Source organism: Ptychodera flava (assembly GCF_041260155.1).
Source record: "Ptychodera flava strain L36383 chromosome 3 unlocalized genomic scaffold, AS_Pfla_20210202 Scaffold_25__1_contigs__length_14229661_pilon, whole genome shotgun sequence".
Taxonomy (NCBI): Eukaryota; Metazoa; Hemichordata; class Enteropneusta; family Ptychoderidae; genus Ptychodera; species Ptychodera flava.
In genome coordinates this window covers 2,046,361-2,118,449 of record NW_027248279.1, presented here as the reverse complement: position 1 = coordinate 2,118,449, position 72,089 = coordinate 2,046,361, and the positions used below count along the sequence as shown (strand labels likewise).

The following is a 72,089-nucleotide window of genomic DNA, read 5'->3' as shown; positions in this document are numbered from 1 at the left end:
TAACAATAACAATAACAATAACAATAGTAATAGTTTCCACGGTAATGTAGGCCACGGGCCCTTTTTAAAGTACAGGAAAATAAATAAAGACAAACAAGGGCCTACACATAGAGTTTTTTGACAATAAAAAACCTTGTAAGTAGTACTAGAAAGGTATATTTACAGTTAATTTTATCTTTCTTTTAAAACTGTACAAATGTGGCTTGTTATTGTATGATGTTGCTGAGAAATCATCAGGTTTATAAATGTCCTGAGAGTTGGTATTTCATAATAATATGGTGAAAGAAAACGTTTACTCAAATCAGTGTTAACAGGACACACCAAACAGAAGTAAAACTTATTTTCAACTTGATGCATATCACATAAAAGGCAGAGTCTCTGTCTTCCCTTGTCATGTTATCAAATCGACCACTTACTATGCGGAGATAATGGTTTTAAAACTTTGAGTTAACAAAATGCCCTCTAAATATATCAATATTTACAACACACAAATTCTCGAAATGTCACCAACGAAAAGATTAAACAAACGAGGAGAAAATTCAGAGCCTTGCTGGACTCCAAATGTATAGTTAATACTATCTGGTGCGCACCAGATACTGTCTAGTGCAAACCAGATACTATCTCGTGCGCACCAGATAGTATCTGGTGCGCACGTGATAGTATCTGGTGCGCACGTGATAGTTTCTGGTGCGCACCAGATACTATCACGTGTGCACGAGATACTATCACGTGCGCACGAGATATAATCTTGTGCGCACGTGATAGTTTCTCGTGCGCACCAGATAGTATCTCGTGCGTACGAGATACTATCACGTGAGCACGAGATAGTCTCTTGTGCGCAAAAGATACTATCTCGTGCGCAGTGATGGTATCTCGTGCGCACGAGAAACTATCACGTTCGCACCAGATACTATCACGTGCGCACAAGTTACTATCTGCTTCGCACCAGATAGCACCAGATAGGATCTCAAGCACACCTGATAGTAAGACTTACGATAGTTTTAGTATATCTAGTGCCCCAGATAAGATATTTTCTCATAAGCTCAGGATATTTACATATGATTCGGTAATGTAGGCCACGGCCTTTTTTAACAATACAGGAAAATAAAAAGAGACAAACTTTGGGCTTACACATAGACTTGTTTGACAATAAATTAACATTGTAAGTATTGGACCATGGAAAGGTATATTTACAGTAAATGTTCTCCCTGTACAAAACTGTACAAAATATACCTTGATATATTCAATATTGTACGATTCTTTGGAAAATTCATCAGATTTATAAATTTCCTGAGAGTTGGTATTCAATAATATGGTGAAAGAAAACGTTTTCTCAAATCAGTGTAAATAGGACACACCAAACAGAAGTGAAACTGATTTTCAAATTGATGCATATCACATAACAGGCATAGTCTGTCTTCCCTCGGCATGATGGTTTAAAACTCTGAGTTTACAAAATGCCCTGCTAAATATATCAATATTTACAACATATGAATATTTCTCGACAACAACGTTATTTTTATACAGTCGATAAGTATACAGCCTGGAGACAGTATAAAGATTCATTTTCCATCGCTAGGAACCAATATCAGGGGATCTTTGTTTGAAAACACAAAGAAAAGTGACCTCATTACCTACGGTTTGCATGTCCAAAACAATACTGAACAGAAATGAAATAAAAGGTCTCTAACGTTTTCAGCCAGCAACAGTACCCCTCTTCTGCCAAATCCAATGGATATTATAATATTGTATAATATTATGTAGCATATAGCACTACGTAACTGATAATACGACGCAATTTCACCAATTGTAATGGCAACCGACCAAGTTCTCCCCAAATACCTGAGTTACATGTTCTTGTACTGAGGGGCGGGTATAAATAGCTAGGTGCCCCTGTTGGAGTTTGTCAATGCAAAGCGTTGCTTGGGTAGCGTCAAGCTCGATCGCTCCGTAAAAACCATGCCAAAATGGTCACAGGCGAAAAAACTTAGTATACCCAACTATGAATGTTTAGTGATTGAATGTATCAATAACATTTTATGATTTGAGCATAAATAAAGCTGAGTTTGATCGATGAAGGTATTTCGTTTTGCTAGCGTGGCAAGCGGCCATAACAAAGGTCTGCAAGCTGTCAATCCAAAAAGGACGCTACACAGGTTGGAATCGGTAAACGTTTGCGATGTCAACATTTTAGACACGGCACAGAATTGTAATTAGATGGAGCGACCGCAGTGCACACCCGCAAGCACAGGCTCTCTGTAGCTTGAGTTTGCTAAATAGATCGGTTTTCGACTCGCTCTATCGATACCGTAGTCGATATGTCTACGACTCCAACTTAAACACTCATTTAGGTTGCAGTGCGTGCATATCGATTACGGATCGATAGATCGAGGCGAAAAGCGATCTATTTAGCAGATTACCCAGCTCGAGCGCCTGTGCATGTTAGTATGTCACTCAAGCCATAGGGAGTTCTTGCGTAGACGCCGTACCAAGACACGCCGCTATTTCCAATCGTTTCTCTCACATAACTGTTATGTAAAGTTCAGATTCAAAGTCTTTTAGATTTCGCTGTCGTGAAAAGTATTATTATTATCGTCTTACCGTTTTAAAAAGTTTTTTGAGGACATAAACGACATCATGTGATGCTCCATTGCCATGGAATCCGATGTCAAGGAAAAGCGGTGACTTTTTTCAAGTTGAATAGAATTTCCGTTTTGTTTGCATTAATCAATTAATCGAAATACTTTTGTTTACAATCTATTAAACTATTGACAGTGAACTGTCTCGATTCTCCCGTCCATGGTTTGATATTCACTGACTCATTCTTTCTCTTCTTTGTCGATCGATGAAAGTTATTTCATCTTCAATACTCTGTCCTAATTTGACAGACGTAATATCCAAACCTATATTGTCATTTATTTCTGACCACGGTACAAAAACTTGGTCCGTTCGCTAAAGCACATATCTGACGAGATGTTTCACGAACAGTGAATAAATATATTGGATGAACAGCCGTACTCTATGCATTACCATTAGGAGATATTCATGTTGCAGTCTCTCCGAAAAAAACGGGGATGTTTAGGCTATAACGAAGGCGATGACTCAGTTGTAAAAAAAAAAAAAACAAACAAAAAAACTTTTCGGGCATCATATTTTTATCGAAGCGTACACTTGTGGGTTTGATGTGCGACCGTACGCAGATCGCCCATATTCTCCTTAAAACAAGTCAAAACAATTCTGCGACAATGAAATGTCTCTTCGTGAACGTCCTTGAACCCATTGTTTTTGGCCATTGTTTTTTATGTGTTCCGTGGTTGATGATTGGTAGAATTCATGTATCAAAATTTGAAGACACAAGTGATTGAATCCTGTAAATGTTAGGCTATCGACGCGGTATGTAGGGACGGCAACAGTCCATGGACCATGGTAGTATCAAGGGTACGCAGTATATTGCATGCTTTCTGAGAATGAAAAGCGTGTTTCCATAGCTACCATGAGAAATCCGGATTTGACCAATGTTCCTGTCCTGTCGGAGGATAACTTTCGAGCTGCGTAGCTACTGTTGAGGTTCAGATATCCGAATCTTTCGTGTTCGAAAGGCTCACCGATTTACAGAAATACTAAACTTTTGTTGTTAGTTTACATGTACATAACCCAGCACACGGGGCAAAGCTAAATACTTACCAGGTTGGAAAATTTCTGCGAGTCGCTCTCATCCGCGGACGCGAGGAAAAAAATACGTCAGTATCATTGATCAGCCATGTTTATTGTTGTTTGTGAGACTAGTTTGAAAGTCACGGACTTTCTTAACGGTGAAATACATATTGTCATTCAATATTTTACTCACTATGTCATCTGTGCACTTAAATACGTCCTTTCGGGAGCACGCGTTTACAGACTTTCGATGGCGATAACTAGCTCCAGGCCATGACATGTGTTAGGAAGTTTACCCGGTGGAGTGTTCGTAAATCGAAATCGACATTAACATTTAGCGGTGATCGTGAAGCATCTAATGGCTTGACTTGGAAAAGAGAGAGAGAGAGAGAGAGAGAGAGAGAGAGAGAGAGAGAGAGAGAGAGAGGTGATTTATGCACTCGCGAACTGATCATTGTCTATAGAATGGATGGATGCAGTGTCGGTTTACACATTTGCACTGCACAGATATAAAAAATGTACAGATACTTTCCTGAATTTGACTTATTTTATTGAAGATACTCTTTAGATGCTTCATTCGCGTTTGCTAAAGTTCTATTATACTAATATACTTACAGAAAATAGTCTCTGTAGTCTTCTGTTCAAAGAAATATGTTCTTCAACACCACGTTTCTTATGATCGGTGATGTTACATTTTATTATTTCTGTATATAAGCTTATAGATTAATGTACCGCGGTGTTCATTATTCGGATTAATTCAACGATTTCAAACCGTAATTGTTTGGTGAGAGGGCTTTTAGTAGTTCTGTAGACCAAACGATCGGAAATAGCTGAGTATCTTGGCAATGGCACGACGTCTACGCTATCGTTTCGACTGTACAGTTGCAGCCCGCACCCGGGCCCCGGGTAGGCCTAATTCGGAATGTAATAATGCCGTCATTGCAGCGGCGTCGTGCTGTACCTTTGTCATTACTGTTGAAGTACAACCTGTTCTTGCTACAGGTACTGCGGGCCACTTCATGAAACGTTTCTCAGTGTACTTGTCTCGCCGTAATATACGTATAATCTGTTGTTTGCATGTCAACACATTGACCTGTTTACAACCTCCTGTGCACACTAATCGTGACCGTAATTTACAAAGACAAAAACATTCGATCCCGCCCGTGAATGTCAAAGGTGCACTTTTTTAATATAAAAGCCCTTATGAAACCCCACACTTCACATCAATACATGAGAATTAGTAATACTTTACAGTCAAATATTCTTAAAGTTATATTGATATCAAGATAATTTGTATATATGCAACTTTTATTGAATATTATACACTGATTTTTTACCCTCTATGGCCAAGTTTTCTTTGGCACTTGTCAAATTATCTGAGCAGGAAATATTAACCAAGGTGAAAGACCTTTTCCTCATTCAACCGGAAGTTAGATTGTCATATCATTTGCATGGCGATTTGACCTAGTTCAGCTGCGGAAGTCGCTTCAGCCAACGTCTTAGCTGTGGCGATCGTAGCTGTGAGTCCATTGCTGTGGTGTTTTCGGAGGGATTTCTGCCTTTTACGGGGTAGTTTTGACTTTTACGCGAGGTTAAAAACGTTAAACTCAAAGCCAGCCCGTAAAAGGCAGAAATCCCGCCCGAAAACACCACAGCTATGGACTCACAGCTATGGCGATCGATGAGAATACATTCCGAACGTAGTTGCTGTGGAAGCAGAGAGTGAAGCAACTGATTCAAGCTTCCGTAAATTTGGAGAGTAGCAAATTGAATCAGCATCAAACGATATACAGAAGCAAATCGAACACGAAGACTGATGATTACTGGGTGAATGGAGCAAAAAACGGAGTCTAGCTCCGTGCCAAAACTAACTGACGTAACATTCTTCTCTAAGGTTCATAATCAAAGAAATCGATCATGCAATTCTGGGATAAAAAACGTAGTTATCAGAAATAACAGCTTGAAATTTATCTCAAATGTACATCATCTACGAAAAAATCGGCTGTCATGATATGGACCATGACATAATGTGCGGAGTATAATGGCATAATATGCGGAGTGGGTAAATTGCAGCATGAAAAAAAACGATATTTCAAAGATCAAAATGAAGACAAAGTGGCTGTGAAATTCGTTGTAGTGATCAGTATAACTCTTCGAAATAAAAAAACCCATTCATTTTGACCATGCTGTGAGCGATGAAATCGCTCGTGTCAAACTCTAAAAAGAGAAACTGTTCGGCCGTTGAGATACGGTAGCCGGACTGGCATTATGGCAGATATTACTTGTCGACATCAGGATCAACACCACTTTGAAACAATCTGTATGCGATGCTAGTTTGTGTGATTTTTGTTTTAATTTCATCCATTTCCACAATTGATACATGGATGTCAAGAGACAGAATGCCTCTATTTCGAAAAAAACAACGTCAACAAAATCATGCATGAAAACGTCAAGCATCTACGTAAAAAAATCTACTTATGATATGGATCAAGTATTACGCAGAGTGGGTAAATTGCAGCATGAAAAATCCGATCTTTCAAAGATCAAAATAAAAACAATATTGTTGTGAAATTCGTTGTATTCATCAGTATAACTCTTCGAAATAATTCATTTTGACCATACTTTGAGCGATGAAATCACCTTTGAGTCAGCCGGACGTGCAGTGACAACTATGGCGGATATGACATAGGGATCGACACCAATTTGAAACATCGTGTATGCGAAACTCACTGTGATGTTTTTTGATTATAATTTCATCTGTTTTCTAAATTAATATACAGGTATCAAGAGACAGAATGCTTCTATTGCAGAGAGTCTTTGAGGTCACCGAAATATCACATGGAAGTAGTTAGAAATCACAGTATCACAGTACAGTCATATCATGCACTGTAAAAATAGTGGACGCCAGACGCGTCTTTACGCGTTCAAAATGTACATGTCGGTGTTAAAATTTGAACGGCTAGTGTTCATATTGTTAACACTAGTATTCATATTATTAACAATGATGTTCTAAACCTGAACACGATGTGTTAAGAACCATCTCTTTCAAGTGTTCAAAATCTCAGCATCAGAGAAATTTTGCAATACTATGAAACAATTAAGAATCTTTGTGTTTTTTTCTTTACAATGGCTATATTAAATTTACTACTGTCTCGCTCACCGGTAAACGTACACGGATTTTTATGTAACGAATTTCACACTAAGTGAAATTTTCAAGTCTACAATTGCTGAAAGCATGTTTTTCTAAAAAAGGAAGTATACAAAAGAATTTTACACGTTTATTAGGGGTTTAAATTTTGAAAATTTGAAAAGAAAATCAGAAAACCATCATGAACGTATTAATTTTAACATCAGCGTGCAAGAGGCGTTCTACTTCTAAACACTTGTTGTTCAAGTTTGATGCATTTTCTTATCCTATGATGCATCAAAACGGATGTTGCGACATTTTTCTTGTAAGCGCACCTTGAAGTCGTGATCGTGCGGAAACAAGACCTGAAAAGGTAAGTTTTCTCTCAAAATAGTAAATGGTATAAGATTTTGAAACATCTGTATTAATATTATATAGGGCTCAGCCTTTGGTGTCGCGCCAGGGGTTAAGATTGGCAATGTTATTTGTATTGATTCATGATAAACTGTAATTGTTACTTCATAAACGTTTATATGACAACTATGCCCAGTTTCCCTCTGATGAAAGCAGTTCACGTACTTACACGACGTCAAACCCTGCAGCAGGGCAGGTATAGATTTTCTGTAGCGTGTAAAAATTTTGGAAAAAAATTGGCAATTTTTACAATGATAACAGCCTATTGCGTTAAACAAGGGACGTAATAATTATCATTGCAATGGTAACCGCACTGCCCACCTTCCACTTGCAAGCTGAAAACTATAGCGTTCCGTCTAAAAACTTGCAATTTTTGAATCTAATTATTGACACAGGGCGCGCTCTTCTATAATTCAATCCCAGCATTCTTTGCGTATGCCCCCGTTCATTTGCACGACAGTTTTCTCCGTTTATCTATATCAACGATACTTTGTATCAGCGACAAGGTGTATAATAACATTTACTGGCTAATAAAAGAGGTATATTTTATAAAAGGCATGTTATATCATAGTAATTTGTTTCGTATTTGTTTATTTACGAGTACTCAAAAAAAACATGGCGGCGCCCATGAAAGAAGGGTACACTTCCGGTTACTCGCATAGTATATTATGAATAAGCGCATGCGTAGTCAGTAAGCTGCTGGCGCGACTATTATCCTTTGAAATTTATTGTATTTTACTTTGAAATAGCTTAACTACGTGAAGAAACCTTTTTTTCTTTCAGTGGCTGGTATACCCACAAATAGCTGTGAATACGCAGTGGTACTTTTGGCCATGGCCTTTCGATCGATTTCACTCGGGTCAAGGGTCATCGCAACACAACTGCTGTAGCGATAACCCTTGACCTGAGCACGATCGATACGCCTTGCATAGTACCGCTGCGTAATCACAGCTAACTCATGCCTTTTAGTAGACACAATCGCATATAAAACATCAATTCAACATCGTAGAGTATACAATGTGTTGTTTCAGCATATGGGAGTTTGGCTTTTTTATTTTAATCAGTTGATGATAAGAAGAAGCAAATATTTTGTAACAGTATTGAAAAGAGGCACTGTATATGAAAGTCTTCCCATTTCCTTGATCTAATCAGCCCTTGTCTTTCATTTAAATTTTCAACTCGCAATATAACGTTTTGTTGCATTATTTTCAGGATGTAAAAATTTGGATTTGACTGAAAATCGAAGAGTTGTTACAGAAGCTGGTGGTACAGATAATGAAGAAGATGAGTGTACAGATAGCTGTCTGGAAACAAGCTTGAGAACCTCAGTTCATCTCTAATGTAGATTTAAACTTCCAAGGGTCAGTAACTGAATTTTGATAAGTTTCTGTATTTTTGTTCTGAATTAATCTAAGCTTTGGTAGCATGCTATGATCAACTAAATGTTGCCGGAGAATAAGCTTTCAGAGACGTGTAGTCTCCCTTATCAGATGCAGGGGGGAATGAAAAATTAAAGCTGAAACCGACAGAAAATTCAGAATAACGATGTCCACTCTTAATTACTGAATTTTCTGAAATTTTCACTCTGAATTTTCTGTCACTTTCTGCTTTAATTTTTCATTCCCCCTTGCATCTGATGAAGGAGACTTCACGTCTTTGAAAGCTATACCCCTGTAACATTTAGTTGATCATAGCCTGCTACCAAACCTTAGATTATTTTGTATTGTAGCTCAACACGTCTCTTGTTCTTAGCAACTGGTTTATAGCTTTGCTGTTAGCTAAATAGGTGGAAGTGTAGCATTGTCCTCAAATTTGTACATCCAAAGGTTTTTCTTCAAAACAGCCTGTACGAATCCTTTAGTATTTGGATTATAGGTCCCCAGGGATTACTCTAATCAAATGTGTTCAAATTATGATGAAATATACAAATTTATTTTTTGATGCTAATTTTGCTATTTTTTGGCAAAAATCTTCTTCTCTTTTACTTTTTCAATATTTGGTTAACATGTCCCTGAGAATGACCTTAGTCAAATTTGTGCTAGTTGTGATGAAATATTCAATTTTTTATATTTCATGGCAATTTTTGTCGTTTTTGATCAAAAAGTCTTTAAATTAACTTCTTCAAAACTGCTTTTTTAACAGCTTTGATATTTAGGACATCGATCTCTACTGATAGCCTTTTTCAGATTGTTCAAATTATGCAGAAATTTACAACTTTGTATTTTAAGACATTTGGGATTACCAAAATGTGAAATATTGAAGTTATGATGAAATCTATATTTTTTTATTTTAAGGGTGATTTTTACCATTTTGGTAAAAAATTGTATAAAAATTTAAAGCAGGGTACACCAGAATTTGAAAGGTCTTTACGAATATGTTTTTAATTTCTGAGAAATAGATTTTTGAAATGTCACCGATTTATTTTAGGTTTTATTTAAAGATATTACAAACAAACAAACAAACATTTTTGTTTATGAAGGACTTTGTTGGACAAGGAAATAGGTTTTACCCTGCCAAGGACCCACTTTCCCCACTTTCTGCATGTTGTGCCTTACTGTGACACTTTGACAACTTGACATGTTGTGTTTACTTTCGTGTGGACAACTATACACCATGTGCACTAGAGCAGCCTTGACTACGTATTTTTTCTTCAAAATTTACAAGTATCTATACAAGAGGAAATGTCTTCAAGAAACCATCTTACAAAAATGGAGTATGCATTTCATACATAAACGCGTTTTCAACACAATAAGTGAGCCAAATTTTGACCTTTTCAGATGATTTTTTGTGCGTTTCAAACAAGTATAAACATAAAACGTAATCCACAATATTTAAGTAAAACCTGTTTTGTCATTACTTTGTTCATATTTTTAAAAAATATCTGCAGAGCTCATGGGGATTTTTTAATGCTTATGTTTTTGATAGGAGGGTGTTAACACCGTTGGTATTTTCCTCTGACACATTTTACATATAAAGTGGAAATGTTTATTTGCCCATTTTACAGTGAATTATTGTATTTTACTCTAGAACTGTTTTGTGTATTTTTAGAATAAAATAATTTTACTGAATATCAGTGCTCTGTAATGATATTTCAAGGCTTGAACACCCCCTGAACGCGCAAAATTAAAGGTGTTCAACAAGTGCATATCATGTGTTTTAACACATTTATCGTTGAACGGCGTCCACGCCCTTTGAACGCGTAAATGCGTTCAATTTTTTAAACACATTTAATGTGCAACGTGTGTTCTGATATGGAACACCATGGTGTTCAATATAATGTCTGTTGAACACGTAGCGTTCAAAATATGCACACGTATGTTCAAAAATTGAACGTTGGTTGAACACGTAGTGTTAAATTTCTGAACGTCTAGACGCGTTCAAAAAGTGTTACAAAAAGGCGTTAATTGGTGTTCTATCCTTGAACACTTAACTTTACAGTGTGTATGCACGTACACTGTAAAGTTAAGTTAAATTGAACGCATTTACGCGTTCAAAGGGCTGTAACACTTTTTGAACGCATGGACGCCGTTCAACGATATGTGTGTTAAAGACTAGAACACATGCTGCACGCTTATTGAACACCTTTAATTTGAGGCGTTCAGGGGGTGTTCAAGCCTTGAAATGACATTAGAAACCAATGATTCAGTAAATTATTTGATTCTCAAAATACACAAAACATTTTTAGAGTAAAATACAATAATTTACTGTAAAATGGGCAAATAAACATTGCCACTTTGTATGTAAAGTTTGTCAGAGGAAAATACCAACGGTGTTAACACCCTCCTATCAAAAACATAAGCATTAAAAATAACCATAAATACGTTGATCGTTTTAAAAATATGAACAAAGTAATGACAAAACAGGTTTTACTTAAATATTGTGGATTACGTTTTATGTTCATACTTGTTTAAAACGTACAAAAAAATCTGAAAAAGCTCAAAATTTGGAATACTTATTGTGTTGAAAACACGTATGTGTATGAAATGCATACTCTATCTTTGTAAGATGGTTTCTTAACGACATTACCTCATGTATAGACAATTGTAATTTTGAAGGAAAGAAAGTTAGTCAAGGCTTCTCTAGTGCACATGATATATAGTTGTCCACACTAAAGTAAACACAAGATGTCAAGTTATCAAAGTGTCACAGTAAGGCACAACATGCAGAAAGTGGGTCCTTGGCAGGGTAAAACCTATTTCCTTGTCTAACAAAGTCCTTCATAAACAAAAAGATTTGTTTATTTGTTTGTTTGTTTGTAATATCGTTAAATAAACCGTTAAATAAATCTGCGACATTTCAAAATCTACTTCTCAGAAATTTAAAACATATTGATTCGTTAAGACCTTTCAAATTCTGGTGTACCCTGCTATTAATTTTTTATTCAATTTTTTTTACCACAAATGATAAAAATCACCCTTAAAATAGAAAAAATGTAGATTTCATCATAACTTGAATATTATGGTAGTCCCTAATGTCTTAAAAATGTCTGAAATGTCTTTAATGTCTTAAAAATACAAAGTTCCAAATTTCTGCACAATTTGAAAAATCTGAAAAAAAGCTATCAGTAGAGGTCTATGTCCCATTTATCAAAACTGTTAAATTAGCAGTTTTAAAGAAGATTTTTTTTAAGATTTTTTGACGAAAAATGACAAAAATTGCCATGAAATATACAAATTTGAATATTTCATCACAACTAGCACACATTTGACTGAGGTCATTCTTAGGAACATGTTTACCAAATATTGAAGACATCAGTAAAAGAGAAGAAGATTTTTGCCAAAATATAGCAAAATCAGCCTGAAAAATATAAATTTGCATATTTCATCATAATTTGAACATATCTGATTAGGGTTATTCCTGGGGACCTGTAATCCAAATATTAAAGGACTCGTACAGGCTGTTTTGAAGAGAAACCCATGGATGTACAAATTTAAGGGCAATGCTACACATCCACCTATTTAGCTGACAGTAAAGCTAAAAACCAGTTGCTAAGTACAGGAGACGTGTTGAGTTACAATACAAAATAATCTTAGGTTTAGAAGCAGGCTATGATCAACTAAATGTTACAGGGGCATAAACTTTCAAAGACGTGAAGTCTCCTTCATCAGATACAAGGGGGAATGAAAAATTGAAGCAGAAAGTGACCGAAAATTCAGAGTGAAAATTTCAAAACATTCAGTAATTCAGAGTCGACATTTTTACTCTGAATGTTCTGTGGCTTTCAGCTTTAATTTTTCATTCAACCCTTGCATCTGATAAGGGAGACCACACACCTGTGAAAGCTTATTCTCCGGCAACATTTAGTTGATCATAGCATGCTACCAAAGCTTAGATTAATTCAGAACAAAAATACAGAAACTTATCAAAATTCAGTTACTGACCCTTGGAAGTGTAAATCTACATTTAAATGATGCCTATACTAACAACATACAGACAGACACAAGTGTTGGGGGTCAAGGTCAACAACGTTATTCCGATGTAAACTGGCTATGAGCAGATTTCCGCCACTCTAAGCGTAGTCAGATACTTATTCTAAAGACGGCAAAGCCGAACGGAAAGAGAAAAGAGAGAAAGGAAAAAACAATCAATTGCAAGCCAGTCGGGTAGGGAGGGAGGGTGGGGAACGCTCTGAGGTCGAAGCCAATACTGATTAACTATTAGGTAGCCTCGTCCGGAGACCGTCCCTTTCACAGCCCCGACCCCGACCCATTTAAACAACAATAAAACAAGCATTGTTGTTCACTTAAATGATGCCTATACTGACAACATACAGACAGACACAAGTGTTGGGGGTCAAGGTCAACAACTTTATTCCGATGTTGACTGGCTATGAGCCGATTTCCGCCAAAAGCCCCCAACACTATAGTAGGCATTAGCCCTCCGGCGCCCTGGAAATAGCGTCCTTGTCGCTAAATGAGTCCATGCTTGTTAATTGGTTTGTAAAGTTCTTACTACAAAGGTCCTGGAGCAATAAGGCGTGTGTTGAAGCAGACATGTGGTAGTGCCATTCCTGTAAAGGGTGTGTCTCGCGACATTGCAGGGTGTCTAAAGCTCTGAAATAGTGTTTAATTTTGTGCAGGCGCGATAAGGAGTCCGCGTCGTTATCATTAGTTCTGACGTATCTGGCGGTAATCTGAAAGTTGGAGATTGCCGACAGCCAGAAGAGTTCGCGTAGCCACTCCATGGCTGTTGCATTACGTGACGTGCCAGAGTTTATTATATACATTGTGGTGGTATTGTCTGTGTATACCACTACGTGGCGTTTGTCCCAGAAACCATGCCACCGCCTGCACGCAAGCAGGACGGTGTAAAGTTCTTTGAGGTTGATATGCGCATCCGCAGTAGTTGGATGGTCCGCTGACCATCGCGTGTAGAACCAGTCGTTCGCGTAAATGCCCGCTCCCACTGCTGAGCATGCGTCAGTGGTGAAAATCTGCTGGGGCAACGGAGTTTCCTCTATGAAGAATGCCGTACCATTAAAAGTTTTGCTGAGATTCGCCCACCAGCTGATGTAAGCTCTCGCTTGCCTGTTAATAGTCGGCTGGAAATATGGTTTGACCCTAAAAAATTGCTACAAAAGGTTTCTCAACGGTTTTTATAGAGTCAAATGTGCTTAATAACATAGTAAAAGTCTACCAAAATCTGACCACAAAAACGTGACATTTTCAAGATGGCGTCCAAGATGGCCGCCATATACTTAAAATGGCCATAACTACTTAAATATTAAACCTAGACTAGTGATGTCTGTGTCTACCACCATGTTTTAGTGGTTTAGGAATCCACGTACCATATCTAGATTATAGGCAAGTGATCATAAGTCCCATAATTTGCATATTTATACATGTATTAAAAACAATCACTGTCACATTCTTCTTCCGGAACATGTTGCTCATGTGGATTTTCACAATTTCCAAGGTTAGGTAGTAAAGGGAAAGCAACTCCACACATCGTTCATACTTGGGTTGTTTGCGTTTTGTGTATGGAATTGTGTATAATATGACTGTATGTCACGTTTGGCTGTTTTAAGTAAAGTGTTGCTTAGCCATGGCGAGACGTACCCGTAATCTACGTGTCTTGATGTTGCTCCGCACTGGAGCGGAGAGACTAGTGTGACACTGCGATCCTTTGGCGCTACGTTTCGAAAACAGAGTTTTCTTCATCAGTCGCTTTCAATTCATTCTTGATTTGTGAGACGTGTTAAATGATTGATTGTTTTATTTGGTAGTATGTTGTTCCACTAACGTTTATTGTTCAAGTAGGGAAGCTAGAATGTCTACTGTTTGGTCTTGTTGTGTTTGTGTAGGTTCGTGTGAACCTGAGTTCGAGCTGTTGTCGCTTTTGTGAAGTCTGGCGCTTATAAATGTATCGCCTATATTTCTGTTCCTTCTATATGCAATTATTGGTTGATTTTGGAACAGTTTTTTAGTGTTTCGTCTTTTTCAAGTTCACTCCAGTTTTCTGTCAGGGCTTGCTTGATTTTTGTCGTTTCGATGTACGGGCTATATGTTGTTATGAAGACTACTGTATTGTTGGTGGCGTTCTTTCTTTCTTTTTGTTGTTCAAGCTGTCTTGTTCTGCTTTTATGATCTGTTTCGCTGATAATGCGTTCTATTTCATTTTCAGCTCATATTTGGTATGTATATAAATACCAAAAACAGCTTATATGGTGAGTCGGTGGCGTCTGTATGTCTGTATGTATGTATGTATGTATGTATGTATGTATGTATGTATGTATGTATGTATGTATGTATGTATGTATGTATGTATGTATGTATGTATGTATGTATGTATGTGGGTATGTATGTGCGGATGTATATCCGTCACACACAAAAGCTCCCTTACCGCCACAGCTACCATCTCAGTATTTGGTGTACAGGTAGATGCAGGGATTGAGATGTGACGTTGTTCAAATGAACGTCAAAAATGTGCAAATGAGGTAAGAAAAAGGGAAATCCTGCAAATGTGTAGGAGTGGTGGCATGCCAGTGACTGAAACAGGCTACTCCACTGACCTTGAGTCATTTCCTGTCATTGTTTTTGAACTGTTACATATTAACAGACCTGCTCAAACTGAGAGGGACTTGCTGTTTTTGCTATACATGTTGCCAAAGGTGACCTCCAGTACCCAAGGTATCAGACGTTATTTACTTTTGTCATTCTTGTTTTTCTGGTTTATATATTTCTTGTTGTTTTTTCCGGTTGTACTGTGCAGTCATACTTGAAGTCCGTATGTATAACTTCATCAGCTTGAATTTCCGCCATGGTTGGGTTGGTCACTACCGTGGTAGACTTCGCTGCATCGTACACAAAGTCCTCTTTCATATTAGGCCTAGAAATCTGTATACTTGTAGATAGTCAGGTCTAAATATGTGATTTCTTGAGAGGAGCTTTCAAACGAAAATTTGAAAGTAGGATGCATTTTGTTGATGTTTCATATGAATTGTTTATATATATATGTTTCTATATAGTTTACACATATGTTTCCTAAACCACTAAAACACGGTGGTAGACACAGTCATCACTAGTCTAGGTTAAATATTTAACAAGTTATGGCCATTTTAAGTATATGGCGGCCATCTTGGACGCCGTCTTGAAAATGGCACGTTTCCGGTGGTCCGATTTTGGTAGACTTTTAATACGTTATCAAGCGCATTTGACTCTATAAAAACGTTGAGAAACCTTTTGTTGCAATTTGTTGGGGAAAGGTCTTTTTTTTCCAAAAATGCAGCCGACTATAAGGCGTATGTGATGAGACTGTCGTGAGACCGAGTTTGTCACATCGATGAGTCGCCGCAAAAATGTGCGCCCGCCGCGAATAACTCTTGCCGCCCAGTTGAGTTTGCCGATTAGTTGCTGAAGCTCGCGTTTCGTCGCTCGCCGCTTTGGAAGCCAATATTCCAGGAGTTCGCTTACTTCTTGTAGCTTGGTACCGTCTAGGGACAAAGTCCGTGTGTGCGCGTTTATCTCGATCCCTAGGAATGTTAAGCATTTCGTAGGCTCGACCAACTTATCCCAGTATATATAAACAATGGCGGCTAGCATAGAGCACATGTAGTCCTGCTTGCTCTACAAGTGACTGGTGTTTTCATAGACTGTACAACATTTATACTCACACAATACTCACAAGAACTGAAAGTAACATACGTGGAACCTGTGAGTCATGGCAGAAAACAAGGCAGGAAGGATTTCTAGGCCTAATATGAATGAGGACTTTGTGTACGATGCAGCGAAGTCTACTACGGTAGTGACCAACCCAACCATGGTGGAAATTCAAGCTGATGAAGTTATACATACGAACTTCAAGTATGACTGAAAAATTAGCAGTGCGGTACCAACCAACATAAAGTTTAAGACAACCACAACCAGACAGCCATCATGTGTTAAGGCATCGAAAGATAAGTATACAGACAGCTATTGTAAGGCGAACGAACTTAAACAGGAGTGGAAAGAATCAAATCTGTCAGGGGGCAAGATGGCTGTTCTTACACTGTGGAATTGTCGGGCGGGAAAGCAAGACGATAGAGAGCATAAATATGTAGTGTTGACATTCTATACCAAAGGCGGAATCATGGTTCAAGGAGAAAGTTTTGAGAACTAAGCAGATAAAGACTTTCTTGAACTTAAACAATCTGTTAATAGAAATAATGGTGATTTCAAAAATGACTGTGAACTCGAAAACCAAGATGGTGGCCTCAATACATTTCTCCAACGTACACACATGCATGGAGCTGTTGATAAACCAGATACAGCTGGAGATACTGATCATGAATGTGTGCAACTCACAGAAGATAAAGTTGATACAGACAGTGATGATGGGTTTGTAAAGAAACTGGTTTAAAAATTTGAAACTACTCCCTCCAGCAGATCTAGACGGGGCAATATAGAGAAAATTATAGTGTCCTAGAAAGGAGGTTATATGATACCGAAATATGCGTGGAGGAGTTACAGACCCAAATGACTGAACTCATTCAATCTACCAATGTTGTAAATCAACAATTGATAAAAACGCTTCAGCAGGATCAACAGAGAGCTTGTACTTGTACAAAAGATTACAATGAGTTGAAAGCTAATTACAACAAGCTGGTTGAAGCTAATGATAAACTGAAAAAGGAGATGAAAGAGAACACCCGTGACTTTGAAGAAAAACTTAACATGCAAGATATTGACAAAATGCTATGGCAACAAGAGTTCACAAAACTGAAAGAAACTACCACTGTTGCTTTGGATAAATTGACGGCTGATAACAATGAGCTAAGGAAAGCAGCAGAAACATTCTCCTGGAAATACGATATCATGAGTAACCAGTATGAACAGCTGTCACTACATCTCAATGAAGTAAGTCGGGGAAGATTTGAAAGTCAGCGCAGGCCACCATCAACGGCACCAGCAAAGTTAATTGCAAGTGATGTAAGACAATCGGAGTTCCCCTAAACAATCATTACCAGGTATTTGAAAATACATCTGAGGAGGAAGTTGATGAAATGCTGAGTGAGACATATGCATCAGTCGTAACTACACAACACGTCCAGAACAGAAATCTAGAAACCGGTCAGGAAGTTACAGTTACCACTACCTCACAACACATCCAAAAGGATCTGGCATCAGTACTGCATGTTCTACTTGGTGACTCACTTATCAACGGTGTGAATATAGACCAGATGTATAGACCAAACATTGCAGAGAAATATATTGTATACACAACTGAAGAGGCTGTCCAAAAAATTCAGGATTCAAATTTGATCCCACAAAATTATCATCTGTAATTTGCCATGTGGGAACAAATGACTTAACAAAGAAAAACAAACAATCAGTACTGACATCACTCCAAACAATGGCTGAAACTGCAACACAAAAATATCCAAATGCCAAAATTGGGATATCTGCAATTTTACCTAGGATTGGATGTGATACGATTAATGTTGATATTACAGAAATTAACAATAACATTAAAGAATTCTGCAATAAGAATGAAAAGCTGGTATTCATACAACATAGGAAGTTGGCAACGAGTGGACATCTGTTTGCAAAGGATGGAATACACATTGAAAGGGAAGGTGTCAAATTACTAGTAGCAGATATGAAATGGGCGATGATGGATGGAAACGAAAAGCGAGCTCGTCAGGGTCAATCTACGAGGTCAGGTCATGGCAACAGGAGTGGATTCATCAGGAGAGGTCAACCAGTGCAATACAACAGACAGGCTACAGGGCAGTACCGATCACATGGAAATAAACAATATCAACATCGTCAAACAAAGCCACTGTATAACAGTACTGGGAGGGAAGATGCTGTGCAAAATAAAAATGACCAGATAGTCCATTCGCTGATAACTCTTTTGAAAAATTTTGTATAAGTGTGTATGATACTGTTAAAACAACCATGTTACTAGTAGAGTAACAGTCGTTAGTTGGCCATTGTTATGTGTTTATCGGAGACTTATCGACAACAGGTGGATAACACCTTAACTTTTATGACTTGGAACATTCAAGGAGTCAAGCAGAAGCTGAATGACCAAGACTTCTTGAATACTATTGATTCTTTTGACTTTGTAGCTTTAGAAGAAAGTTGGTTAGATTCTGTAGACAATTTTCGTTGTCTGATTTTAGTTATTTTCGTAGTGATAGGAAAAAAAGAAAACAGCAAAACGGAACTCTGGTGGTACCATATTTCTGTTCAAACATAAATATAAAAGAGAGTACAAAAAATCTCTACGATTATACCTGATACAATATGGGTCAAACTAGATAAAACTTTTTTTAACTTTGAAAAAGACATATTTATCTGTGCAAAATATTTCCCACCAGATAATTCATCCATTTACAAATGAAGGTAAATACTCTCTTTGAAGATATTGAAAAAGAAATAATCAATTACTCATCCGAGGGTGAAATAATTATTATGGGTGATTTCAATGCACGTACAGGAAGACTTGATGATTACGTTACAGATGACTCAAGAGACCATATTACATTACCAAATATGTATGCTATAGATAATTTCAGAGCAAGATTGAATAAGGATAATAATATCAATTCATATGGAAGGAAATTATTGACCTCTGTTATCAACAGACATGAAAATTGTCAATGGCAGAAAAATTGGCGACTTGTATTGAGATTTTACATGTTACACATATAACGGCTCAAGCCTTGTGGACTATGTAATTGCACAATCAAGCCTTCACTTTAAAATTCAATACTTAAGAGTTCACCAATTGACCCACTTATCAGACCATTGTCCACTATCTTTTGCACTCACTTGGCAAGTCAGAACTGAAAATGTGGACAACAGCACCGGTCTTAACCCCCTTCCAAAAGATATTTATGGGAACAAAGTTCAACTGAGAAGTATCGAGAGGCTCTCCAAAGCCCACCAGTCAGTTTCAAAATTACTCAGTATTTACACACTAATTATTTGACTGGTAATATTGATGATGCTGTACAAGGCTTGAATGATATAATTTACACGGCTGCAGACATGTCACTCAAAACCTGCACTCATAAAGTTATAAAGAAAGGCAATGTGAAAAAGAAAACAGGTCGTCGATGGTATGACAAATCATGTTTTATAATAAAACGTGAAGTTAGAGCAATGGGTAAACTGATTGTGAAATATCCAAATGACTCCTTAAGAAGGAGTTAACTTAAGTTAATTAGAACTAAAAAGAGAATGTACCAGGAGAATCTTTTAAATAATATCACGGAAGTGAATGGTGGTAACTTAGATCAATTCTGGAGTGCATTGAAAGAATTAAAAACCAACAATTCCTTACCAACAAATGATGATATCAGTCATAGTATGTGTTGAGGAATGGATCAAGCATTTCGCAAATCAAAATAAGAAATATAACCATAGTTCAAAATTAGACAAAATTATAAAGGAGCTAGAAAGTAAGGAAATTAATGAAGAATTGAATGGGGATATTACTTCCACTGAAATCCTGAAGGCAATTAAACAGTTGAAAAAGAAAAAGTCGCCAGGTGATGATAAAATAATCAATGAAATGTTAATAAGTGGCCACTCTGTCCTTCTGAAACCAATTACAAAACTCTTTAATAGTATTTTAAATTCAAAAAGTGTCCAGACATTTGGCGCACTAGCATTATAAAACCACTTTTCAAATCAGGGGATAAGAATAACCCAGATAACTACAGAAGGATAGCTCTATCAAGTTGTCACTCAAAACTTTTCATTCAGTTTTGAATAACAGATTACATAAATATGTTGAGAGTCATAATATTCTAAGTCGATATCAGGTGGGTTTAGGCCTGGATTTCGAACAACAGATAACATGTTCATCTTAAAATCGGTTATTGATAAGTTTATTAATAAATCAAACATTGAAAATGCGAAAGATAAAAGGAAAAATATAATTAGGTTGTTTGTAGGATTTGTTGAGTTTAGAAAGGCATTTGATAGTATTTGGCGTCAAGGGCTCTATTAGAAGTTACTAACACACAATATTAATGGCAATATTTATCAAATAATTAAAAGTATGTATGACGAAGTCAAATACAGTATAAAACTTAATGGTGGGATCACACGACAGTTCAAATCAATGCTAGGAGTTATTCAAGGTTGCAATATTAGTCCCATTCTTTTTAATCTGTTTGTTAACGATTTATCAGTTTACTTTAATGATAGGTGTGAACCAGTTAATTTAGGACAGTCTCTGATCAATTTCCTATTATATGCTGATGATCTTGTATTAATTTCAGAATCAGAGGCTGGATCACAACGTTGCTTTGATAAACTTCATTCTTATTGTAATGACTGGAATTTAGAAGTCAACACTAACAAAACCAAAGTCATTGTTTTCAACAAGAATGCTAGGGTCCTTTGTCATAAATATAACTTTTATTATAAAAGTATGAAATTAGAAATTGTTCAAAGCTACAAATACTTAGGCATAGACTTCAAATGTAATGGGAAGTTTGACATTGCAAAGGAGACTCTATACAAGAAGGCACTGAAAGCGTTCTTTTATATTAGAAAAGTTGTCAGTTCATCAGCTAACATAAATATTCATGCATGGATTCATATTTTTGACCATGTTATTAGGCCTATACTAACTTACGGATGTGAAATTTGGGGAACTGAGAAATATTCAGATAGGACACCAATTGAAAAATTGAATCTTAAGATATGTAAAATACTTCTCCAAGTTAATCAGTCAGCAACAAAGTTAGCAGTGAGAGGTGAGATGGGCAGGCATCCTCTTCTTAACTTTTATCAAGAAATGATGGGTAAATATTGGTATAGAACATACACTAAGAAAGAAAATACTTTGATCCATGAGGTGATGGTATTTTGTACTAACAATAACATGGCCTGGGCAACTGCAATGCAAGAAATAACAGGATTTGAGAGTGTTGGTAATTTTTGGCAAAATGATAAACATAGTGTGAAAAACTTAACAGATAAGATAAGTAATGACTACATTTTAAAATGGAAATGAAGTTAATGCAGAAAAGACATCATCAGGAGAGAATAACAAATTACGCATTTATAGAAAGTTTAAAACGGATTTTAAAATGGAAAAGTATTTAAGCTGTATCAAGGATAAAAATGACAGAAATACATTACCAAGCTGAGAATAAGTGACCATAATCTGATGATTGAGAAAGGTAGACACATGAGACCAAAACTAAAAGCTGAGGACAGAATTTGTAATAGGTGTGATACCAACTCAGTTGAGGACGAATTTCATTATATCATGTGTTGTCCATGTCATACACAATCACGACAAAAATTGTTATACTCGATAGCAGTCAACAATGAAAACTTCAACAACTGGGATTTGCAAGCCAAATTTTGCTGCATAATGAGCAATACAGATAGCATGATATACCTCACAACATTTATCCAAGAAACAGATATTTTTTAAGATTACCCCACATTTCATATTCTGCAAAAAGTTATATCTTATATATATATATATATATATATATATATATATATATATATATATATATATATATATATATATATATATATATATATATATATATATATATATATATATATATATATGTAACCCCGGTTACGAAATAAGTCAGGTTATTTGATCTTCCATCCCACCTGACAGTTAAGTAATCAGATGGAATTCCTTGATTGCCGTTATCTCCCACAATGCACTGCGAGCAGACAGATACTGCGTGGAGTGGGTGGTTGTGCGGGCAGAGACTCGGTCTAAGGGAATTAGTTCTTCTTGCCAGTAACCAAGACGACGTGGTTGGTCTTTTTTGCATGGCTTATGAACTTCTAGGTAGGTTTTCACATTTGTTGCAATACTGAATTTGTAACGTGTTTTCATGGTGTATTTTTTTGAAGTTTGAGACCACACCCATTGTGAGGCAAATTGGAGAGGCCATGTGCTTTCCCGCTTGGACTGTGAGCCATTCTGAATCTCAAGCTTCCACAGGAATAGATTGATTTGTTTAGTAGTTTTGTACTTTTTGTTTTGATTTTTGAATACCAATAGTTCCACAGAAAATGAACTTGTTCAACTTGACATGGTGACTAGAATGGCATTGCCATGCCATGGATTAAGATCCAGTTGATATCACGATCTGCTGACTCAAAGAGCTTATGTAACTTGTAAGTGCTCTTCTTTTTTGCATGGCTTATGAACTTCTAGTTTCCCGACATACCAACCCATAGACGGAAGCGTTTGGGCTGCTAATGAGATAATCCCAAAGGAGAACTGTCTGGAGGACGTTTTGTGTGAATCAGTTTCCCACCCGAACTGGAAGAGGTTACAACACGGAATTTGTAACCGTAGCAACAGGATCGACGTGGACTCTGAACCCTGAACAATTCTGGAGAGTGTCTATTGATTGAACACTGTAATTGATACGAACTTGGATAGGGGCGTGTCTAGAGTTTCTGAATGTTTAAACAGTATTGCCGGCTAATCATTGTAGACTTTTTATCATCATTAGTGTGTAGTGAAATAAACCTCAACATAAACTGCAACTCAAATTGTGCGATAATCAGTCTTTCCTTGTTGTTGATTGGATAATATGAACTTGGGTCCAGGTTTAGTTGACTGACAGTTAGCTACCTGGGTTACATAAATGGGGGCTTGTCCGGGATATGTGGGAAGAGTGAGTTATTATCGTACAGTTTGTTGCAGTTTGTTTTTGCATTAATGTCTCGGAACTAGAGGTTTTAGCAAAAAAAATGGGAAGGACCAACCACGTCGTCAGTCGTCACATCACCAGCAAGATGGGTGATACCACGCATGGCACAGGTGTGTCACTGCTTTTGTTTTATTGTTAGTTTTATGTAGTGTAGATGGAGGGAGTATTGGGATGAAGAGAAAAACTGCAATGGAGGATTACACATGACATGTGATTCCTGAGGGGAATAGGAACTTTGTTGCACGTTTTTATGGCATGTAAACACCACCTCCATTTGTGAAAGTTGTGTGGCTTTTCATTCATTTCACTTGGTGTTCCGTAGGTCAAGTGACCTTCTTTTCTGGCTCTGCTTTGGAATTTGCATTTTTTGAGTTGTGATTATCTGTCAAAGGAGTTCACTTACACCCGGAGTGTGTAAGCTTCTGAGGGGAATGTGTAACCCCGGTTACGAAGTAAGTCAGGTGATTTGATCTTCCATCCCATCTGACAGTTAAGTAATCAGATGGAATTCCTTGATTGCCGTTATCTCCCACAATGCACTGCGAGCAGACAGATACTGCGTGGAGTGGTGTGGTTGTGCGGGCAGAGACTCGGTCTAAGGGAATTAGTTCTTCTTGCCAGTAACCAAGACGACGTGGTTGGTCTTTTTGCATGGCTTATGAACTTCTAGGTAGGTTTTCACATTTGTTGCAATACTGAATTTGTAACGTGTTTTCATGGTGTATTTTTTGAAGTTTGAGACCACACCCATTGTGAGGCAGATTGGAGAGGCCATGTGCTTTCCTAATTGGACTGTGAGCCATTCTGAATCTCAAGCGTCCGCAGTATTAGATTGAAATGTTAAATAGCTTTGTACTCTTTGTTTTGACTTTTGAATATCAAGATTTCATCAATAAATGAATTGGTTCATCATGACATGGTGACTAGAATGGCATTGCCATGCCACAGATTTAGATCTAGCTGATATTAAGATCTGCTGACTAAAAGAGCTTACGTAACATGTAAGTGCTCTTTTTTATTTTTGCGTGGCTTATGAACTTCTAGTTTCCCGACATACCAACCCATTGACGGATGCTTTTGGACTGCTAATGAGATAATCCCAAAGGAGAACTGTCTGGAGGACGTTTTGTGTGAATCAGTTTCCCACCCGAACTGGAAGAGGTTACAACACGGAATTTGTAACCGTAGCAACAGGATCGACGTGGACTCTGAACCCTGAACAATTCTGGAGAGTGTCTATTGAGTGAACACTGTAATTGATACGAACTTGGATAGGGGCGTGTCTAGAGTTTCTGAATGTTTAAACAGTATTGCCGGCTAATCATTGTAGACTTTTTATCATCATTAGTGTGTAGTGAAATAAACCTCAACATAAACTGCAACTCAAATTGTGCGATAATCATTCTTTCCTTTGTTGTTGATTGGATAATATGAACTTGGGTCCAGGTTTAGTTGACTGACAGTTAGCTACCTGGGTTACATATATATATATATATATATATATATATATATATATATATATATTATATATATATATATATATATATATATATTATATATATATATATATATATATATATATATATATATATATATATATATAATTTTTTGATAAGTATCCTTTTCTTATTTTTGTAGTATTAGTTCTTGACTATGTTCACCTTTGAGGGAATAACGTCAATAAAGTTATTATTATTATTATCATTATCCCAGTATATGGAAAAGCCAAGTTGCTGAATTAGTTGTAGCAAGGCCTTAAAGGCTTGTTCGCACGCTAATTTAGAGTCCGCGACGATTAGGAAATCGTCGAGATACACGATTACGACATCATACCCTTTCCTGCGCATCATTCTGGTAATACTTTGCGTAATGCGAGTGAAAATTTCCGGGCTCTTTGCTGCACTGAATGGAAGGCGTGTGTCGACCATTAATGTCAAAGTTTTATACTGCATGAATTTGTAACATAGGCCCGTAGCACGCTGTGAGTCAACACTTATGGGTACAGAGCGATAAGCAGATTTCAGGTCGACTTTGGCCAGGTACGATCCTGGCTTGCACATAGCGACAGCGTGATCAATAGTTTCATATTTGAACGAGTTTGTAGATGCATATGAGTTCACGCTTTTGCCGGCAGGTTGACTGCAATCATGAATGAGTCTAACCTTGTTTGATTGTTTCTTGGGTATAGCACCGAGGCTGCTTATAATGTGCGGTTTACTGTTCGTGATCTTGTAATTTCCTGCTGATATCTCGTGCAAAATTTGTTGTTCGACCGCCTCGCAGTAAGCTGGATCGGTGCATGATGCATAGTTTGTTCGTTCCACTTTTTGAAGGGGGTGCCAGGGTCGATGATGTCGAAACCGTATTTTATGCCGTTTAGAATGTAGTCGCGATCCATGTCATATTTGAGTTCGTTTTCCCATTTTTCCAGGCAATCAGTCAGAGGGCTAGCTACCTTATGCTAGGCTTGATCACCTCATTCTTGGCTGAGCAGCGAGTTGTAGTGGTGGCGTGGGTGGTCTTTGCGGCAGCCGTCCTCTATGCACACGTGCGCGAAACGGCAGGAAGTGCGGATGCAGCCGGCTGGTTTTGGTAATTGAAGCAGATTTCGGTTTCTCGTGTGACAAAGTTGCGGCGCACAGTGTCCTTCGTAGTGTTTGCCGTTTGCCTGGTCAATAGTTTGTCGTTTATCAAGGTGATACACTGATAAATGGAGGTCCACGGAACCCCATGTGATTGAGTCTGTCGCATGTTTCTTGCGATACTCGTGATCATACGATAAAACTGATGGTGTCGTAAAAGATTGTGCGTAATCCCCGATATTAATTGTATGATCGAGGTACGCTAACGTGTCCTTCGTGGACAAGCCCTGGTTAATGTGTGTCTTTAAGATTCGGGCGTTGGCCGATATCCACTGAGGAAGGGAAACTTGGTCAGGTTTCGGTCTATGCTTGGTGGTCCGCATAATTAGCTTCATGTCCCCTTCAGCTGCTAGCTCCATCTTGTCGGAAGAGTACAGCGAAGCAGTCTTTGTGGTTATATAGTCCGGAATCAGTAATGGTTTATGCTCATCCTTCGTTAGATTCTGGGATGTGATACTCTGGTCCGATACAATGTCTTTTAGCGCGTCATTGCTGAAAGCTTCGAGGAGTTTGTTCAGTTCTGCATCTTTGGCAAGGGACTTTGTAGTCACCCCTGATGTTTCTGTCCCAGGTGCGGGTTGGTTTTGAGGGGGCCTGTTGTTTTTTTGGCTTTGCGTCTAAGTTGTTCCATGACCAGCGAAGCAGTCCGCGTTGGCTAATAGGAAGATTAAGTCCGATGATGTCTTGATTGTTGAGGCACTTCAGGACATCTGTTGATGGGATGCCTTGTGTAGTTAGCACGTCGTGTGTATCCTCCGTTAGGCCTAGCCTTATACCATTCGTGGAAACTTGTCTGACATTGTTGCTATTCGTTGGCGGGAACAATAGCTTTGTGGACAAAGGTTATCCACATGTGAACGCTCTGAGGTCAAGCCAATACAAGTATTATTGTTCACTATAGATGAACTGAGGTTCTCAAGTTAATTTCAAGACAGCTACCTGTACACTCATCTTCTTCATTATCTGTACCACCAGCTTCTGTAACAACTCTTCGATTTTCAGTTAAATCCAACTTTTTACATCCTGAAAATAATGCAACAATAGGCAATGGCGAGATGAGACTTTAAATGAAAGACAAGGGGCTGATTAGGTTAAGGAAAAGGGAGACTTTTATATACAGTGCCTCTCTTCAATACTGTTACAAAATATTTGCTGCTTCTTGTCATCAACTGATTAGATTAAATAAGCCAACTCTCATCTGCTGAAACAATACATTGTATACTCTGTGATGTTTAACTGATGTTTTACATGCCATTGTGTCTACTAAAATACATGTATTAGCTGTGATTACGCAAGGCGTATCGATCGCGTTCATGTCAAGGGTTGTCGCTACAGTTGTGTTCGTTGACCCTTGACCCGAGTTAGATCGATCGATAGGCTATGGCCAAAAAGTACCACTGCGTATTCACAGCTAGTTGTTGGTATACCAGCCACTGAAAGAAAAAAGGTTTCTTCACCAAGAGATGTCTTCCATTGTATCCACAGATCAAGGGTAAGTAAAACATTGTGTATCCTGCAGCTGTAGTTTAAATACTACTAACAAAGAAAAGTAGTTAACTGAAAGAGGTGGCCAAGATCTAGATGTATTTGTTGGACAGATCAAAAGTATCTTTTACTCAAATTGGTGTCTGCTCATATGCATGTTAATATAAATCTCTCTGAAAGTCACAAAATTTCCGTGAAAGTCAAAAATCTTTTCCATTGTAAATGTTTTCTGTTTGTTCAAAGTTACCCATGCCAAGTTAGATAATTATGTGTGAATTATTTCCTGTGCTTGGGTATGCTTACAGTGTCTTTTCATGTTTTTAATCGAGTGACATGTTGATGTCAGGAGTGGAGGAAATGCCAGACAAGGAACACCAAACAGAAACAGAACCAACAACAATGTACATAAGCTCAATTTATTTTAGTGTCACTCTGCATAATTTCTAGAACACACTAAATAACTTCTACAACAATATGTAATCTTTTGTGACATCCAAATGACGAATGTAAGTATTTAACTTCCACATTGCAGTGCTAGTGGCAGAATGGGAAGAGGAAAAAAGAGTACCATATCAGAATCTTTTGTGGACCCATTTGAGTAAGTCCTTTTAGTATTTTGAAAGAAAAGACAATAAGTAGTATGACAACAGACCGGCACATCACTAATATAAGCTTTAACAATATTGTTGATTATTTTTATATTGTTCAACACTTTGGAAGAGATATATATTTCGTGATATACTACTGACTATTTTAATAGTTGTACAATTTGCCATGTGATAATCATGACATTTTGTGTTTCACCTCCAGTGTGAGTATAGATGAGACAATTGATCCAACCGATGATTATGATCATATTGATCTGTCATACTATGATGGAGATCCGGATTATGAACCAAGCTTCAATATAACTATACAGTAAGTAAAACAATTTATTGTACAAGGGTTTTGTCAGGTGTACGTAACTGGCTACAAATTGGTCTTGTACAAAGAGGGCACATGGTTTGTAACATAACCATGACACTGGTCTGCCATAACTGCTGGTGGGGCACTATGATATACATGCATTTGTGTTTGCATATCTTTGCTATAGCCTGATGTTCATGCATGTAATGTTCATAAGGTTTAAAATCCTTAAAATTCAGTGAATTTTCAAACACTATTACACAGATGAAAATTACCACAAGAAATCATGTCAAACTGATATGTCTACATGTGCTGATACAATATGTTGATTTGAGTAGTGACAACACTTCCATGCAATGAATCCTGGAAAGATTTAATTTTCTATGGTGACACTTTTGCACAATTAAAATTCTGGGTAACGTTTTGAATACAGGACATAATGTTTATTGCAAATACTCTAATACTTATCAATCATTAGCAACACATTGGTCAATACATTGTGCTAAACGATTCTTCTCATAATTTTTAATTTGAAATTGGCATGTATATTGATACTTCTCACAGGTCCCAAGAAAATGACTTGGAAGACTTTCCATCTGACCATTCAGAGTTTAAACAGAAGTGATGAAGACACGTCTCCCATATACATGAATAAGGAGAATCGGGTGTAACAAGAGTGAGAAGTGAGGCAGGTTTAACAGACTTATTGAAGAGGACTTCTATTTGATAAGTCTAGGTCAGTTAATTTTGTTGGCCAAAGCTGAACTCAAGTCAACATGCAGCAACTCAGACTGTAAAGGAATGCTGACAATTTCAACAAATACAGTAGGGTCAGCACTGTATCTATCATGGGTATGTACATTGTCTTTGACCCTAATGTAATACTTTGATTCAGTCAGTGACACTTCATGTCTCTGGCCTTTCATAATGTTCTACTTTAAACTGGGTACAAGGTGACGTGACAATGACATACATAACATACTACAGACTTAATGTCCTCATGACAGCATGGCTCTCTTTTCACGCTAGGAAGATTGACGTATACAGTGTTCACTGCTGTTATGTAAAGAATTTTCACCAAGTTATAATTTCTGTGGATTCACGTTGTTACAGCCATATTATACATAGGTGAAGTATCAGGCCATTCACATTTTAACAGTTTTAAACATCTTGTGAATTTACATAACTGTAACAAACCCTTTAGGTTCAACACTTCTCCATGTCTGTTATCAATACAGACACAAATTTCATCAATGTGATCACAGAAATAGCTGGACAGATACTACAGAACTGTATACGTGAACGTTCAATATGTATTTTGCATGCCTGTGAAAGCAGCTGTAAATCCAACGAAAAACACAGGCCATTCCCTAAATCAAAGATAGATCAGGGCGTGTTCTGTGATCTAAGTGGTTGCTGTGTAATATCTTGTTAAATCCTGTACAAAATTCTGAGTTTGATCATAATGTTCATATGTCCAGAGTACATAGTATTACACAAATCTGTAGTTACAAACAGAGTTAATGTGAAACTTATCTTGATACTTTATTGTAGGTATGCCCTTCTGGTCATGTAGAATACAAGTGGTGCTCACAGCCCCTTCTCAAACGACGGCTTCACAGTGGAGACCTGCTTACATCGGCCTCCATACTGATGTCCGGAAACAATTACAGCAAAATTGCTTTATTTGCCAAGATGTTAAGGCTGAAGATAGTCAGTAGTAGTACATACTTCAAAATACAGCGGCACTATTTAGTTCCATGTGTGGATAAATATTAGCTTCACATCAACAGGAATACTTACCAAGTATCAAGATAAGGAGATTGTTATTCTTAATAAGTAACGTTACTGTAGCGACTGTTACTGTAGAGATAGAGTACCGTACTATACACATTTTTCTTCGTCCAGCACGCATTCTATGTCATTTACGTAAAAATTGTGCATTGAATAGACGTGGCGCAATCCTAATGAAAATGCACATTGACTGAGATTTGATTACCACAATTTATTGAGAAATTTGCTAATATGAATGCGTATTCGTTGCTCTATAAATAGTAGAATTTTACACTCAGCGTAATTGTGGCATATCTGCTTATTTTGCGATATCACAAGGTGATGGAAGAATTGACTCTCCTGGATACTGTGCACAGTACTGTACATACACAATCATGGAAAACGAATCCAAAGACATTTTGGAGATTGTAACCATAGACAAGCGTCAGACTGACAAAAATTAACCATCATAGAAAGAACAGCATTTCAAGAAGGGTTAAACCAGCTCCGTGATAAGGGACTGCAGATAAAAGAAGCAGTAACAGATGCCGGCACTCAAATTGCATACCTGATGAGTAAATTTGATAAATATTTCTCTTTCTAACTACCATATAAACAACAGCAAATCAACCTGCTTTTTTAAGTTGTTTCATCATACTAATATTCAACTATAAAATTAGCTACCGGTGTAATGAACTTGATGCAGCAGAAAATTGTGAAGCTAACAGCGCCCCCTAGTGTTGTTGTCGTTCATACTACAGATCGTAAAGTTTTCATAAGATTTATTAATATTTTCTTGATTAGTAAAAGTTTGAAATTACATATATATCGACCTAAAGCTATTTCAAAGTAGTACACTAAACTTTTAGTGTTTAGCAGTGGTTTACCGCCAATTTGTTGTTCCCATGATTCAGCGGTAGCCATCTTTTTTCCTATATTCCATATGAACCAAGGCAGTAGTTCAAGTTCGCCGATAATTCACCTAGAGTACCAACTAAATAGGCCCACGAGGTAATATATTTACGTAGTTTGTATTGCATGAGTTTATGAGAGACATTTATTGCATGTGAAAGTAGTTTAGAGCATTTATTGATGAGATACGGAATCGTTTTCACACAGTGCAGTGTACACGGACAATTTCACTATCACTGCAAATGGACTGTAGCAATACCCGTGACACACTATCGGACAATGATCGAACAGCGATTAAGCTCATGTGCAACAATGGCTATGAAAGTTGAGACATCACAAACAGTTATTCTTTATGTTGATCGAGCATACCGTGTTTAGACTAGTAGTGTATTCGCTTTTATTTACTAGATCTTATGGTGTTGGTGTATGTAACACAGCAATAAAGGAGAGATATGCCACATCAGTGAAATCCTGTGTGCGCCTAAGTGTTGAATGTTAGTTGGTGCTGCTACAACCGGTGGTCAGAATTAAAAAGAGCGTGTAACAGCTTCATGATCAATGAACTGTGTTCTTGACAACAAGAACATGACAACATGAAATAATTCAGTTGATATTGATCATATGTTGTTGCAGTCATAGCCAAGAAGAGGGACTTAAAGGTTTGTTCATCCGTCTTTATCGTAACCCATCACTAGGACATCATATCACTGAATTCCTACCTCTTTCTTGCACTTTTTCATATAGCCAACCATTACACAAATTTAGCTACATTTATTCTACTAGTACTTGGAACATCAGCAGTGCACATACTTTCCCAGTTATTTTCCCAAATTTACTTCATCATGATTGCTGTCACCATAACGACTTCTGATGATGTTTTTGAAATTAATGAAAAGGGTGACTATGTCATTTACAATAACTTGTCTATTAAGTATGTAAAGGCAAGTCATGGGTCACTACATAGCTAATCCTGCAATGCATGAACTTATGCTGTAAATGAAACACTGAGCACCATCTTATTGGCAGTTAATCCTTCCTCTATCTCTTTTTGTGTAGAGACCACATACCCTGGTATCACACATTCATTTGATATATGGCATGCTGCCAAGAACCTTGGGAAAAATAACGAAGGTTTGTTGCTGTTGCAATGTTAAATCATAGGTATATGTTTGTCATTTTCATCAAGAATGATGCATCACTTGGTTTGAATTAGCTGTCCTCTGTAGTGTGAGCTGCTGCTATACATGCAATAATGCTTAGTTATTTATGCCACCATAAAGCCCATTTCACATACAAATAATTTTTTCCCTGACACCTACATTTTAATATACATGTACTGATATCTTAAGTCGTTGTCAGTAAAGTGTTATTTTTTATGAGGATTGAGTCAAGTTTTTCTTATATCTGCTTTCAAGGCTAGTCAGAAGAAGAACTGTAAAGCCCTTCAGAAATGGAGCAGGCATGTGAGGAATCATTTTAGGTATTGCTGCCAAAAGGTTCAATTATGAAGAGTTCCTGGTAAGAGTGTATGAATGCCTTTTGAAATACAAAACGTTCAATTTATTTCTGTTGATGGAAATCACACTTAGCGGTCCACTCGTATGGACATTATTTGGCCAAAGAAACAGAGTGAGGGAGGAGTGTTGCCGCACACATTTTCAATCTTATTATTCCCCAGGACAGTGTCCGTGAGGACTTATAGGTTTGGTACTGCCCGTGCTTGCATGTGTGCATGCGTGCGTGCGTCCGTTCACGCAGATATCGCAGAGATGCCTGGAGCGATTTCATTCAAACTTGGTACAAGGATTACTTTATATGTCATACATATGCACGTTGTTTTGTGATAAGATCCAAAATGGCTGCCGTAGGCCATTTTGTTACGATTTTTTCATGTATGGAGCCATAAATCAGACATATTTCAACGGGTATCATTCAAAGTTGGTACAAGGACATTGACCTATTTCATACATATGCACATCAATTTGTTTCACGGCATGTAGCAGTATCATGTCAATTACTGAAGTTTCGTAATTAGGCCGATTTGTCAAGAAATACTGCATCAAATTTCATGAAACTTGGTACAGATGTTGAGCTCATATTACTTTAAACCCGCAGTTGTCAATCCCAGGTTCTCGCATTAGTGGCGTTCTCCTCCCAGTCAAACACTTGGCCAGTATGATGTTTGATTTCTATAACATTAATTACACAAACTGATCTCAACCTTTTGTCACCTTTTGCTAATCCTGCAAACAGAGTTTATGCAAGCTTTTGATTGACGGTCAGTTCGAATTGCCAACGGTCATGACTCCCCGCAACAAACGCTTAAATTTCCTAAAAAAAATTGTCTTCCAGTTGCGTTAGACATTGAATATAACCACAGAGTTCGATCGGCAGCAACTTCGCGCTGACCGCTTGGCAGTATGTCTGTGTTTTTGTGGCCGGGGAAAACTAAAAAGTGGCATTTTCTGGAGCGTGTGCCCGCGTGTTGCCGGTTTGGAGTCCACTTACACAATGAACGCCGCCATACCTTGGCGTCCCTTTAAAGGGAGGCTCCGCCTTTAACAGTGAAAAAGACATTATCAGTGTCATTTTAATTAATTTGCAATTGCATATGTAATGACTTTCCTAATTTGAGTGATATATCTACAAATACTGTGTCAAATTTGATGAAACTTGGTGCAGATGTTGATCTCGTAGTGTTGTTAATACTGCATCAAACGTTATAAAATATAGTACCGGTGATAATCTGTCAGTGTTAGGATAGTATGCAATAATCTTTAGCAATGTCATCCTGTCTGTTAATTACTAATTGACTCATTTAATGACACTATGTAATTAGGATGGTGGCCTACATTGGTTTTATGTTGTCACCACCATAGAAAGCATTCTTGGCCATTGAGCTCCATCTGTATCGCAGTATTTTTATCACAGACCTAATTAATAAAGAGGACTCTATCCTCTCTGAGGACTTGCAATTAAAATACCCATTTATAAGTGGGGACTGTGTCATCATCGATTACTTATTTGTCTCATTATTTATGTTAAGTGTACATCTCACTCTCTAGACTCATGACATTTTATGATTTCATTTTAGCTAATAGAGACTGTCTATAGAAACTATTAGTGTGGTATTTTTCATTTAGAGGAATGTTAAAATGTATGATAACTGAAGTATTTATTATGCTTTCATCACAAGGACTTTGGTGTGGTGTGATTCATCATGTTACAAATGAACACGAATGGGTCTTATCATATGGCCAGGGAACTAATTCTTGTAACCATGGACCTCTAACAGAATCTGCAGACAGTGACAAGGAATGGCTAGAAAAGGGTAGTCCAGCTCATGTAGCACTGGTGAAAATTGTCATGGACAAGAGATTTACAAATCAAATTCACTACTTCGTAAATTGTAGGTAAGTTGGCAGGTTTTAATGTTGAATTACAAAGTAATACACTGATGTAAATGGCGGAAATTTGCCGCGGTACCTGCACATGTACGGTAACTCTAAACAGGAAGTCTTTAGTCCCTGGTTCTCGCATAAGATGCTGTTGACACTGACTGTCCATGTGATTTTAGTCCCTTGTTTTCATAGAAATCTGTGCATAGTTAGTCAATTTGCTGACAGATAAAGCTGATAGAGAACCTCTCTCTCTTTTAAGTCCTCAAACTGACAGTAGCATAGTCTGTTCCCACACATCTTTGATTCCTTTTGCTCGAATAATGCAAAGTTTGTTGGTTTCAATTTTTGCAGAAGTACTGCTGAGTTAGAGACATTCCAGCAGAGTATACTTGTGTATGCTGCAAAGAGATTTTCATATGTGCCACCAGTATACAGAGCCCTGAATAGTTTAGCAGCATTGGATCACAATGTTCACCACAGCAGGGAAATTATGAGAAACAAAAAGAGTGAAATTGTGTAAGTAGAACACGACATTTACTTTGCCAACTTTGCAGAACAGTAGTACTATTACTACTATTCATGTGGGAGTTTTTCATAGCCATATCACTGTGTGTCTTTTTTTTAATTTAGAGTATTTTTTTATCAGATTTTAATTTTATGTTCTTCCAAAGATTATATTTGTATGGCTCCATGGAAAAACAGCTACTACCCTGGAGGAAGGCTGAGTGGATTCCAATAAAGAACAGGAACAAGAATGTTGAACTTTTACCTCAGTGCTACTTTTGTACCACATTACTTTCTTGGAAGTTTTGGGGTGTATGTGATCTAGCAATGTCAAACTCGTACTGGGAGATCCTGGCAGTAAGATCACATCCCTACCCTGTTTTAGCAAATCAAAAGGCATAATTGTAGGTTACTTTTGTAGAGCTGTACTTCACAACCATGATTGAGAGGTCAATGTTACACTATCCAAACTTTTAATATTGCATTGTCTGTGTGCTCATCAATGACTGATAGACAATTATTTGTCCTCACATGTCCTTGACACAACTTTTAGTATTATCATTTTAAGCCAAGGTCACAGAGAGACTGATGAGAACTACATTCTACTTCATTCAGCTATCATAGGCATTACAACAAGAAAAGTGGAAGGTGGAGTGCCTATCCAGTGGAAGTAAACAAGACATACCCACAAGTATCTCCATTGAAAAAGCTTATTATAGAGAAACAACAGGCTGACCACGGGGGAATGCAGAAGAAGAATGATGTAGAACCAGGATATCCACGAAGAATATCAGCACACGTTGCACCTCTGAGCCCACCGGCAACAGCTTCAATTGTCCAGGAGTAGGTTTCACGTCGACAATAAATGCAGCAATGTGAATAAACTTTTGAAACACCATAAAGCTTGCCACAGTGTTTGTAGCAAGGAAAAGTGTTAGGTGCTTTATAATGGGTATATTGTGCAATACAAAGTCCAAATAATTTATAAATTATTATAAATTTTCTGTAGTCTTCAGTTACTATGGGAACAACAAATTATAGAGTTTATTGGTGTATGTATGGAAAGCCGTAGCTGTCTTAAGTGAAGTAAAATGGTTATTTAATGTGCATTTGTTATATAGTGATGCACATTCGTTATATAGTGATGCACATTTGTTATATGGTGATGCGCATTTTTTATATGGTGATGCACATTCGTTATATGGTGATGAGCATTCGTTATATGGTGATGTGCACTTGTTATATAGTGATGTGCATTTGTTATATGGTGATGCGCATTTGTTATATAGTGATGTGCATTTGTTATATGGTGATGCGCATTTGTTATATAGTGATGGGCATTTGTTATATAGTGATGTGCATTTGTTATATAGTGATGGGTATTTGTTATATGGTGATGGGCATTTGTTATATGGTGATGTGCATTTGTTATATAGTGATGGGTATGTGTTATATGGTAATGAGCATTTTTTATGCGGTGATGCGGGTTTGTTACATAGTGATGCAAATTTGTTGTATGATGATGCACATTTGTTATATAGTGATGGGTACTTGTAATATTATAATGAGCATTTGTTATGTTTTGATGGGCATTTTTTATTTTGCGACCGGCATTTGTTATATTGTAATGTGTATTCCTCATATTGTGCTGTGTATTCGTCATATTGTGATGGTCATTCCTTATATTGTGACGCCCTTCTTTTATAATTGTGATGCGCCTTTGTTATATTATGATGAGCATTCTTTATATGGTGATGGGCATTCTTTATATTGTGATGTGGATTCATCATGTTGTGCTGTGGACTTTTCATGATGTGATGAGGACCATACAACGCCTATTTTTGAGATGCAAATAAATATTTGTGTATTCAAGAAACGTTTAGAATAATGAAACTCAATTTCTAAACGGTAGCTAGGCATATGATACAATATCATATAACTAAGAATTAGGTATATCACCACCTGGTATGTTTAAATAACTGAAATTATAACCACTCGTAATATAGCATCGTTGGCGTAATACAATTTTTACGGTACGACCGCGACTGTGGTTTAGAAAGCGTCCTCTGAGAAGCGGGAAGCCCGCGCAAGCCAAAGGGAGGACTGTCTGACGAAGTTGTGTGTTTGATTTTCACGGTCGGATTGGTTAAAGTTACATGAAGCTGCAATAGTTGTAGCCGACGGGCTGTGCGCCGGCTTTTTTCTGCCTTGTTGGCTGTGTAGCAGCGCCGGCCCGTACAGCGCTACACAACCACCGCCCGGCGCTACACAGCGAACACGGCAGAAAAAGCTGGGGCACGGCCCACAGGCGACAATGACTGCAGCAAAGTTACCGTTACCAATGGAATTTGCAACGATAGCAACAGGACCGTCGCGGATTCTGAACTCTGAACAATTCTGCTGGACATATATTGCACGGCTATGTAATGAGTGAACACGAAATGAATGACATGAACCTCGATAACCGTACATGTAAGACCGGGGCTAAAGACACATCGTCCGCCAGCACGGCTCGTTACCCAATCAGGAGTCTTCCCTGATTTCGGGAAGCATCCGGCTGCCCGAACAGCAGGCCTTGGCAAGCGAAGATGCTAAAGACATGGCTAGAGTCTTTTTTCGTTATTAAACAGACTTGACGCTAATCATCGTGAACCCTTTTATTATTTAATCATTATCATCATTTGTAGTAGCATTAGTTTTATTGCGGAGTGTTTTTATATCAATGTTTTGGATATCAGAGTATGCGACAATACTCTCAAATTTTGATCACACGGACTGATATATATTGTAGTTTACAGACGTGTACCAGCTTGACCGGAAGAGAACCGGAAGTTATTCCTGTGCACGTATACTGAACCGCCAGGCTATTTCGCTAGTAGTAAGAAAAAGTGTACAATTAGGATAAATCTTGTTTTTTAACTACAATCTTGTTTTTTAACACAGGGAATCCCCTCTTATGCACATGCGCGTAAGAGACCACTGAGTCAGGTCACTCAGCGCTAGCTATGACTGCGCCTAACATCAATATATACTATACTAAAAAGCGTTGCTTCATGCGGTAACAGTGGAGCAACCCCTGCTTTGTCATTGATATGGCTACCTATCGATACGAACTTGTTCACCCAATAGATAAAATTTTAGAAATTTCTCCGAACTTAAAATATGACGGAAGACCATTACTTCAAACAATATGAGACGTTTTAGATAAATAACACTGATATCCAAAGTATTAACACTTTTATCTTTACGTACAAATGTAGTTCCAGAGTCGGGGAGGGATTCTACTCTATTTCCACCAACAAAACACTCGATATTTATATCATTACGATCTTTATCAATACTTATAATTATATCACAAGTTGTTCTGTTGTCTGTTTTCATAGCGTAATATCCAACCAAATCATCATATTCATCTCCTGTAGCTAACTTTACACATCTAATGAGAACTGTACCATGCTCAATTATTTTCATATTATCAGTCATCTGTTGATTCATAGTCTGTAAAGTTAATTCAGCTGTCCCCTCCCCCACACTTTTCAGACCCTGTTTCTTTAAAGTTGTGTCCCAAAATAATCTAACTGGAACTCCGCTAGCATTGTATGAACAATAATTCTCCCCATTATTTATCCACCTTCTTAGTGTATTATCTGAAGACATTATTGTATTAAGAGGACTAATTTTAAGGTGAATCGGTATACCAAGAAGTGCAATGTATGGATTCTTAGGAGTAAGCCAACGACGAAAATCTAGCAACTTGTACTTGTTAACATTGCTATCAAAATAAATCACATTTGGAGTCCCAGGAAGTTCAGCCACACCTCCTGCAATTTCACTATCCAATATATCTAAGATGTTACGCGGTACATTATAAGGCATGAATTTCTGACTATCCCCATCCCATGTCAGAGCAAAAGGAGTAGGATCATTCGAAGCCTTTGTGGCGTCAATTACAGTTTCATCGACGTCTTTAAGTTCAGAAAATTCTACAGAATGTATGTGTTTCTGTGCTGTCGCTGGCGATAACACGAATTGTTTCTCACGGTCTTTATAACGAAGGACTTAATCCTTATTATGATTAGTATTATTGTTAACTTTAACATCACTCAGATCTTCGAGCTCGAGATTTTGTACGTGAATTGCACCTAGACCGAAGTTACTTGGGCCAGACATAATTAACCTATATACAGTGAAAATTAAAATAATACCTTGTAATAATATACAACCATGGCTTCAGCTATAGGAATGACAGTTCTCGGTGCTGTATTAAATGCAACGGCATTCACAGGAGGAAATATTATCGGACAAAAGCTTTCTGGGAATGGTGAGGCTCTTATTGAAGAGAAAGTCCGACATGATAAAGCATTAGAAAAATTTGAACATGATCGCAACATCTGGTCAGAAAAAAGATTACTCCAGGCTGACTGGGAAAGAGAAAATCAGGCAAAGGATGCGCATGCTGCGGCTGAATTAAGAGATACAGATGCAGAAATCTTAGAAGAAGCAGCAGCAGTGGCCAACTCTGCGTCAGAAAAAGCAGTTCAATTCTCAGATTATTATCAGCCAAGTCAAGAGCAAAAGAAATATGAAATGATTTATATTGCTGGGGGATTGGCCGTGGGATGGTTTATTATGCATTAGCTACAATAATTCAATACAAAAGCTAATTGGCCAGTTATTGAAACCGACTTCCTTTCCGTTTTGATCTGTTATCCAAATACGCATTGAACTCATATAGTCTGAACCCTTTCTCAATGGCATGGAAATTGAGCTGTTTTAAAATCATAGGTGACCTTTTCACTTATTTCTTTTGTATCCCGAATGGGAAGTATTTGTAAACAGTCCGATACTTTCCCCTGTATGTATTCGCCAGAACCCAACCCAACATAATTTCCAGTAAAATCAATGACATCTGAATGAACTATATATTCAGTGACTGTTAAGAAATCCGCTCGACCTGGGCTCATAGTACTTTTTATCACGGGGTTGCCCTCATTTTTTTCTGACACTGCATAAAAACCTATAAATACTAACTGTATTAACATGGATTATTGCCTGTATTTTAGCTGAAGAGTGCATATACAGATGAATACAGTCAAGAATCCATTTTTTGTATTCAGCGTGCCTGTATTCGTGTGGATTCATGTGCATTCACGTGTATTACACTATAATACAGGCAACTTATTAATGTGAATTTATCTGAATTCTTGGGTTTTCATGCAGATTTGAAAAGCCGACGAGGTTAGCGAAGTTACCTCTAGCATTAAAAAATACTTTAACATCTTTAGCCAAAGTTAGATAAACACGGTTTGTCGGCAGATGTTTTTCAAAATTAATTTTTTGCTGCAAACCGATTGCTTTGTTTAATGTATCAATATTGTAGTTACCTTGAGGTATTAATTTAGTCTTCTTCGGTTGGTCACCTTCTTGGTATTTTATTGACATATTTGCCCTCGTTATGTTATACCATGAATTATATAGTCCACACTCTAGCAGTCTTATCTTCGTAAACTGTGTCATGTCAATGCTAGGGTAAAAATTAACAGTAACCGGTTCGCCTGTTTTGCTTACAATCCAAATGATCATCGTTGTACGTTGTATATACATTACAAAGTATAAGTGTTCGATGAATATATTATTACAAAGTATAAGGTTCGGCAGGAATAATATTTTTCTGTTCAAGGAGATCTTTGGTCGCAACCGCGGCAGCAGTCGCACCGCCTAATTTTGCCAATCGAATTAAATTTGGTCGACTTGGATCGCCCATATCAATTTTTAGAAATTTGCTGGAGATCATTAGATATCCCATCGCAAGTCCTGCGATGACAATACCATCGTACATTGTGTTTACAACTGTTTTAGTATCCATGATTGCTGACAAGTATATAAAATAGAAAAATAAAAAATTACGGAGTTAATCCATCTCATGCAATGTAGAGGAGCTGGGTTCCCCTATCGGAGCCGCTACGGGCTCTGTTTTTTTCGCTTTCTGATTTTGGGGAGGATCTTTCCGGAGGGACAAATATGCCGAGCACGCCCCCAATATAGCCCTAATGCAGTCAATGAAACTCCCACAATTCCTAAAACAAGATAACATTTATTATACCAGCTATCACACTGTTGTGGTGGTACCCTATCGGAACGGTCCCGGAAGGGGTCTATACAGTTTGCTTCAGTTGCTGTCGCGTAGCTATCACTGGTCGGGGTTGCTTGGCGTTTCTTCTCCTTGTTTTGCTTGTTCCATTCCGCTAGTCGCTTCCCTGCAGCCACTCTCCCTGGATGCTTCGTCGGTAACGTAATTTTCTCTATGTTGCGCTGTGGCGTAGTCGTCGGAGGTGACGGAGTCCCTGGCGGAAGCCCTGACGGAGTCCCTGGCGAAGCCCTGACAGAGTCGTTTGCTGAGTCGGTGCTTGCGAAGTTGAATCCATTTATTTCAGGTATTATATTAAGCCCGATTTTTTTAAAATTTAAATGTTTACCTGTAATTAAACCGGTGGAAACTAGAGCAAGTATGGGTCCCCATGTGTAGGCTATCCGTCCTGATAATCTTTTTATTTCACTGTTTAGAATAAATCCTTTTTAAGATCAGTGGCATAGTTATCTCGGTCATCGATTGGAACTACCTGACTGATTGCACGGGCTCCTAGATCTATGAAACTTTGAGTGATATTATCACTTATAAGAGAACTGTATTTCGCTTCATAGACTTTAAATGCTTTATTCGCCGTTTCATCTCCCCATTTTTCTACGTCAGCAATTGAAATCTCCTTACCAAAAATAACTTACTTTGGCCACTTGCGATGACACAGAGTATTTTTTCACGTTTAGTCTCTATTATGGATCGCGCGTCCGACGCTGACACTTCCGTTCCGATAAGGGAACCGTTCCGATAGGCCGCTGTCGTATTTGCCGCTGCCGATGTCTTTATTAAATTCTCCATTGTTTACAGTATGTTATCTATTCTCAGTAAAAAATAAAAATTCGTTCAAACCTGAATCCGAAATATAATATTAACATGGTCTGGAATGTTAGTACGATTCCGAAGTATGGAAAATTCTCCTCCATTAAAATCTATCTGTATATAGAAACACGAATAATGAGTACAGACGCATTCCCAGTTGCTTTTCAATTGAATAAGACGAGCGTACCGACAGTACAGCATGCTGATATTCCTTCCAAACCGAACGGGGGAATAAAACCTATTCTCATGGACTTAGAAATATATGTAACACCGACAGATAAATTTACTTTTCATCCAAGGGATATATTTAAAGATAATGTAATCACTCATCGATCAGCTAAAGAAAGTAATGTCTGGCTGGGCAGCCCGCACATGAAATACTGGGACCAGCAACTGAATTTCGCTGTATGGTGTAGCACTACTGGTTGTGGTATATCATTCGCCCATCTCTTTGGTTCCGAAGGGGGGGAAATCCTCCCTCCGCAAATACGATCATTCTGCCGTTTCCATGTATATTTTACAATACGTAGGATCCTTCATGAAATGGGCGTTGCACTTCCAGACGATACCCCCACCTTCAAAGCCGGCGACAATCCGTACAATCTCGTCCAATATGAACTTCTATGTACAGAATTTGGAAATATAAGCCCAACGAAGTCCGACTTTCGTTATCGAAAAGGTCAAAACTCAGGTCTTGGTTATGGTTATGAATATTACACTAATCGTGGGCCCGTTCGACAGCCAAAAGCAATATACAATGGTCATGACTTTTTCCTCTCTGCCGATGGAGGCGTTTTCTATACACATACCATTTTTGGAAAGAAAAAACATGTACTGCCCGCCAAAGACAGGCCCCACTATTATTTCTTTAGAAATGATGGATCAGAGGGACAATACAATAGTTTCATTCCTCTGAAGGGAGACTCAGGATTGACAAAGGCTGGCCTAGCCCGCCTCAATGAAAGCCTTGAAGCCTACGTATATTGCATACTTGGTGCACAAGCTAATATTCGAAGTACCATAGTGGGTGATACTGGCAGTGCACAGCAAGTCCGAAAAGAATTTGGCGTTCTCCTCGAAGATGAAATTCGTAATACAGACAAAGTAATCAGTTATAGGCGATACCAAGACACAATAATGAATACTGGTGTCAAACTTGATATGGCAGTTTCGCCCAATTTACTTCTCTTGCCGTCTGAGATGGTCATTCTTTCAGGCCCGGCAATCTCGGGTTATAATAATGAATTGCAATACGCAACAGAATCTATGGTCTTCGGGGTGAATGGTGATATAAACACAGAAGTTCGAGAAAGTGCTATACATGAGATGGAAGGGGAAGAGGATCCCGTGAAGTGGCAGGACGAGCATCCCGGAGGGCAGTCTCACAATGACACGAGTCGGATTGCCCTATCGCCTTCGGAACGGGAACGGAAGGCAGCAGCCGTGACCGGCGCAGACCCTATTCACGAATATGGCAAAATTGGTTTGTTATCTTTAGCAATATTCATTACATTTATGTACAGTATATAGATCCGATGTATGCAACTGAACCATTCAACATGATTATAACTGGACCGACAAATTCAGGCAAAACAGAATATGTAATGGATCTCCTCACCGGTCCGTACTTAAGGAAATTTGAATATATAGTTTTCATTTGTCCGACATTCATGAACAATGAAACATATAATAAAAGATTCATTTTCACCGATGACAATGTGTTTGTGTTTCCGGTCGGACTCGATGCTGTGGATGATACACTAGCCTTCGTACATAAGGAATGGGCCGGCACGAACACTTTAATAATCCTCGACGACTGCGCCTCGTCCAAAGATATGAAGAAGCGCAGTGACGTTTTAGTCAAACTTGGTTTCAGCGCAAGACACGACGGATTGTCTTTCTGGGTTCTGACACAACAATATACAAGTATTAGTAAACCATTCAGGGAAAACATACAGATGTTAGTACTATTTTACACACCGAGCAAGACAGACAACAAGACTATTATAAAAGAATATGGAATGGAGGTGTCAGAACGGGAAGCCACGGACCTGGTCAGACAATTGAAAAGTAGGCCATTCAGTAAACTAGTATTTCATTTACGGCATCCGTACGACATTCAATTTTTCGTTTAATATAGCTAATCATGGAAGGCTCTACCGAAGGTACTCTTAGAGAATTATATTACAACCCGAAAACTGGTTTTGGAGGTGTACAAAAATTATATGACGCAGCACGCTCCAGCGGGCTAAAAATTACTAAGAAAGAGGTACAGGAGTGGTTAAAAACTCAGCTAACTTATAATCTACATAAACCGGTACCTCGTACTCGTGGCGGCCGGCGCGTTTTCGTAACATCGATAGACTCACAGTGGCAAGCGGATCTCGTGGAATTCCCTGCAGCATTCGCAAAAGAGAATCGTAACATTCGATACATGCTAACAGTAATCGATGTGCTCAGCAAATATGCATGGGCCAGGCCGATACAGTCAAAAACGGCTGATGATACGTTACAGGCGCTACAAGACATAATTAAGAAATCCGGGAGGCAACCCGACAAACTTCAGACAGATGAGGGGCGGGAATTTACTAATCGAAAAATGCAGAAATGGTTGGAGGAGTCAGGCATTCACTGGTTTCACACCTACAGTGACAAAAAAGCTAGCGTTGTTGAACGTTTTAATCGGACCCTTAAGACGATGATGTGGAAATACTTTACATACAGACAGACACGTTCCTGGCTCCCCATTCTACCAGAACTTCTCGAGAATTACAATAACACCGTTCACGGAAGTATCAAAATGAAACCCGCCGACGTAACAGAGGACAACGATTGGCAAGCATTTTATACACTTTACCCTGAGTTGGCAGCCCCGGGGCGAGCTAACCCTGAATTCAAGCCGGGAGAACGGGTTCGAATTACAAAATACAAGACCACTTTCAAGAAAGGATATTTACCAAATTGGACAGAGGAGATTTTCGTGGTTTCAAAAGTTGCGTATGCGGCTGGACTGGAACGCCGCCAGTTTACAAAATAAAAGATCTGAATGGAGAGGAAATACTCGGCACTTTCTATTCTGATGAACTGCAGAGTGCCCTTTCGGAACGTGCCGACGAGCTGTACAGAGTAGAACGAATTTTGAAGACGAAAAAAATTAGAGGAAAGAAATATTATCTGATAAAATGGAAAGGTTATCCAGAAAGTTTCAATAGTTGGGAGCCGGAGGAAAATGTTATTAGAACTTCGTAAGTTCCTGTGCTGGTACTTGTCAAGTACTAACGTAAGTACTAACGTAAGTATTTACGAAAGTTATTCAATAAGTACCATGGAAGAAGTCTTAATTTCTTGAAAGCCGAAAGTGTCAGTTTACCACCCCGCTTCCAACCACCTGGCCAAGTATTTATCATGTACTGTCGTAAGTAATGTTCACTTATTGCATCTTGTTTGGCCGTATGTGGATGAGGTGGTACCTCGGTTCCTGAACATATTAAGTTTGCAAGATCTTCAAAGCGACTGTACATGTTGCCCTTATCCGTTCTTTCGAGTCCCCCTTTTTCAGCTTTATCTATAAGTTCTGGCTGAAGTATAATGTACACAACTGACATGAGCCATAGACAAGTAACTTCAAAGTCTTGCTGCTTCATCATATCAAGTGCCCGTAAGTCAAACGGAGCATTATAAGCACACACTGTTTCACAAGCATTAAGAAGTTTGTGTAGGTTCTTGAGTGTGACTCGAGGTTGTTCTAGTTGTTCTTGTCCAGGTGGATAGTACGCTTTTTCAAGTTCCTCCTTGCCGAAACCGTCTATTAAAAATCCCTGGCTGCCGCCGCTCCATGCAATTCCAAAGTCAAAAGCTCGTGGAGATTCTTCTACTGGTCCGACTGTCTCGGTATCAATTGTTGGATTAAGTATATTCTTGAGAAGGGCAGGCGTAAGAGATTGATGAATTACCAAACATGGAAGCCTGTAGTCATTACAAATTTCTAAGAAAGTCTGTTTGAACTTATTGTGAATCTCTTCTAGTTCTTCTAAGGCAGCTATTTCATATTGTCTGGCTCGAGTCAACACATTCTGCCTGCAATAATCCCAAGGCATATCTTTGAATATGATAATGAAACTATGTAAATGGTCAAATGCTCTAGAAACAATCTTTTTTTCTTCCGCTGCCACGGAAACGCCCCGGATTCTAGAAAAAGTTAGATGTTGAATTATGGAAGAGTCACAAATAATGTAGCGTTCCGAAGGGGCTTTCCCAGCCCGACATTGTAAACTAAGAGTATGTTCTATAAACTGCTTCTGAAAATCGGCAATCAAAACTTTCCCATTATAAAAGTCGACAATGTTGCTGGAAAAACTAGTGTCAAATTCTGGTACGTGAGACGCAGCCAAATTTACTGCATCGTAACTCTTACCACTTCCAGTTGGTCCATTTATGAATATGTATGACATTTTGGGGATACTATATCATAGAAAAAAAAATTAAAATTATTTTTTATTAAGATATATACGATAAGACAATGGCAATTCTTTCTATTTCAGATGCAATAAAAATACTTGAAACCGGAGAAATTCAAATCAGTGACGATAAACTCATATTTGGTGAATCTTTGGTAGATCCTTTCATATACGTAGACAGTGAGCTAGAAGTGGTTTTCAACATCGGACCTAAATATGGATCCAACGATCCTGCTACATGCGATGAAATGTGTGTCCGTTGGCAACAAAGTCTTCAAAAGTTTACCGATTTAATAGTATTCCGTACCTTAGGTGAAAGTTTCGATGCAAGCACTGCTAAAAGTTATGCTGCAAGCCTGGCCGCTCACTCCAAGAATCCTACTGGATTTTACAATCCATCTAAAGTGTATCAGAAGCGAGGGAGCGAGACAAAGTATTTTAAATTTCGGTTTAAAAGAAGGGGACCTCACGATTTCGCTACATGTATTGATATGGTTCAAGAAATTGACTGCGGTTTTAAAGCAGTGAGCCCATTGCCAGTCCGAGAAAATCCTGCTATTGTACCTCGTAATATCAGGAAAGGTAGTAAGATAGAATTCTTAGCATTTAAACCGCGCTTAAATAAACGTGCTCTTTCTTTCACTGTTGAGAGGTTATTTTGTGCTGCGCCTAATAAACCAGAAATTCAAGATGCGGAAGAACTAGTCGACTTAGAAAGATTAGGCGAGATATATAAACAAATAAATGCTGCTAAAAATATTATAGTGGATTTTGATGACCTATCATAGAATAATATTTTTTCTTTTTAAAAATTTTTAGGATAGTATATATCATAAAGATTATTATCCGTCGATTACATACAGCATTCAAGGGAGCAGTTTACGAAAAGAATTTCCTGAAGTCAAGCGAGTCGTGGATATTGGGGCGCTGGTGGATATTGAAGGTATGGCCAAAGAAAGAAAGATGTACTCTGTTTATGCAGAAATGGAAGTCAAATTTTCGGATCCGAAAAACGGTAATACACAAAATCGTACATTGCCTGTTAAATTAAAAGATACATACACAAAAGATGTAGGAGGGTCGGATGTGAAACAACAATTAATAGATCGCTACGACCATATGCTTGATACAATTGAAGCTGTTGAGGGTTCTGGTCTCGTTCTCGAGGAGATACTTAATTTTGAAGTAATTCTAGTAGAAGTTTTACTCGGGGCCGGAACGGAACGGATTCAACTTCCCGGATGGTTAAAAAATAAGCATTGTGTGAGCGATCTTATTCTACCTTCTGGCAGCGAGAATTGTTTTCAGTATGCCGTCGTAGCAAGTATAAAGTTGAGCGACCCCGCGTTTCGCAAAAAGAAATGTGGTCAGGTAAGGAGAAAATGGAATACGTATGACAAATTTATGGCTGACTACTGTTGGGATGGAATACCATTTCCTACGCCCGCCGATAAGGTAGTAACATTCAAGCGCTTCGAGCAGCAAAATCCAGGCACGAAACTCCAAGTGTTTCAGATCTACGAAAATGATCCCGCCCCGTCCGACATAACTGTGTTATATAGTGGTTCCGAAGGTGGAACGGATCAAATAGCAAATATATTACTGATAGTTGGTGAAGATGGCAGCCACTTCGTACCAATTACTTCGTTAAATCGCCTTCTTAATTCTCATAATAATCGAAAGAATGAGCGCAGACAGAAGTGTATTTGTATGGTTTGTAAGCGAGGTTTTGCGTCAACAGAAGAATTAGAAAAACATCAGGTATACTGTGGAACAGACACTGCCCAGCCAGTTTTTCCTAAGGAAGTATGTCAATTTGAAGGACATAAGAAGAAGGTGCCCTGTCCCTACGTCGTGTATGCAGATACTGAGGCAATTATTGAGAAGGACACCAGCCTGCACATTCCAATTTGTCTTTCGTATGTTATGGTGGAACGATGGGGACTGGACAGTAAGCCAAAAGTTTATGGTTACAGAACATTCCCGGGCTCTCCTGTGTTACAGACTTTCTAAAAGATATGAAGAAAAGGGCTGAGCATTATTCGAAATCGTATTATTGGAAAATAAAACCGATGAAAGATCCTTCTAATTACAACGATCCAGACTGTATTGCATGTGCGACACCCGCCGGATACCGAATAGTGAAGGACGGAACGACTTTTTATTGTGAGGGATGCCGTCCGTCGAGAACCATTCCTATCTACTTTCACAACCTCAAGGGATACGATGGTTCTTTTATTTTGCAAAAGTTACATGAAATCGGGGACGCTGATGCCGGAGGGGAACCAGAGCCAAATATCATAGCTAAGACGGGCAATGGTGGAATTATGTGTCTTATGAAAACATTTATTTTTAGTGCCTCAATTGTTGTTGATGGGGGGAGGGAGACAAAGAAACGTTTCTTTTCTATAAAGTTTATGGACAGTGCTCAGTTGATGTCTGGGTCGCTCGCGAAGTTGGCAAAGACTGTGCCAGAGGATGGATGGACGGCAGTACCACTTTCGTACCCGGACATTCAGCAGGCGAAAGGTTTCTTCCCCTACGAATATTTAGACTCGGTTGACAGACTAGAAGAGGGTGAGCTCCCGGAGAGAGGCAAATTTTATAGCAAATTAACGGAAGAGGGGATTTCGGAGTCCGATTACGAACATGCATTGCAAGTATGGGACGAAGTTGGATGTAAGACGATTCGTGATTATATGGAATTCTATTGTGAGACGGACGTTCTCCTTCTTGCAAATATATTCGAAAATTTCCGCGACACATGTTTAAAAGCATATAAGTTAGATCCAGCCCACTATATGTCAGCGCCCGGCTTGACATGGGATGCTATGTTACTTTACACAGGTAATAAATTTAAACTCATTCAAGATGCTGAGCAGATGACTTTCATTCAGAGGGGAATTAGAGGCGGTATCAGCCAGTGTAATATTCATTACTTACAGACAAATCATCCAGCTTATGCTATAGACGAGCCTGGCGGAGCTGGTGGGAATTATGATCCGGAGAAACCATTGTCCGAAATAAAATATCTCGATGCTAATAATCTTTACGGATGGGCAATGAGTCAACCAATGCCAACGGGCGGACTTCATTGGATGACGATGGAAGAATTGTTAGAATGGTCTGCTCAGAATGGCGGAGCAGGATTTGATTGGGGACCCGGCGCTAGATTTCCTCCAAGTTTTCTAGAAGTAGACTTAGAATATCCAGTCGAATTACATGAAGAACACAGCGATTTGCCATTAGCGCCACATCACTATGAATTTCCGAGGCAGGGCAGTCGACTGATTACAAGTGTGTTGGACAGAGAGAGATACGTCTTACACTACAAGTTGCTTGAATTCTATCTTCGGATGGGAATGCGACTGAAAAAGGTGTATCGGGCGCTTGCCTTCGAAGAGGCACCATGTCTCGCCGACTACATTGACTTTAACACTAAAATGAGGGCACAGGGAAAGACAGATTTTGAAAAGAATTTCTATAAGTTGATGAATAACGCGATGTTTGGTAAGACAATAGAAGACGTTCGAAAGTACAGAGACTTTAAATTTGTTCCGGACCGCGATTCCGATAGTGGTCGTAAAAAGATTCAGAAGTATGATCCAAAGACGAAACATATAACTTTCATAACTTCCAAAAAGGATGGTGATTCCTGCGACAGTGTTCTCCTGGAACTGAAAAGGGAAAAATATGAATATAAAAAGCCAGTTTTCATTGGCGCGGCAGTACTCGAACTTTCTAAGCTGCTTATGTATGAGACGCATTACAATTACTTTCGAAAGCGGTTCCCTGGAATACGATTAGCCTACATAGATACTGATAGTTTTGTTTACAGTGTACCTCTTCCTTCCCCGGACGTAACTTTCAATGATATAGTTCGGGAAGATGTGGAAAAGAATGGTAAGGAGTCGATATATGATACTAGTGGGATGAGCGGCCCCGATTTTCCGAAGATTAATAAAAAGGTGATAGGCAAATTTAAAGATGAGTTGAATGGTGAACCTATTCTTGATTTTGTCGGCATACGCTCGAAAGTGTATGCTTTTCGGACTCCAACTTCGGAGACGAAAAAAATAAAGGGATAAAAGGTGTTTGTGTTAGAAAACATTTGAACTTTGAAGACTATAAGGATCTGTTTGAAACTGGGAAGGAGCCCGAGCGGGCACAATTTGTACAGTTTGTACGGAAATAACCTGGAGAAATCCGTAGTGAAAAGCGTAATAAATCATGATGGCGCCAAATGATATCAAACGTGTGCAGTTATATAATCTGGACACGGGCGAATGGCTGGCAGAAACATGGCCGATAGGACGGACCTACGGTCACGGTTCAAATTTTAAAGAATCTTATTTACTATTCTTAACGTTGACCTGGGCATCACTGATAACATAAACGTGGGCAAATATATTATCATCGCGAGCGTCGTCGCCAACTTTTACTGAAGTGTCCATTTTTATTATCTCAAGTTGAATTCCATCCTTTGTGTTCATTACTCTAAGACCATTTCCATGAAACTCAATATCTTTAAAGCTACGCAGATCGATAAACAGACAGAATTTATTCTTCAAATAATCGACTCATCTATATCAATTTCACACCAATCTTTATCTTCAGCAAAATACCGTCGTGCCTCTCGCCAAAATTGTCTTGGTATCATCTTCTGAGCGTATATTTTGTTCGCAATGCCCTCAATCATTACAGACACAGATTCAATGGATGGGTTAAAGAAAAGTTCACTATTAAGTTCTGACTGATTCTGATTTTTAGTGAAGAGTATAGCGATACCTCTAATGCTACGTCGTGGTACATTTATATTTTCATTGATAACCGTGGTTGATTCTTTGAATGGGATTGTTCTAAAATAATGTATATGCTCGTAGAGAAAACTTTTCCCACTGTTGTAATAACCAGCAGTATCTCTCGCGAGTACGGGATCACTTAATGTTTCGTATTTCATTTGAATGTTTTTTAATTTATAATTGGGTGTAACAACATTATTACTGACAAGTAATTGGGAGGCGGGTGCCAACGTAATTTCCCATTCGATATGACTCCCTAACTCTTTTGGATATGCAACTCCATGGCCTGTTATGAGGGGATGGGACAGACGAATAGCATATTTTGTTTTATACGCGTCGAAAAGTAAAATATCGTCCCATTTTGAAAGCCTGTCGTCATTTGCATCGGTCGCGCCACTTCTCAATTTTCTTAGATTTTCGTTCTGAATTCCGTACAGTGTCATGTTCGTTCTCTCCTTTTTATGTTTGAAGAGATCGCGATAACATTCAAAAGGTTATATTGTTATGTAGGTCATTTCCCCCACACTCATCATGACCTGAGTTCAATTAGTCTAGAACATTCTCAAGGTCACTGCCCTTGATGACCTCACAACTTGAATTCAATTAGTCATGTTTGGAATGTTCTGGAAAGTTGATTAGTTGTGTAAGGGAGATAATTTTAGAACAGTAATTAGCATGTCAATAAAAGTTCTAGATTGTTCTTATATGCCTTTATAAAAGGGACGTGCACAGCTTCCAGTCAGACTTTTGGGATCGTGTCTCTTGTGTGTTACTAAACTCCAGCAGTAGTCATTCTCAAGACTTTTCAAGACCTTCACTGCCAACGCTGGATTTATACTGTGGACTTTGTGCAGCTTCAAGCCTGCAAGGACTGTTCATTCATCCAACTGACTGTTACAACTCTGAGACTGGAGCTTTGCCGTCCCAGCTGAGATAAGTAGTCTGTACACTTTTAAAGCTTGTACTCTATCCCTGACTTAGCAATTAGTTTTATTTTCGTATAAATTTTGTTTTAAACGTAACTGCTGAGTTCACCCTTTTGTTCGTTTTCTCTGCACGTAACAAAATTGGGGGCTCGTCCGGGAGACGAATATTTTGAGCCGTTTGACAACATTTTGCCTACCTTTTCAAAACTACTTTACACTGTGAACTCAGCGAAATTTAATCATGGCGGAATTCAAGCCAGACGAATTTATGGATGACCTTGATCAGGACACATTTAATTCCCTCAGAAAAGACAACCTCATAGCACTGGCAAATTTCCTTAAAGTAGATGTCAAAAGATCTATGCGCAAGCGAGAAATACAGTTCAAGATTGCAAAACATTTAGTTAATTCTGGCCATTTTGAGGAGTCTGCCTTAAAAGATTATGAACCTGAGTCTTCCTTTGAACTCAGAAAATTAGAGTTAGAAATACAGGCAGATTTGGCACGTGAAAAGATGCAAATGGAAGAAAGACAGAGAGAAAAGGAATTGCGATTAGAAGAACAGCGATTACAGGTAGAAATAAAACGTTTAGAGCTTGGACAGTCAGGAAAATTCTTCCCTTCAGACAAGTTTGACATCACTAAGCATTTCAGGTTAGTTCCCCCTTTCCAAGAAAAGGATGTTGATAAATATTTCCTTCATTTTGAGAAAATTGCTCAGAGTCTGAATTGGCCTAAGGAGTCCTGGTCTATGCTTTTGCAGAGTGCTTTGGTGGTAAAGCCAGAGAAATTTACATTCAGTTGTCAGTAGACAGGCTTCAAATTATGATTCTGTGAAGGAATTAATTCTCAAGGGCTATGAGTTGGTGCCTGAAGCTTACCGTCAGAAATTTAGGGATTGTGAGAAGGTGAAGGATCAAACTTATGTTGAATTTGCTCGAACAAAAGAACAACTGTTTGATCGTTGGTGCTCTTCTGAAAAGGTCAGTCAGAATTATGACAAATTACGACAGCTTGTTTTGATTGAGGAATTTAAAAGGTGCATCCGGAGTGACATCAAGACGTTTATCAATGAACAAAAGGCAGATACATTAGAGGTTGCTGCACGTTTGGCCGATGATTATTCATTGACCCACAAATCTTCATTTCTCAGCAAACCATCCCAGTCCTTTTCATACAGAAACAATGCAGGTAAATTTAACTCGTCCTTTTCATCCAAGAATTTTTCAAAGGAGAGTAGGAAATCAAATGACAACAGTTCACAGAGTTCAAGTAACACTCCACATCATCAGATCCCAAGTCTCAATCTCCTTCTGACAAACAGTTCGGTACACTTTCTTGTAATTATTGCAAGAAAGACGGCCATTTAATGTCAGAGTGTTTCAAGTTGAAAAGAAAACGTGAAGGTCAAAGTGGTCAAAGTGGATCTAAGCCCACCGGCTTTATTTCTTCATCAACTCAATTAGAGTCTAATAATGTGTGTAACACATTTTCTGAGGTTAAACCCCTCTTATCCCCAATTAATGAGGTCAAGGTCAATTCTTCTCAAGATAGCATTATGGGTATTTTCGAACCATTTATTCATGATGGTTTTATTATCACTTTCTAGTGATTTTTCTTCCGCTACCGCTGTCAAAATTTTAAGAGATACCGGGGCTTCCCAGTCTCTTTTGTTGGCAGATACCCTGCCGTTTTCTGAAAAGTCATTTTCAGGTTCTAAAGTTCTTATTAAGGGGGTAGATTGCAATGACTTTATTCCTGTTCCTCTCCATAATGTCTATTTGTCTTCGGACTTTGTTTCTGGACCTGTGACTTTAGGTATTAGGCCTTTTTTGCCTTTTGAAGGGATTCACCTTCTTCTTGGAAACGACCTTGCTGGGGACAAGGTCATTACTAATCCACTTGTGACTGATAATCCTAGTTTAGATCAAAATCCAGAGCCAATAGAGGAAGACATTCCCGGCCTTTTCCCATCATGTGCCATTACTCGAGCCATGTCAAAGAAAACTTCTGAGAATCAAAATACTCTCAAAAATAATGTCACAGATGTTGACTTAATGACACCTTTCTCAGTCAGGTGTTTGACACGGAGCATTCCGTTATCCCTCGTGGATTTGAAACTTCCAGTAAAACTTCTGCTGACCAAAGTCAGACATTTTCTAGATCAAATCTCATTGCAGAACAACACAAAGACCCAGATATTTTGTGTTTGTTTGACAGGGTAGATGATGAAGGTAAAACTTCAGATAGCTCTGTTTCCTATTATACAAAATCTGGTATTCTCATGCGTAAATGGAGACCTCCAGACGTTTTGGTTGATGACGATTGGGCTATAAAACATCAAATTGTGGTTCCAAAGCCCTACCGTGCTGAAATATTGCGCCTGGCCCATGAAACGCCCTGGGCTGGTCATTTGGGAGTAAGGAAAACTTATCATAAAATTCTCAGTCACTTTTATTGGCCTAATCTCAGGCAGGATGTAGCACATTTCTGTAAACTTGTCACACATGTCAAATGGTAGGAAAGCCAAATCAGACCATTCCAAAGGCCCCTTTACAGCCAATTCCTGCATTTCAAGAACCATTTAGTAGGATACTAATAGACTGTGTTGGGCCCCTACCAAAAACAAGATCAGGAAATGAGTACATGCTGACAATAATGTGTACATCAACTCGGTTCCCCGAAGCCATACCACTGAGAAATATAAAGACAAAGACTATAGTGAGAGCTTTAGTCAGATTTTTCACTTTATTCGGCCTCCCTAAATGTGTCCAGTCCGATCAAGGCTCCAACTTTATGTCTGGTATTTTTCAACAAGTAATGGATCAGCTAGGCATTAAACAGTATAGGTCATCCGCCTATCATCCAGAAAGTCAGGGTGCTCTTGAGCGATTTCATCAAACTTTGAAAAACATGATTAGGACCTACTGTTTTGACACAGAGAAGCAGTGGGATGAAGGAATTCATTTTCTGCTCTTTGCTGTTAGAGAGTCAATTCAAGAGTCTCTTGGTTTTAGCCCATTTGAGCTTGTATTTGGACATACAGTCCGTGGCCCACTTAAGCTCGTTAAAGAGAAATTCCTATCAGACGATGATGATTGTCTGAATATTTTGCAATATGTGTCAGATTTTCGTACAAAACTCTCTAAAGCATGTGAATTAGCCAGAGAAAATCTTGAGTCATCTCAGCAGTCAATGAAAACCAAATATGATAAAAGCACCTCAAAACGGAAGTTTGAACCAGGTCAAAAGGTTCTTGTTCTACTTCCAATTCCTGGCAAACCACTCCATGCTCGTTACTTTGGGCCATATCTAATTGATAAGAAATTGAGTGATTTAAATTACATCATAATAACACCTGACAGGCGAAAACAAAAACAGCTATGTCACATAAATATGCTTAAGCCATATTTGGATAGGGATAATCCTACTATAACTCAGCCTGTCAGTGCAGTCAGTTCAAACCATTATGAAGATAGTGATACTGAAACTGACTTAAGTGAAAATACTCTAAACTCAAAGCTGGGCTCGGTCAAGCTTCAGAACTCAGAAATCCTGGAGAAGCTGGAGTCTACAAAGTTGGCACACCTCCAGCCAGAACAACAACAACAGGTGAAAGAACTGCTCCACGAATATAAACACCTTTTCAAGATGTTCCAACGAGGACAAACGTCATCTATCACAACGTTGATGTTGGGGACAGTAAGCCTGTAAAACAACATCCATACAGACTGAATCCAACAAAAGCGAAATATCTCCAGGAAGAAGTCAAATACCTGCTGGACAATGACTTTATTGAACCCAGTAAAAGTAACTGGAGTTCGCCGTGCATACTTGTTCCCAAATCAGATCACAGTTATCGTATGTGCACGGACTTTAGGAAAGTCAACACTTTAACAAAGACAGACACTTTCCCAATCCCGAGGATTGATGACTGCATCGACCGAGTGGGAAAAGCCAAGTATGTGACGAAATTTGACCTACTGAAGGGATTTTGGCAAGTCCCTCTGACGGATCGTGCTCGTGAAATATCCGCCTTTGTTACACCAGACGGATTGTTCCAGTACAAGGTGATGCCATTCGGAATGAAGAACTCTCCGGCAACGTTCCAACGGATGATCAACGACGTCATATCCGGGCTAGACGGGTGTGCAGCCTACGTTGACGACGTCGTCCTGTATAGTGACACCTGGGAGGAACACATCAAGCTCATGCGGAAGTTCTTTGAGAGACTGAGTAAAGCAATGTTGACTGTCAACCTTGCCAAATCTGAGTTTGGTTGGGCGAGGGTAACTTACCTCGGACATACTGTAGGACAGGGTGAGGTAAAACCTGGTGATGCCAAAATCAGTGCCATTTCAAGTTTCCCATACCAAACTGCAAACGACAACTGATGCGCTTTCTCGGTATGGCTGGTTACTACAGAAAATTCTGTCCAAATTTCTCCACAATTACTGAGCCTTTGACTAACTTACTTAAAAAGAAAGTAAAGTTTGTTTGGTCAGAGCAATGCCAACATGCATTTGATACAAAGTGCTCCAGTGTTGTCTGCACCAGATTTCACTTTGCCATTCAAATTAGCTGTGGATGCTAGTGATACGGCTGCTGGTGCTGTTTTATTGCAAGAGGATAGTCATGGTGTAGATCATCCTGTTTGCTATTTTTCACGCAAATTTAACAAATCCCAGAGAAACTACTCTACAATTGAAAAAGAGTGTTTATCTTTGATATTAGCTTTACAGCATTTTGAAGTTTATGTTACTTCTTCAAATCAGCCAATAGTGGTTTATATTGATCACAACCCTCTTGTTTTTCTGCAGAAATTTAAAGGCAAAAATCAGAGATTGCTAAGATGGAGTTTAATGTTACAGGAGTTTAATCTTGACATTAGACATATCAAAGGCAGAGACAATTTAATTGCAGACTGTCTCTCTCGTATTTAGAGTTTATTGTTGTTCACTTTCAAGAAATTTTATTGTTGTTCACTTTCAAGAAACTTTACTTTAGAGTAAACAAAATTTGAGTACTTAAATCCTTTTCAAGATTACATTTGTAAAAGAAAGATTTTTCTTTGAAAAATTTCTTTTTTGAAGAGGGGGTGTGTTATGTAGGTCATTTCCCCCACACTCATCATGACCTGAGTTCAATTAGTCTAGAACATTCTCAAGGTCACTGCCCTTGATGACCTCACAACCTTGAATTCAATTAGTCATGTTTGGAATGTTCTGGAAAGTTGATTAGTTGTGTAAGGGAGATAATTTTAGAACAGTAATTAGCATGTCAATAAAAGTTCTAGATTGTTCTTATATGCCTTTATAAAAGGGACGTGCACAGCTTCCAGTCAGACTTTGGGATCGTGTCTCTTGTGTGTTACTAAACTCCAGCAGTAGTCATTCTCAAGACTTTTCAAGACCTTCACTGCCAACGCTGGATTTATACTGTGGACTTTGTGCAGCTTCAAGCCTGCAAGGACTGTTCATTCATCCAACTGACTGTTACAACTCTGAGACTGGAGCTTTGCCGTCCCAGCTGAGATAAGTAGTCTGTACACTTTTAAAGCTTGTACTCTATCCCTGACTTAGCAATTAGTTTTATTTTTGTAATAAATTTTGTTTAAACGTTAACTGCTGAGTTCACCCTTTTGTTCGTTTTCTCTGCACGTAACAATATTTATTCAAATTGAAAAGTGCCTGACCCTCAAATGTGAGAACCATACGCTCCACCAAATTTTTTGCAACATTTTGAACTACCCGGTTATTTTCATGTCCTGTTACTTCGAGATCAAAAACCAGGTCGAAAGTATCTGGAACTAGTACTACTCCGCTTTCTAACTTCGGACATCGTATGATAAGTGTCTGGCCTGGATCTGCCTCACTTGGATTATGAGCAACCACATGATGAGTTCTTTCTGACTTCGTTCCATTCGGTATTCGGTTGGTGAAAGTCGGTGATAATGTTCTATCGTACCCCATTTTCGTGTAATGTATATAGTAGAAGAAAAAAAGAAAATAAATCACATCTTTACATAAATATTTCCGTCTGACTGAAAGATAAATCGATTGCCTGTGTCGCGAATCAATCGAAGAACCCAATATTCTTGTAGATGTTGGACTTCCATTTCATCATTGTCAATCTCCTGAAAGACGTTTATGAATTCTAGTCGCTTAAAGAAGTTAGTCTTTTGACATTCCTTAATGAAAGCTAATATGTTATGATATAGATTATCATCTTTGAGTTGGACACCTGGATTTGCTCGAAGGATATGTCGATTTACTCGTCGGAGTTTACACCATTCCAATTCGACAGAGAAACCAAACAGGTCTTTATTTTTAGAAAGAAACTTTGCAATATTCTTTTCACCAAACATGCCGATTCCGTAGGGGTCATATATTAATACATAATTTTATTTATAATGACTAATGTTAATCCAGTTAAAAATATCCATAGCTGTTCTCCAACAAATCCGACCACCGATCCTGCTGTTTTTAATAGAAAACTGACAAGGGAGCCGATTAAACCTAGTATTGCAGCAGCACTTTTTGCGGCCAATGTTTTTAACCATTTGCCAAACTGCTTTACAATTTCCTTCGCTTTTGTGTAGCTATCACTTGAGCCTTTGGGCGGACCTGAACCATTGTTTGACCCAGAGCTGCCAGTTCCTGCTCCTCCTCCTCCTTTAGTCACAGCTAGGGCAATTGTTGATATTGTCATTCCAAGGGCAGTCAGTATTGCAGCGATTGTAATACCATTTCGTTTAAATAATTCTGTCAGCTTCAGCCTGAGTGATAATTCTGGATCAGAAATTACATCACGAAGAGACCTAGTTGTAGCCAGACTTTCACGTGCCTCACTGATCTTACCATGTTCGTATTCAATTCGATCAACAATTTTAGCTTCTCTTGTTATAAGTTCAGCTAGTAGTTTTTCAGCTTTTTCTTTTGCTTGGGTGTGTTCTTCAGGAATTTCCTTTAACTGTTTTTCAACTTCTCTTTTCTCTAGCCTTATTTTAACTTTTTCATTGTTAAGCTCGCTAATACGCATATTCGCAATCCTTAATTCATCATTAATAGCTCTATATTCAGGGTTTAGATTGTTCCATTGTTCGATTTTATTTTCAAAAGCTTGTATTTTATCTGCATTGCCGCTAGCATCTTGCCGTAATAATGTAAGTTCATCTTTGTATATACCCATGTCTTCTGGTGTCATCTTCTCAGTCGGTATTTTATCGGTTATCACATCTTTAGAATGCAATGTATGACTCACATTTTCGGGCTCTGCGCTAGAGCGATATTCGACTCCACTCAAACTGTATACTTTAGTTACAAATTCATATCCTCCCGCTTCTCTTTTTACTGACTCGAGCGATCTAAATCCACGTCCTGTAAGTTTTGATAGCCTGAGGTTTTTATAATACAACTTTCCATTCTTAATCTTTGCATTCAAAATTAATTCGTTTCGTGCTGCCGGATTTTTAATTTTATTCTCGTTTAAGAATTGTTCAGCCATTTGCGTTGTAATTACTCCTCTCTGTCTAATCAACGAATCACCTGGGGGTTTATCGCGTGAGCTAGCCTGGAAAGGATCGGCTTCTGCAAGGGCATTATCATCGTCTATGAAGTATGTTTCAGCAGTAGCATCATCATCATTTAAATTTGCATCATCGAAATCCTGGAGTGGTATATCTTCTCCTCCTTCTGCCATATTGTCTTTCTATATTACTACAATTATTTTTTATCATTCCTTACATATACAGTAAAAAAAAAATGCACGTCTCAGTTGTTGAAAGCGTTGAACAATTGGCTGATTACATAGAAAGAACAAGTGCTGCATATCGACGAAGTTACAAATTGATGGGTCGAATTGATATGGCTCTTAATATTACTAAAGGAATTCTTGTAAGCTCTGCTGTAATAGCAGCAATTCCAACAGTTCCGGTACTGTTAGCCTTAAGTCCTATACCAGGTGTTATTATTGATGTGATACAAGGAAAAACAGGAGTATCAAAAAAGCGAGAGAAATATAAACATTATTACGTTCAATATAAACAGCTGCTTACACAAATACAAGAAAAAGGCGCAACAACAGAAAACACCTCAGAACTTATTCAGGACATTTTCAAGCAGGCACTAGAAATACAAAAACAAGAAGGATTTAGTCCGCCGCTGGAACGATACCTACGACATTATGGATTAAATGGATATGAAAGTTAGTTAACGAGATCGTTCAGAAAAAATTCTGTAGAAAATTTTTCTGAAAACTGTAGAATGGCAGACCTTTAACATGACATCACAAGTTGCTAAGCAACCGGAACGGTATTGCGAAAGTCATACTGGAAAGTCCCTGCTGGAAAAGGTATTGCGCAACATCCCTACGGTTCCGGTCTGCACATAAATTACTTCTGTTGATCGCGTGCCATGGTAGGTTGAACTCTTCGAATGAATTCGTGATCTTCTAGTTGAGGTGACCTCCGGTTCTTTCAGTGTTGGTTCCAATAACTATATCACACACGCCTAATTCGCTCATTCAGGGCTTCTGGACTCCAATCCATCTGTAGAGCTTGAAAGTGCCAGTCTGTGTTGAAGAGTCTCCGTCCATTATTGAAATGTGGCTATTTCTTTCTATACAGATGTTGAAATACCAGTTTAGTCATCTGAAAAACACTGACGTCTGTTTCCTGTAGGCTGAGTAATCTGTGGTGGTAGTGACGTCAGCGCTAGCTGTTGCAGAGGTCACCTTCACTTCATGTAGGTGACCTACCAGCAGCTTTTCATGTCTATACATACCCCACTGGATTATTTTTAGATAACCATCTGTTAGCCATATCAATGACAAAGCAGGGGTTGCTCCACGGTTACCGCATTGAAGCAACGTTTCTTAGTATAGTATATATTGATGTTAGGCGCAGTCATAGCTAGCGCTGAGTGACCTGACTCAGTGGCCTCTTACGCGCATGTGCATAAGAGGGGATTCCCTTTGTTAAAAACAAGATTGTAGTTAAAAAAAACAAGATTTATCCCAAATTGTACACTTTTTTCTTACTACTTTCGCTTCTGTTCATTAGCCGACGTGTTCGTTGTAGATTTAACGGCTTGTAGCGTAACTTTTGCACCGGCCCATTTGACATCGGTGTCACAATGGTTTTTGCGGCATAAGGCTTTAGGCGACTCATGGGTGTAGAACTCCACACAAATTCGTCAATGTTCCTATGCAAATTTTCTAAGATCTAAATATCGACAGATATGCTGCAGCGTGTACTTTTGTGGTTTATTGCTGACGGTATAGAGTTTTGTCCCGATCTAGGCTGCAGATAAAAATAAATATCACTGTGCAGTGTCAGTCTTTGTCTTGTACGGATTTTCTGAATGGAAAGACAACAGTCACTATGGCAACAGGGCGGGCATAAACTGTTAGACTCAGGTTGAGAGGGGAGACAAAGACATTCAGTCATGCTGCGAGCTTTTCTATAATTTGTTCATGTTCTTGGAATGGCATGACTTGTTTTAAATAGTGTGAGAGGGGAGTTGAGTTAAGTAAAAAGGGTTACAATGACCACCGGCAATTCTAATGATAGAAAACGAAAACTCCAAACACGTCTCTCACTCTCTGTCCAAGTTCATATCATTGAACTGGTGTCCACTTAATACGACAGCAATCGTCCAATGTCGTTCACAGTTCAAAGTCTGCCCAGTTGCCGCGGTTCAAATTCTTGGGTAATTGTCGCTGATCAGGCGGGAAATCCGACACACATTTTCCCTAGACAGTCAGTCCTCCCTCGGGATTAATAGACTAATGGCCTCACAGAGGGTACCGCAAAATATATATACTAGGCCTACAGTACTATAGAATTCTTAGTTTGACATTTGAAAATGATTAAATGATTAAAAACTTACTTATGCAACTAAAAATTTTGAAACTCACGAATCGAAAGTTTACAGTCACCGTTATCACGAAGATTCCAAATCAAAATAGAAAGAATCAACATCACAAAAAAACAATCACACATCACAATATAACATAACATATCCACATCTCAATATAACGATGGCAAATCACCATATAAAAATCTAAATCATAAGATGATGAATGATCATCACAACAAAACAAATGCACATTACCAATCACAGTATTAAAATGTTCATCTTTATATAACAAATGTCCATCACTATATTATAAATGCCCAACAATATTACAAATACATACCAATGCCATCACCATAAAACAAATGCCAATCACCATATAGCAAATGCCAATCACCATATAACAAGGTCCTATCACTATATCACAGATGCCCATCACCATATAACCAATGCAATAACCATATAACAAATGCACATCACCATATAACAAATGCACATCACCATATAACAAATGCCCATCACCATATAACAAATGCCCATCACCATATAACAAATGCTCATCACCATATAACAAATGCACATCACCATATAACAAATGCCCATCACCATATAACAAATGCCCATCACCATATAACAAATGCACATCACCATATAACAAATGCACATCACCATATAACGAATGCGCATCACCATATAACAAATGCGCATCACCATATAACAAATGCACATCACCATATAACAAATGCCCATTACAATATAACAAATGCCCATCACCATATAACAAATGCACATCACCATATAACAAATGCCCATCACCATATAACAAATGCACATCACTATATAACAAATGCCCATCACCATATAACAAATGCCCATCACCATATAACAAATGCCTATCACCATATAACAAATTCACATCACTTTATAACAAATGCCCATCACCATATAACAAATGCACATCACCATATTACAAATGCCTATCACCATATAACAAATTCACATCACTATATAACAAATGCCCATCACCATATAACAAATACCTATCACTATATAACAAATGCCCATCATCAACAAATATGCATCACCATTTAGCAAATGTCCATCGCCATATAACAAATGTGCATCACAATATAACAAATGCTCATCACCATATAACGAATGCCCATCACCATATAACAAATGCACATCACCATATAACAAATGCCCATCACCATATAACGAATGCCCATCACCATATAACAAATACGCATCACCATATAACGAATGCCCATCACCATATAACGAATGCCCATCACCATATAACAAATGCGCATCACCATATAACAAATGTTCATCAAATCATCATTTTACGTCACTTAAGACAGCTACGGCTTTCCATATGTACAACTAGGTTGTAGCCCTGTAAAGGAGATAGACCATGAATTAGTCAGATTAAGAAACTTACATTGCTGTTTAAAAGTGCAAAATTTGTGGAATCCAAACACATTTGGCTTACAAATGCAATTTTTGTTGTTTTATCAGGTGCTGCCGTTAGGGTAAGGGTCAGAAGAAGCCTCTGGACAACAAATGTGAGAGCTCACAAATCAAATTGTTTTTTGGGTAAATTGATATACTCTAATTAGGGCCACACATAGTATAACTAAGACAAACAATGGTAATATATTTGACTAGAAACAACAGAGGTTACAATAAGGAAATTTATCCCTTTGATGTTTGTGCTAAACATGCTTTTATGTACAGTCAATGAGAATCAAATTCTTACACTTTGTACTCCTTTGTTGAGGTAGTTGGCAAGCATTATTCTTCCTGAAGCAATTTATCGATTTCTGTATAAGTTTTATTGTTGTTCTGTATATGTTTTTTGTTGTTGTTGTTGTTGTTGTTTTCATATCGAACCACTCAGGAGGAAGAATTCTTCCGTCCCGCAGGCTTGTACATGTCCTGACATTTACCTCTCAATAAGCAGTGTCACCAGTGACAACATAACAGCCAGGTCAGGTATAAATGAAGATTGTTCCTTTTTTTGCAAGGTAACAGTGGTGGCTAGTGAATTTCTTTAACTATTCACATTTTATGCACCAGTTATGCACCAGTTACTGGGATAGAAGCAAACACAAGTTATTGTTTTCAACAGATTTATTCATTTTAAAACGAAACATCAAAGGAGAAGTCAACATGTTTAAGCATAGGGGATAGCCTATGTGTCCGTCCCCAGGGGTTGGTAGGTGTTTTGTTGTATTGCTAATAAAGGTTTATTCTACCAAACTTTGGTGTTTTGGTCTTGCACTGCCCTTCACAATCTTGCGTAAACGTTTTATCAGCATGCTGCATCTATTATCTGACCAGTTTGATTGCCTAATTCGCCAAAGCAAGCAAGGTGGTAATTTAGTCTATTATCTGATGAGTTTGAGTGCCTAATTTGCCAAAGTAAGCAAGGGTAAATTACTAATCTGTGGACGCTGTCACCAGATTATCACCGGATTAACTTTGACAAAGTCAACAACGAGCGCACCAGCAAGGTATAACTGAAGAAAGGGGAGAAACTCTCAAAAGCCGTGTCCACAGAAACCGATTTTGTAATAATCAATTCCCAATTTTACGAACGCCAATAGTTTTCTAAAATGTTCAGACGGGGACATGCCAATTTATGACTTCGTCGGTTGCTTCTTTGAGCAGTAGAACGCTAATCGAAGCCGTGGAGTCAGTGTCCCGATGTTGTCCGTCAGACCGGAAGCCGGAACTAGAAACCTTTGACCTTGAGATTGTTGAATTTTAGCTCACATGATCGACACTGGTAAACAAAATACCCAAGACGCTTTGGGATGTGCGATTCGAGGGTCAAGCTCATCGGTGTTTATAAACACGGACATGACAATCTTTGTGCTTCTGATGATAGCTGGTCATCATTTCAGGGAAGAAACTCACCGCTTGTTGCATAAAAACTGACTAGTCGGTAAAAGTATTTTCATGACTAATATCCTCATTCGTTTCAAGACGAGAGGTTCTGTAGAACTGCGAAGACACATCGAAAGCACAGTAGTACTGACAACCAGGTTGATCTATACGTTGGGGAGATATTGATGTCACAGTCTTGTCGAACGAAAAAACGGGGATGTTTAGGCCATAGCAAAGACAGTCAGTTGAATAAAACGAATGTTTTTTGGACATCATATGTTTTTATGTCAGTTTTTGAACTCGCGTGAAACTCTGCGTAACTATATTTAACTATATATAAACAAAAACTTTTGGACATATCTTTTTATGTCAACGTTTTGACACGCTGTAAAAATGCATGATATAGCATACTGTATGTCTGACTGTCGGGAAACACTTCTTGCGCCGGTAGTCGTGCGATCGCGGGGTCTTTCCCTCGCACATTCGCTTTCCCAAAACTGTGGGTTTTTGTATAAAAACCCCAGCTTTACAGTGAAGGATATTAGACTTCGAAGTTTATGCAATCCAACATCATCTGGCCACTGGCTCGCCTATATATGCGGGACTGTGCTCGGAGTTCACTACAATTTTGACGTAGGGTTCGTCGATTGAGAAACTGGAATCACAGAGATGTGTACATCGTACACAAATGCGGATGCACTGTTTTTTGCGCCTCCGTCGGACTCAGTCGCTATGTCTTTCCCTTGCACGTCAGCTTTCCCGAAAATGTGTTTTTGATAATGTATAAAAACAATTTGACAGTGAAGGATGTAACTTTACAGTGAACGATGTAAACCTTCGAAGTTACAAATACACTTGTCGATTTGATATGCGAAGACACATTGATGACCGGTTGTTTATCAACCCTCAAACCTGGTGAAAATCATTCCACGACACTAATCGATTATGTTTTTTTTCGAGAACGTCCTAAGAACCTGACTGTGACCCTTGTTTGATGCGTTAGGTAGTTGAGTATAAGGATTGATAAATTAATGTATCAAAATATACACAGATTCACGCGACTGAACTATCATGTTCTTGGTAGCTCACTGACGGTTATGGCCGAGAGGGCGAAAGTCTCAGACCCAAGGGAGTATAAGCAGTACGCAGTACATTGCATGCTTTCTGAGAAAGAAAAGCCGGTTTCCTTAGCTACCATGCAAAATCCGGTTTTGACTAATGTTCCCGTCCTGTTTCCGAGAATAACTTTCGAGCTGCGTAGCTAGTAATGTTGAAGTCAAGATATCCGAATCGTTCGTGTTCGAAATGCTTCTTGATTTGCAGAGAGAACACTCGACTCTTCTTGTTTTTGTTTTAACTTAGCACATGGGGTCAATTGAAAAATTCAAAGCAAAATACCGCGGTGTATAAAATCTGCAGGCAGGGTCGCAGTCACCAACCGACAACCCTGCTTGTAGAGCACACAACCGGTCGTATGTAAAACATGTCTTGTTTTGTTATTTAAAAAATGACTGATACGAAAGTGTACGTATTGCAAGAACGCAGTTGATAAACTGAACAAGTTGAAGGCGAACGCGAACGTCGAGTTAATAAAGCATTTTCCGTTCTTGTTCTTGATTTACACGGAATTGTTTAGTATACCCATCACTGGGTGAAAACCCTATAATACAGGCCAATACTGTCACGTATTTTAGCCTGTATTTAGGGTAAATACATGTAAATAAAGGGCAATACACAGTAATACAGAAAACACAAATACAGACCCTGTATTTTTGCCTGTATTTACCTGTATATGCACTCTTACAAATACATTGTAAATACAGGTAAATAAAGGTTAATACAGATTATAAATACAATCTGTATCAATCATGTATTTGCCATGAATTTGTATGTTTTAAATTCATCTATATTCATTCCTGTATTTGGGATGTATTTCCATGGCTTGAATTTACCATGTATTATGCCTAGATTTGCCATGAATTTCTTAGCCCCAAAGGAACCTGAGTAAACCGTTTTGCTAAATGGCTTGACGCATTGCAGAATTGAACATTGACAAGGCGTGTGTAGACTTATCTTGCCAAGAGCCTTGAGACAAAAACGAACATATATAACATAAAAGTGATGACCGATTGTCAAACTGCTGAAAGCGAAACACAATCTGCCATTTTAGGAATCGAGCTACTTTCAGATAAATGGAGCTAATTTCAGATAAGTGCGAGGTTGTAATATGCCATGGTAACCATAGATTATTGTGTTCTGACACGGAAGTAATGACTGTGATTTTTTTGTTAGATCATACTAATCGTTCCTTAGTTACAGTCGTCAGTAAACTATCAAAATTTTGTTATCAGTGATCTTTGCCTGATTATTATCACATTTTAAACAGCAGCGGCAATCACGCTAGTGTGCTGCTGGTATGCAGATCGATCTGTGTTGTGCAAGGCAGTGATTGTTTCATGTACAGTAATTGTACAATATGTTTATACGTTATTTGAAACTTGGTCGTCTTGGTAAAATGTACAATTTTTATTCACTTTTCTTAGGCTTAATGTAGCCATCAAGGTATGGGCAGACCTCCATGGTGTAGCTAAACTGCCGTAAATTGGCTTCACTCGTTACCACTGTTTGGGGGTACGTCCGGATGCATGCCAACCGTCATTTTTCACAATAGAGACTCATAGCTTGCATTGTTCATCCACGTTCATTACATTATATTTTTGAACCAGACAGTCTTGGAATTTGGAGTATAGATCGGCAGAATGAGGTATAATTGAACATGGAAAGTCTAGCAGATAATCTCTTCAGTGATTGGAGATGTGATCACGGACGTAAAAAATGAGGGTTGACTTGGGCATGGATGTAAAAAGAGATGTTTGGGGTCGGTATTATGTATGAGAAATGTAATGCCATAAAGACCATGCCACAATCTATTCACTCTGTCAAATTATTTCACCGTGTACTGTAGAATTTTGTCATGAAATAAACGAAGAGAATATATCTGTTTGGCAGGACAGGGATTCACTGGCAGTCCGGGAAAATTCTTAAACCAGGCACCAGACAAGTGAGTGTATGTCACGGCCCCGTGTGTATGGAGGTAAAAAGCGACCACGCTGATCAAAAATGTTTTAAGGCTCTATTGGAAAGAAAATACACATTTCCCAATACAGATTTGTATTCTATTGCTGTAATGTGTTTTATACTGTGTCAACCTCAGACCATATTTTGATGTGCCTCTAGACATGCAGTCTGCACTGTGTGTAGAGTCCCTCCATCACGGATCTGTGCTCTATGGGAAAACCACCTTGCCACCTAATTTACCATTCTCCCTATTATAATCAATGTATTGTTTTTATTCAACAGCTACCTGTTAGATAAGCGCCCGCTAATTGACTAATCTGTTGACACTAGTAGGTGTTTGACAAGCCCGCAGCCTCCGTACAGGCCCTGGCACTAACCACTCTTATCAGTGGGCTGAGGCCGAACAAAAAAATTGTGCTGTTCCGATAACCCGACCTACGCTATTTTTACCTGCCGACCCTAAACTTTTTAGAGCTACGTAAACACGGAAGTAAAAGAAAGACAGAAAAAAATCCATAAAATCACGCATTCGTTACTTGGCATTTGATTTTTGCTTGAACACAGATGAAATGTTGTGGCCAGTGTTTGACCGCCCTGAACCCCTGAAAAATGCATACAATTCATTTTTTGCCTAACCAACCAGGTCAACACCAACCCACAGCAAAGACAACAGCAGGCTCACAATAGTGACCAACCAAACTTTTATTAATGCCCCTGGCAAAAATGTCACCGGTCACGAGTTTGATGCTATTACCCTAGCCTCACACCGTCCACTGTAAAGGCTAACTTGACCCAAATCAACGCAATATACAAATTGTGGTATCGATGTTGTTAGCACATGGCGGTTAGTCCGCACACAGACCCTCGAGGGTCTATGGTCCGCAGGGAGGTTTCGAAGCCACATGCACAGCCATTTCATGCCAGTTTTGTTTGTCGGACCGTACGCTTGTTCAGCTTCCTGTCTCAAGACTGAAAATTGGACATGTGCTGGACGCAATTCAGTTGTTCACTTAATTGCCAAATTGCGGGTTAAAAACCCACCGTTGTCAATGTGTACGGGATCTTAATATTACCGTAAAAACCCATATAATTCGAACACAAAAATGATTATGATTTTAAATTGTCGGATCGAATTTGAAAGGAAATGAACATTGCCGAAATAAGTGGTCGAATTGATAGACGAGACGATTGTGAAATTTTACATGAAACATGTTTTTATTTGGAGACTGCTTCAAAGGATGGGTGAATTTTTTGGTGCCCCGACATCGACAAATGGTCGTCATTCAGTAGTTCTATGCTGTACATCACAAATGAACAAGTTGTGTCGGCCCTTGAAAATAAACAGTAAATAGAAAATAAATAGTAACTCGTGACAGGCAGGTAATATGAGATATATGAGACGTGTAGTGCATTATCTACGTCTATCAAATAATAATAAAATGACATCACCGATCATAAGAAACGCGATGTTGAAGAACATTTTAACAGTCTGAGAAGACCATGGCGACCATTTTCCTGTGAGTATTCTAAGTTTGAAAACTTGCGAAACCAACATCAGAAGAGTTCAACTTTTTGGCTGTGTTCTACGCATGTTGTAATGTCAGTCAAATTTCAGGAAAGTATCCGTTCGTGATCCGTACAGCGTAATTGTGCAACCCGACGGCGATTTCCGAAAGAACATGATCGGTTCGTGGAAGCGTAAAAATCTCTCTCTCTCTCTCTCTCTCTCTCTCTCTCTCTCTCTCTCTCTCTCTCTCTCTCTCTCTCTCTCTCTCTCTCTCTCTCTCTCAGTCTAGCCGTTTCGATGTTTTGATTTGTCGACATTTATTTCGGGTTCGCAGTCACCACTGTATGTTGATGTCCGTTTCTGATAACGGGTATGGTCTCTGTCGTCACTTTAGTGATTTATTCCTGCCGTGCTCAATATCAGACACTTAGAACAGGAACAACGCTGGTAATATTGCGTCTTTAGTCTTGAAAGCCAGTAAAATTCGTAACTGATGACATGTCAAAGCATGGAGCAAGTTATCACCATTGGAAGTGTATAAACTTTAACGCACGGGCAAGTTCACATTGAATGGCAATTTTAATTTTTACCGCTGATAATGTGTACAACAGTAAGAATGAAACATGACGGAGCTATGATACCGACTTCAGAGAAACAGCGTGATTTTTTTCATCGCAACAACACGCAAGAGTTGTAGAAATATTACAACCTTGTAGGCTTGTTTGGTCCCCAAAACTAACAACAATATAATGTTGACTATCCTCTATGTAATCAAGACGCACCTGACGTCATTTCGTGATTGTTTTACTGGAGGTTCACATATCTTTCTCTCACGACTTTGACTGACATGTATACCGGTACTTGGGTTGATAATGTTGTTGTGCTGTACTGTTTTTGACCTGTACAATAACTGTGTAACATGACTTTTGCCTACGACTTTTGGATTACAGATGGGTGTGATTGCTATTAATTTGAATGCAAAACATTCGAATATTTGAAACTCAATATAACTAGCTACACCGCACGAAATTTATTGTCGGAACCAGGACAGTAGCATTGATCAAGCCCAAATTTTGCATGGTAGCTTTGGAAACAGGTGGTTCTTTCTCAGAAAACATGTGATGTATTACTTACTGCCCCCTTTGGGCTTAGACTTTCGCCGTCTCGCTCCTACACATCAACAAGATCGTTCAGTTACGTGAATCTGTAAATTCATCAATTATTATACTCAACTACAGAATACAACACAAGGGTCGCAGTCACGGGTCATAGGACTTCCAGGAAAAGACACAAGCGACGTGTATGTTGTGGAATTTTTATTGGTTTTTAGAACATATAAATATATCAGTTCATCTGACAGTGTACCGTACAGTCGTACATCGAATCGACAAGTATATAAAGTTCGAGGGTCTACGTTTTTCACTTTAAAGTTGCTTATTCAAAAACACAAAGACATCGCGACTGAGTCCAACAGCGGCGCAAGAAATTTTAATTTCTAGTTTCTGAATCGAATCCCACGTCAAGTGGTCAAGAAGTACTAACCTAGTCCTGCATGTGAAGGCGAGGCTGTGCCCCGATGAGATTGCATAAATCATGAATGTATAGTTAATTTTCTCCCGACAGAAATCAGACATGTAGGCTAAACAATAGTTATCAATATATCTGAAAAGCGTTCATAAAAATTGGCATAATAAGATAAAATGTCAAAAAAAGTTCTGTTTTTTTTTTCAATTGAACTTATTTATCGCACTTGCTATAGTCTAGACACACATGCTTGTCTTGAAATCCATTTCTCTTTCACGCACAGACACTTCTCCTTGTCTGTGCTCACACATAGTAGATCGACCTGGTTGGGCGCTGTCGTGCTTACAAATACATTTCTTCGCCGCTTCGAAAAACATCTCGCCAACTTTCAACTTTTGGGCATGGGCTACGTCTTTGTAATGTTAAAGGAACTAATGACAGTAGGCTGGATATTATTTCGGTCAAATAAGAATATAATATTGTAGATAAAAATCCTTTTTATCAAGCATGTGTCAAATATCTAATCACAGTCGGCCGTCCGGAGACGTTAGACTGTCTATGATTTCATCAACAGGGAACGAAAATATTTCAATTTATTGACTAATATATCGAGAATAAACGTTTCATTTTTTCTGAAAAGTAAACTCGTCTTTCCTTGACATCTCCGTTCCGTGAGTGAATACTTAGTCCTCAGTCAGTATGAAGGTCTAGCCGCCTCCGTATTACTCACTCAGGCCATGGAATTAGTAACAGCTCTTACTAATTCCATACTCAGGCCGACACTTGGTTGTTTTGCCAAAGATCTCGTCAGCTTTCCGGTTTATTGCATGGGACACGTCCGTATACGTTCGCAAGGAACCCGCCACAGTAATTTAGGATACTAAATTGGTCAATTAACACGGCATATTGAAGATGAAAATACTTTTATCGATTGACTCAAAGAGCTAGAACGAGTCAGTGAATCTGTAAATAGACGGACGGGATAGGCACAGGCAAGTCTGTATATAAAAATTGATCCCCCTAGCCTGCTCCTCGTAGATGAAGTCGAACCTGTCCCTTAATTAATCTGGCGAATCACAAATATATGGTGCATTGTGTAATATTTTTTGTCTAACAAGAGTGA

General features: G+C 38.5%; 3 long non-coding RNA genes across 3 annotated transcripts in view; all 3 read left to right on the top strand.

The window, feature by feature from the left end:
• The first annotated feature begins 22,262 nt into the window (after nucleotides 1-22,262).
• LOC139125298 (uncharacterized) lies at nucleotides 22,263-24,721 on the top strand. Its single transcript, XR_011550186.1, has 2 exons — nucleotides 22,263-24,009; nucleotides 24,384-24,721. It is a non-coding gene; the product is annotated as an uncharacterized lncRNA (long non-coding RNA).
• A 7,801-nt stretch (nucleotides 24,722-32,522) lies between these two features.
• LOC139125477 (uncharacterized) lies at nucleotides 32,523-34,954 on the top strand. The gene is made up of 3 exons (XR_011550239.1): nucleotides 32,523-32,575; nucleotides 34,254-34,470; nucleotides 34,810-34,954. It is a non-coding gene; the product is annotated as an uncharacterized lncRNA (long non-coding RNA).
• Nucleotides 34,955-71,865: 36,911 nt separating this feature from the next.
• The window catches only part of LOC139125510 (uncharacterized), a 2,543-nt gene continuing 2,319 nt past the window's right edge, over nucleotides 71,866-72,089 (top strand). Inside the window, exon 1 of the long non-coding RNA XR_011550252.1 lies at nucleotides 71,866-72,089. This exon is cut by the window's right edge and continues 364 nt beyond it. This is a non-coding gene — a long non-coding RNA (uncharacterized lncRNA).